At 34.5% G+C, this 72,089-nt stretch overlaps 1 protein-coding gene and 1 non-coding gene across 2 annotated transcripts; one reads left to right on the top strand and one right to left on the bottom strand.

Annotated features, from left to right (window-relative positions):
* The first annotated feature begins 6,287 nt into the window (after positions 1 to 6,287).
* LOC111754184 (small nucleolar RNA SNORA2/SNORA34 family) lies at positions 6,288 to 6,424 on the top strand. The gene has a single exon (XR_002788898.1). It is a non-coding gene; the product is annotated as a small nucleolar RNA SNORA2/SNORA34 family (small nucleolar RNA).
* Positions 6,425 to 15,582: 9,158 nt separating this feature from the next.
* Mtx2 (metaxin 2) lies at positions 15,583 to 67,261 on the bottom strand. The gene is made up of 10 exons (XM_005007655.4): positions 67,032 to 67,261; positions 46,839 to 46,886; positions 45,821 to 45,867; positions 30,313 to 30,385; positions 25,822 to 25,898; positions 24,288 to 24,380; positions 23,756 to 23,794; positions 23,245 to 23,370; positions 22,208 to 22,284; positions 15,583 to 16,018 (listed from the first exon to the last, which is right to left on the bottom strand). The coding sequence occupies exons 1-10, from the start codon at positions 67,069 to 67,071 to the stop codon at positions 15,847 to 15,849; spliced, it is 792 nt and encodes a 263-aa protein (XP_005007712.2). The 5' UTR covers positions 67,072 to 67,261; the 3' UTR covers positions 15,583 to 15,846.
* Between the last annotated feature and the right edge of the window lie 4,828 nt (positions 67,262 to 72,089).

Genomic DNA, 72,089 nt, shown 5'->3' with positions numbered 1-72,089 from the left:
TCTCTAATAGTGCACATGAGCATAAATGTAGTTTTGCTAGAAACCACAGCAAAGTTAACATTCTCTGCTGGCACAAAGAAAGCTATTAGCAATGGCCAGTAGCTAAAGCCACATGACGCCATCAAGTTGATTATCATCATTTAGCACTAGGTACTAAAGTAAAAATACCAGTGGTCCTCAATTAGGCAGATGGTAAGGGGACTGTGTGTTGTTTGAAAAGCGTCCCAGGACATTCCTGGGAAACCACTCTAAATAGCACTATATATTTTAAATCACAAGTCAATGGGTTCATAACGGTGGTCAAGTAGTTAATCAAGGCCTGAAGACATGTTTGTTTGGCAGGCACCTTGCTTTACTTTCTACTTTAATGTGTCTAGGTAGAGGAAGTGTGCTTCAGTTTGGCACGACCATTCACTCTGCCTTCTGTCTAACACCTCACTGTCTCACTCTGTTCACTCCATGCCTGGCTTCTGACTCCAGTTTGTGACTGCTGGGTGAATGGTGAGATAGGCGATAGTAACAGTAAAGAAATGAGTGTAAAAATAACTTGGATCAGGTATGTGACTATATTCAGAGGTTTTTGCAGAATCATAAGCTTCGATTTCTTCAGTTAAAAAAATGTTTGCCCCCACCCTATCTAAAGCAACAGTTAGCATCATGCAATGACCACTTGAAAAGTGACCAGTGCTATAACTGATGTGGCAACAAACACAGTAACATGGAAAACTGCACAGTGCTGTAAGTGCCATGGGAATGGAACCCAGCCTGAATCTATGCAAAACTCTTAAAGTAGTTTCACTTACAATGTAAAGTAGAAAAAAAAAAAAAAAAAAAACAATAAAAAGAATCACCTGTTCTCACTAAGTATGTCAGTATTCCTAGTTAAAAAAAAAAAAGTGTAGCTTTACACTGAAATTATACTCTACTGATGTATCATTAAGTTTTTAAATTATGCAAAAACAGAAAAACTACATAAACAACAACAAATAAATTGAAATGATAGTAAAAAAGTCTATTCTCCTCAAAAGCCAGTGACTTTTCCATGACAACTCTATCTTGCATGTTTCAGAGAACAGAAGAGAGGTTCATCCAATTTATTTCTTTAAATTTTATTGAGGTATAATTTACATACAATAAAATGCAGCTTGATGCATTTGACAAATGTGTACATCTTTTTTGTCCTTTTTAAAATTGGTGTATTTTAGATGAATATAATGATAACATTCATCACAGGGAGTCTGCCCTGTACACGATGTATTTTGCTTTTTTTTTTTTTTTTTCCCCATTCCCCTCCCCTCCCTCAGCTCTCTTCCTCTCCTTATTTACAAGGGGAACAAGGGAGGGGGAGGAAGGAAGGGACACGAAAAAAAGAGGACAAATGTGTATATCTTACGAACATCAAAATTGATAATTTCTTCCTTATCCCAAGACGCGTTCCTCTACATTCAATCCAAAAACAACAGGCCTGCTCCTAGGCAATCACTGATCTGCTGTCACTCAAGATAAACCTTGCCTATTTCAAAAGTTCACATAGCTGTAAGTATAGTCTTTCATGTCTGGTCTCAATCTCAGCGTATGTAATGGCTTTGAGATTTACCTAGGTTGTTTCAAACAACAATTCACTGTCTTATTACTATTTTATTGTTTAAAATAATAACTTACCTATTCACTGTAGATGACCTTTTGAATTTTTTCAAATTCTGGGCTCTTATGAATTAAGCCGCTATCAATATTCAGGTATAAAGCCTCTTCAGTGCATGTTTAAGAAACTTAGTTTTCCAAATGCTTGTACCAATTTGTACTTCCACTAGCAGGCAAATTCCAGTTGCTTTACATCACTGTCAGCTTGTACTGTCAAGCGTTTCACTGTGAGCCTTCTAATAGGGGTGCAGTGGGTATCTCAGTGCATTTTAATTCACATTTCTCTGATGAATGATGGCATTAGGCTTTTCACATATTTATTGAGCATTCATCTATTTCTTTATAATATCTGTATAAGTTTTTTGCTCACTTTTAAGCCCTTGTCTTTTCTTAAATTCTGAGTACTTGTTGTTTCAGATATAAGATTTTTATTATTTATAATATCAGGAAAACAATTTTCCCCTAGTCTGAGGTATAGTATTGTTGAAAGAGCAAAAGTTTTAAGTACGATTTTTAAATACTTTCGGTGCTTTCTGTCCTATCTAAAAAATCTTTGCCTACTCCAAGGTTAATTTTTTCTCCATTTTTCTTTGGGAAGTTTTGAGTTTTAACTTTTACATTTAGACATTTATTTGGTTTTTGTTTGTTTGTTTGTAAACAGGGTCTTACAATGTAGCCCGGGCTGGCCTCGAATTCACAGCAATCCTCCTGCCTCAGCTGGGATTACAGACATGTGCCACCACTCCTGGTTTAGACCTGTGTTTTAAATTAATTTCTGAGTATGTTTGAGGTAAGAGGTGGGCATTATTTTCCACAATTATATATCAAATCATTCCAGAACCACCTTCATAAAAGACTATCCATCCTCAACTGCTGCGTTGAGTGACTGATTTTTTCTACTGTGTCTGTTTTCTATAATTTTGAGTTTATTTCCTCTATTGCTTATAAATTTCCCATTTTATTGATTTCTACTGTCATTCACAGCAATGAGGGTATAATTGCTTTTTCCTCCCTAGATTCTAAAAGAAGCTGAGATCTTGATTATAGACTTTTTTTTCTAATATGAACATATAAAGCTACAATTCTCCCTCTGAACTTCTTTGGTTGAATACCACAAAATTGAATATATGCATTAACAATTATTCCTAAATTAAAAGTATTCTCCAATTTTGTGATTTTATCTTTGGATCTGGGCTATTTTTGACATGTGCAATTTAATTCCTAAACATTTAGGGACTTTTCATGGCCTAAATTCAGTAATCATTTGGACCACCCACCATGTGTGTGAGAAGCAAGCTCTTGGAGATAAGAGGCAGTAATTTAGTGAGCATTTCCTTACCCAGATACTTAGCTTGCACAATCCCAGGATCACTATCAGTGTTTACAGAATGACTGAAAATAAGCACTTTGGGGAATGAAAACATAAAACTTATCTCTTAGAACTCAATTCTCAAGAGTATTAGCCTGGACATGAACTAAAAATATGACAGTTAAGAGATAAGAACTACACAAGTACTCAAGAACTTGTTACAGTAGTGCGTCTTGTGCTGTCCAATGAGAAATTCAGCCAGGAAAAGGTAATGAAAACCTAATCAGCTAGAAAAGAAACTTCTTAACATCCTTCAGTCTAATTGCTAATAAGAGAAACAGTGGATCCACATTACATAATGTCTCATTATGATTTATGCATGATAGCACTATATTTAGTAGTATCTCCTAGATTATTAACCAATGTTTCACTCTACTTAAAACACTGCTATTTATCATATTAAACACCTACACAGAGAATAATCTTTCATATTTGAAAGCCTAGATATTTTAAAAATTTCATTAATTGCCTTAATTTCATTATTGGCTTTGCCTTTTCACTTTAAGATTCTATAAATGGTCAATAAGTAAATTTCTTACGTGTTTTTTCTTCACTGCATTTCCATTTTCCTTTTTGGTATCTGTGTTCATCATGTAAGTTTTTCAATAATATCCTTAGGGACATAACTTGTTTGTTCCAACAGAAAAAGTAAAACAAAACAGAAATTCAAATGTGTACAGGAAAATGCTAAAATTAGCAATATCCTTAATGGTTTACTGTAATTACCTCTCATTTCATAAAAGTGAAACACACTGGTGAAAGTGCATTGCATTAAACTCAGTAAAGCAACATTTCTAATTTAAAGGGGAAAAAAGCACAGAATTACTGGTTTTTGGATCTAAGTTATTATATTATTACTTTTTAGCACTTTATTGTCTTTACAACAATTTGTTTAATCTTAAACTCTAGGTGATGAAAAAGAGTAAGGAAATAATCCTTCATAACAACATTGTACCTACTATGAATGGTATTTCTTTTAAGTGTTAAAGCAAACAAAAATAATTAAATGCTCACCATTAAAAATATTCAAGTTATTTGAGAACAGAGAGGTTTAAATACGTTCTTTTCTCAATAACACGATCACTGAAATTTCATGAATTAAATACCTGGGTGTGAAAACCAGTGTCTTTTACACTGGTTGGGACACTGACCTCAATAGTCTATACAAATTAGACTATCACCTCACTTAACATCTCAGTAATTTGAGATATTCTGTAAATTTTTCACAATATTTAGTAAATACAAAGGATTTGTTAGTTTCCTTCCTTCACTGTATTTTAAGGAATTGTCTTGACTATCATTAATAGGGGAAAGTAGGAGTCTGAAGAGAGAAACATTGTTTTTCAAATTGCAATCAGTATTTTTTCCTCCAACACTTTCATCAGTAAGTAGGCAAAGATAAAATGAGTAGTACATATCCTTAGAGCTTAAATAGCACGAAAACTAAATAAATAAACTATTTTAGAATTTCATACAGATTAATGATCACAGTATAAACAGATGGTTTTTAGCTTTCTAGCAGCTAGATTCATCAATAAATTGATAATAAAATTTGTCACTGCAAATATAACTGGTTTTAATAGCAACCCTGAAGCATTACATTATCCTGGAACAGTTTCTAATTCACTGGAGAATTTTTTAAAAATCTTGAGATAATTTTACCACTGAGTATATTCTACTGCATTCTAATTATTCTGAAACCAATAATCCATGCAATGAGGAACAATATAAATTTTTATAACAAAAGCAATGGCAACATTTCTGGACAAAATTTCAAGTTGGAATTTTTAGAATGATAAGTTTAGAATTTCTATGTGGTGAACTCATAAAATAATATGTGAAAAATTGGCTATCAATTCATATAGATAAATAAATAAACAAGCTGAATACCTAACTCTCTCACTTATTTCCTTGAGATGATTTCTAGAGACCAAAACAAGCACACAAATCAAAAATGGGAAAGACTGACTGCATTGGTCAGCTGTGTTGGTCATAATCGGAAAGACTGACTGTATTTGATACTATGATATATGATCACTATGATAAAATACCTGAAATAATTAATTTAAAAGGAGAGACATTTTGGCTCAAGGTTTCAGAGGTTTCAGTTCATGATCATTTGCCTCCATCATTTGGCCCTGCAGTGAGGCAGAACATCTTTGCAGAAGGGGCACACAAACATGGCAGAAGGAAGTGCTCACCTGGGATTCCACTGCCTCCCACAAGCATCATCTGCTGGGGACCAAGCCTCAACACGTGAGCCTTTGGGGTATATGTAAGACTCAAGCACTACTAACACACCACAGCTTATTAAAAGCATTTTAAGTTCGTTTCTAGAAAAAGTAAAAAGCAAATGGCAATCTGAGAACAAATATCCATAAGACCTATGAAAATAACGAGTTCACTTATGACAACAAATATCACATGTAACTCCATAAGGAAAAGAATCTGATTGGCAATTAACAAAAACAAGAATTACAAATAAATACAAAATCAAAGAATAATGAAGTTGCTTTGGTCATTTTATTATTGGTACTGGGGATTAAACTTAGGGCCTTTGCACTAAACCACTTCCCTAGCCCCTTTTGTTTGTTTGTTTTGTTTTGTTTTGTTTTGTTAAAGACACTGGCTAAATCACTAAGCTAGCCAGGCTGAGCTCAAACTTTGATTCTCCTGCCTCGGCCTCCTAGAACACTGGGATGTCAGGTGTGTGTCACAAGTCATTATTTAAGAATTTCATGATGACACAGATTTAAGGGAATATAAATTGATAATGTGATTTTGAACATGTTTAATCTTAATATAACACAACAGAGTACAATAAAATCTCTAATCTCTTGGGCAGGTGTAAAATCCTGGATCTGAAGGCATAAGGACTTAAAGATTCTGTTTGTGGGCAAGAGATGAGGGAAGTCCCTGCTCCAGAAGACAAGAGCTAATTCAGGTCTCCCTCCATCTTCTATCCAGGCACTCAGTACACTGGATGGTGCCCACCCACATTGTCTAGAAAAATTTTCTTCCTTTAGGCAATCTCTTTCAGAAATCCTCACAGATACATCCAAAAGAAAAAAGGTTTCACACCTGGCTGGATCTGCCTATACCCAGTCAAGTTGACACAGTAAATTAACTATCTCATCAGGATAAGTGCACATAAAAGGGGAGTCCGTGTAAAGCCTGAAAGTCTCCCAAAGTTGAGGTGGTTCAGAGAAAAGTCCAGGGAGACAAAGGCAGTTAGAGGTCACTGGACTGAATAGTGGGGACAAAAGAAAGCTTCAAAGTGGCCCTGAATCAAGGCCAGCAGTTTGTTGTAGCTGCTGATTTTAAACAGGAGCCTAAAGAGAAGTCGTTCCAGGGTCTGATGGCCATTTTAGAACTTTGAAAATATAAAGGCCAATTCATTGGAAATAGCTTAGAGCCCTATGAGGACCTGGAGAAGCCACACCCAAGGCTCCAGCCTAGTGAGGCCCAGAGAAGAAGCAATGTCCAGAGGCTCTGCTGCCATCGGAGCAGGAAGCATGGTGAACGCTGTGTCTCTCCACCACTCTAGGAACCCTGGATGGGAGGAACCCAGGTTCCTAGTCCAATCTTTTACACCAAGGGACTGGTGGTGGCCAATCCAGGAAATGCCCAGGATGTAGCAATGGGTCGACTTGGAGAAACACAGGAAAATGTCAAGATGATAGAACAAAATACAAGCTCAGGCCTTCAGCCCACCCAGAACAAGTTCAGGAGACACAGGCAAGTGACAATTAAAGGTCACACATCTGAAATTTCAACTTAGTTCTTGTATTGTTTCGTTAATTTTACAAGCTTATATCTGATGGTCTGGACAGCTATTTTTAAGATAATAAGATGCATTATGGTAGCCATGTTAATTTCCCATTATCTTGTTTTGAAGTCCTGTATCATTTTCATTTTTTTGGCTTTATTCTCTTTTGCTTGGTTTGGTTTTAATTTCTTTAAAATAAAAAAAATTTTAAAAGGTGTTCCCGGGCACCCAGCAGAATACCAATCAGTACACATATGTGAAGGAAGCGAGGCCAGAAGAACCACAAGGTGCAGTGCTGGGAGCTTACATTCTGCAGGAACGGTGCCTACTTCTACCAGTGAAACTGAAAAAAAATCTCCTACTTGGCAAGGCATTAGAATGTTTAGAAGGGTCTTGTCTCAGAAGAAAAAAATTAGCCCTTTGTTCTGCAGCCACCTCTACACTGTTATTACACCCTTAATAACAAGACACAAAAAGGTCAGTGCTTTCTAGAAATTTAACTGCATCCCAGAAGAATGCTCAAGAATATGCATGGGGGGGGGGGCTGGAGATTTAGCTCAGCGGCATAAGCGCCTGCCTTGCAAGCAGGCAGTTGTTAGTTCGATCCCTGGTACCGATAAAAAGGAAAAAAAAAAAAAAAGAATATGCATGGGAATAGAAATATATTCAGCTATTCAAAAGAAAAAAAGCTCTGCTATTTGGCATTAAAAAAATATTGCCAGGCATGTAAACAAGCAGAAAGACATAATTCATAATAAGAAGAAAGTTCAGTCAACAGAAACAAAGCCAGAACTGACTCAAATGTTAAAAAAAAAAAAAACCAGAACTTACACAAAGACATTATAAGTGTAGTTACAAATGGGATCAATGGCAGATAGCACACTGCCAAAGAAAACCTAGGTGAATATGAAGACACAGCAATAGAAACTATCCAACATTCAATGTTCCAACTGCAATTGCTAAAGGAAAAAAAATAAGATGGGAAGATTTATCAGATATCAAAACCTGATATAAAACACAGGAACGACGATAGTATGAATTTGACACAAACTAAAACTGCCAGTGTTACAGGATAACTAGAAACAATACTATGTGTGTATGGCAACTGTATAAACAGTACAATTGGGGTTGCCTATCAGCAAAAGATCAGAACAGTCAATGAACTGATGGAAAATTAGTTATTCCTTTGAGGTAAGAATGTCATTAAAACCCTACCACACACCATGAAAGGGAGATAGTCAACAGTCAACAAATACCACAACAGACGTGGATGTGAAAAAAAAACCGTCCCTCAAAAAAAGTTTCATCCTTCAAATTCCATTCCACTTCTCTTATAGAATTACTGTGGAATTTCTTTTATACCTAAAAGATTAAATTATTTTCCAGAAGACGACTTCCAGAGATGACACAGAAAGTGGAATAAATATGTTAAAACTCAGCGATAATAATTTGAGAGGGACTAAGTCAATATATTTCTTACTAAATTTTAAAAATTTGTAAACATTCACTGTATTTTGTATTACTCCTTGTAAAGCAATGTCCTTTAATAGCTTTTCAAATCCTTTCTAAATAGCCTCCAAATCAGAAACGGATTTGAAATAAAATTTGTAAAAATTATTGTTTAAAAAGTATCTAGATAAAGAACTGTAACATGAAAAGCAAAACTTGCACAAGAAAATACTGGGAACAGGTTTATTACCTCACGCGTGATGGATATATGAATCTTCAACATCTGTTCCTTCATCCTTTTAGGGTGCCGCCTTCTCTTGCAGAAACTAGGATGCTAAAAACCTACATTACCTAGAATCCTTTACAGTTTTCAGCCACAAAGAGTCCTTGTGAAAGATATGAACGAGTAAGGTAGTGAGTGCAATGCTTTCATTTCCTTGGCAGGCATTATACAGGTTGTGGTTTTCCCATATCCAGGTCACACAGCTAGGCTAACAGGCAGGGTACAGGCCTGCATCACAGGAGAGCTTATTACTCTAGGCAGTCTCTGGTTCTTTTCACAATGCTGCAGCAGCAGCAAGAGCACCACAACTGTGGTGGTTTCCCCATCACTGCAGTTTCGTGATTAAGATAGCAATGTTCTGAATGAGGAGTTCCGGGCTTTCAAATCACAGAAGAGGCAGGCCTTTGACCCATGCCCCACTTCCATGGAGTCACTCCTAAAAGTACAAACCACAGTATTTCTTCAATGCTCCAAAAGACTCTGTAAACCATTTAATATAATAAATTCTTCCTGCTTGAACTTTCTACTGTGAATTGCAGTGGGGTTTTTGTTTTATTTACTTTTTAATATTTTAGAAGGTTTAGTATACAGTCACTGAATATTATCATTAAAAAAAATATCCTGTAAAGAACACAGAAGGTAGATAGACTGGTCGTCTATAGGACAATTCTTCATATTAATCAGAACCTGATTTAACTTTATTTTCACTACCTTTTATATAAAGGATCAGCACAGTAGAAATTTTATCTTCCTCAGTGTATCTGATATTATTGTCTTCTTCCACAAATTTCAACAAAAAGTAAACTGAACTTGCTTGAGAATTTCACAAAATATTCTCCACTAGTGTTACTTTTCATGTTTTTTAAGGTCTCAGTTGTTAAAGTAGGCAATACTTAAAAGGGGACACTAAAATGCTCAAGAGTATTTTACTTATCATCATACAATGGATTACGTATCCATAACGAAACTGTTTTCAAAGACTGTGTCCATCTGATGGTTTAAAATGAATGGACCACAGGGCTTAGGAGTCACCTTCATGGAAGACAATAAGGCATTCTTATTTTAGAGTCCCATCAATGACTTACATGTAAGAAATGGAAACAGTGTCCTAAACAAAAGTACAAAATGCTCAAAAAAATAAAAGATGGATCACTGCTTTGACTAGAAGTTAAGAACTTATATACATCCAAAGATACATCCACATGGGAAGTAAAAGGACCACAAATAGGAAGTAATATTTGTAACACTGATAATCAACTCAGCATTAATATCTGTAACATAAACAGGACTCCATAAATCACAAAGAATAGACAATAGACAAATGATCCAGCAGAAAAATGAGCCTAACCATTATAAACAGCCATTTCACACAACACACACAAATGCATACAGAAAAAAAAGTGAACAAAATATCCCCCAAAATAAAAATATACTCAGCTTGGGCCAGGGATATACCTCAGCAACACAAGCACCTGTCTGGCAAGCAGAAGGTCCTACGTTCAATTCCCAGTACAAAAACAACAAAACACACACACACACACACACACACACACACACACAATATATATATATATATATGCCGTTCTATGGTAACCTAGAAAACATAATTAAAATGACATTCAAAAAATTTAAATCTAATAATTCTAACAGTTGGCAAAGAAATGGATAAATGTAAAAGTGAAATGGCACAAATATTTGGGAAACAATTGAGAATTACCTACTAAAGTTAAACATACACATATTTGACAATCCATCAATTATATTCCATGTGAATATCCTTGTACATTTACACCAGGTACTATACGCAGCACTGTTTATAAGCAGGTACTCGTATAACTGCAAAACACAAGACGCAACCCAAAAGTCCACCATTAAGAGACTGTTGAAGTAAACTATTACATCTGTACATAAAAGAACATTACACAGTAATAAAAGTTAACCACTGCTAGGTTGAATAAAATGGATGAAAGTTAAAAAGTAATATTGTGTGAAAAGAGCAAAATGAAAAATATGTACAGTATGATCCCATAAAGATTAAAAACAAAAAAATCATGGGAATGATTAGTACAAACTTCAGGATAAGGGCAACCTCTAGGATAGCAGAAAGCTGGGACTGGATGAAACTGCTAAGTGTCACATGAGGTCTTCAAAGAGACTAGTAATATTTGGATTTTTTTCACTTACATATAAATATGATGCATATAATAACAAAATATTAAAAGGAACACTGAATATCTGAGGAGGGGGAAGAGACTGAACCAGGGGCCTTGTGTGTGCTAAGCAAGTGCTCTACCACTTAAATACAATTTAAATTCTTTTCTGAATTTTATTTTGAGACAGGGCCTCATTGAATTACCCAGGTTGGTCTTCAACTTGTGATCTTCCTTCTTCAGTCTCCCAGGTAATATAAAATATGTAATATAAAATATGTATTAGTAATATAATAATAAACTAATATAAAATATGTAAAATATAAACTAATATAAAATATGTATTAGTAAGTAAATATATAAAAAATATAAAATATAAACTAATATAAAATATGTATTAGTAAGTAAATGAAGGAGATAAAGAAGAATGTGATATAGGTTGGCCCCGAGCTGCTACCGCTCAAACAAGCTTAGTGTTTAATGGGAATTCCTTTTATTACTTTCTCTTTGATAATAAATTTGAATTTTACAGAATAAACTCACTTGAGGGTTCCTAAGACGGTGGATCGATAAGTAGCAAGGTAAAGTGCTCTCAGAAAAAAACAGCTCAGACCCTAGAATTTAACAACATGGAGAAGACCAGATGAAAGGAGAGGGATTCTCACGACCCAGGAAGAAACTAAGGAAAAAGAAAAAGAAAAGAAAAACATGGATGGAAGGCTGGAGCCAGAACCGGTCCCATACTGTGCTAGGCGCCCTGGAGGAGACGACTCGCAGTTATGCTGAAGTTGGGGGTTGGAGAGCCTGAGGCCCTCGGCAGGAGGACGCAGCACAACAGAGAATGGAGCCGGCATGGAGATCTGCACTAGCCTGCAGTGAGTGCTCAGATTTTGGTCCTCCTCCAGGAGGGCATGACCAGCTGGACAGCATATTGGAATTGGGCAGGAAGGGCCTGAACCCAGAACCCCAAGGGATTCAGTTGGCTGCCCTTGGGGTAGAACACATTGGTGGGATCTGTTTGGGCTGAGTCACGCCCCTGGACGGGACCCAATAGCCAGGGACAAAATTGCCCCTGAAATTGTCCCAAACTGGTTCTGTCTGCATAGCACACACTAACGTGGTAAAGGCCCTCTTTGGTTGATTGGCTAGGAGTGGAGGGGCCAGCCTACACCACTCCTGCTTGTACCTCAGTGATCAACAGCAAACTGGAGAAGGCAGCAATCCCTAGTTAGCACGCTTCAGAGTAACAGTAATCAGTACAGAAAGGGCCTCCAACATATACCTGTCTGGAAGAAACCAGAAACTGGACAAGAGAAAAAAGCCAAAAAAAGTCTCAAGCTGCCAACCAGGGAATATTGGTGTAGGAGAGGTAAACACAGAAGAGATAGAGGGCAGTAAACATGCAATATCAGAAACGGCATCAGCTGACATAAAGAAATATCTTCATGACATCATAGAAGAACTCAAAACTGAAATACTAATACAAATAAACCAAGATAAAAGAAGATTAATAAAAGAAATGCTAAGCACCTCTCAAGAAGACACAACTGGAAGAATGGAGAAACACAGAAAAAGGAAAACCTTCAATGAAGAATATAAAAAGAATCCAGAATACGTGAAGCAGATTCAAGAGATAACCAGGAAATTAAAAATTCCATTGAAAGGTGACAAAATTGCTCAAAAGAAACTAAAGATAGATTATCAAAACTTGAAGACAGGCTTGCAATGTGTGATCACAAAAGGAAAGATCTCTTAAAAATAACAAGGAACCAGGGAGTAACAATACAAAGGCTAGAAGGTGACAAGAGGATCTATAACTTACGAATTAAAAATGTAAGTGAAGAAGCAAGGGTAAACACAAATAAAATACAAAGGCTATTTACAGAAATAATTAAGGAAAACTTCCCAAGCATAGGAAAAAAAATGATATTCAGATACAACCAAAACAGATCTACAGCCAGACATATGAAATCAAGATCCCAGAAATTCATCACAAGAACAGAATATTAAAAGCTGTCAGAGGAAAGAAATACATCATAGGGGCTGGGGATTTAGCTCAGCGGCATAAGCACCTGCCTTGCAAGCAGGCGGTCATTAGTTCCATCTCTGGTACCAGAAAAAAGGAAAAAAAAAAAAAAGAGAGAGAGAAACAGATCACCTATAAAGGTAAACCCATCAAAACCACAACAGACTTCTCAACACAAACCATCAAATCAAGAAGAGCTTAAAGTGAAGTATTCCAAGCCCTGAAAGAAAATAACCTCCAACCCAGATTGATGTACCCTGCAAAACCGTCTCTCAAAATTAATGGAGAAACAAGATGCTTCCAAGACAAAGAGGACCTGGGGGAGTTCGTGACCACCAATCCAACCCTACAAAAAAAAAAAAAAAAAAGGACATTCTAGAGAGAGAAAGAAAAAAAAATAAACCAGGGTTTCAGGAACAGAGACAGAGAGGCCTCAATGAATGGGGCAGACAGTGGAATGAAGGAGAAAAGTAGACAACCAACAGGAAAATAGCATAAGAGATGAGGCAGAGAAGGTTGGCTATAATCTCTATAATAGATGGCCTTGATACACTAACAAAAAGAAACAAATGCAGAGTAGATGAGGAGACAGCATCCAACGAGATGCTCTGAATAGAAAAATAATCAACTTGAAAGAGGGTTTATGGACCAAAAGTCAAAGATGAGAAAACAATGCTCTATGTGACAGGGAACCAGAGAGAAATAGGGGCAGTTTGTCCAGCACCTACAGATAGGTTGGAAAGTCATGACACTTTTGTGCAGTGGAGAACTACTCATCTATAACGAAGGAACACCCTGAGGCTTTTGTAGGTAAAGGAAAACAACTTCAGATCAATCTCAAGGTTCAGAACCTACTTAGGTAAATAGCAGGTTGCCCTCTAATCTAAAAACTAAAGGAGTTAGTGAGACCCAAAATGTACAATGCACCCTATGAAAGTGCAAGGGGAGGAACTGTCTAAAAAAGGAAGGCAGAGGAAATTGTTAATAGTGTATCAGGATTTAAAATCCACATTATACTCATCGCTCTGTTTAGTTTGATTAAATTCTGTTCTAGTCTGTTTACTAGTACTAGATTTGAGGGGACAGACAGCTATTCCAAAAATAGCAGGGTATACTATAGTAACCATCCTTAATTCCCTATTAACTTAATCTGAAGTCCTGTATTACTTACAGTCTTATTATGACTGATTTATTTGGTTTGATCACTGTTTTGTCTTGACTGATTTTATTTAAATCTGTTATGTTTGATAGTGTCAAGTCTCAGAATACAGGCAACACTCTGAAGACAACATTCACTAGGATACCCATTCTGGTTTGACTATTTCTTGCTTTTGAAGTCCTATAATGTCTCTAATGTTTTACTTTTATTAATATTGTTATGTTCAATTATACTATGCCTGATGATATACACAATTCTACTGAAGATAACAAGAGACATCATAGTAACCATTGTAGATCACCTAGTATTGTGGTTTTAATCTTGTGCTATGTCCATCCTTTTGTTTTGAATGACCTCGTTTTCTTTTCTTCCTCATTTGGTTTTATTCTTTTCAAAATAAAATTTTAAAAAAATGAATAAACTCACTTTCAAAAATTCAGCACTTTTAATTTTAAATTCAAAAATTCAGCACTTTTAATTTTAAAACAAGAATAAAAAGCACCCTAGATTTCTAATTTCTTAGATATGCCAGCAAAAGAGCAATTCAGAAAACAAAATTGGTAAATTGGACGTCATCAAAATTGAAAACTTCTGCTCCAAAAGATACTACTGAGAAAACGAAAAGACAAGCCACAGACTAAGAATAAAGTAGTACAGATACTCCTCAACGTACAATGATAAGGCCATCATAAGTTGAAAACAGTGTAGGCTGAAAATGCATTTCATATACGCAGCTTACCGAACACCATAGCTTAGCAACACAGTGTACCGGACAGCATCAGCTGTCTACCCTTGTGATCACATGGCTGGTAGAGCTGTCACGGCCCAGGGTCACGAGCATATCAAACCACATATTGCTGGACCAGCAGAAGATGAAACTTCAGAGTTTGTTTTTTACTGAATGAATATCATTTCTGAACCATTGTAGAGTTAAAGAATCAAAGGGTGACTCACAGTTAAGTTGGAGACTGTTGGTTTGTATTATTTAAACATAAGCTATAATTAAAATTACATATTGCAAACTTTGCCATGAAGATGTTTTGAGGATATGTAAATACAGGCCTATATGTTATGTTAACACAATTAAATCATCTAGAATAACTAAAATTAGGCAAGTAACTTTTGAACAAGAATTATCAGGGATAAAGGACAGTACCTACCAATAAAGGGACAAATTCTCCAAAAGAAATAATATCCCTAAATGTTTATGTACCTAATAAGACAAGCAAATTGGTTATCTGTTATGGTAGAAAAAGACTGCAACATTATTCTCTCAGCAATAAAGACTAGGAGGAGGAAAACCAATAAAAATATAGAAGACCTGCCAGGCATGGTGGCGTACTCAAGAGGCTGAGGCAGGAGAATCAATGCAAGTTCAAAACCAGTTTGGGTTACAAAGTGAGCCCAAGGCCAACCTGAAATGCATAGTGAGACCCTGTCTCAAAAAGACCAAAAAAAAAAAAAAAAAAGAAGACCTAAACAACACTTATCAACCAATTTAACATATATAGAATATGCCACCCAATGACTGAACTGCCTTACAATCATCTATATTTTCTAAGTGCACATTTCTTAAGAATATTTTCTCATGACTAGTTTTCCAATATAGCCAGTGAAGTAATCTTTGAGAATGTAATACCAGCTACTTGCCTTAGAAAAGACACTGTTTATTCTCTATGTATAAAGCTCTGCCAGTAGCTTTCAGAAAGTTCAAAAGAAAGTAAATACAGCAATCATGGAATTGTTCAAGCTTTATTTTTAGATGCTTATCAGGAAACAAAAATTTCAAGACATAGAGCATAATATATCAAATGAAATAATAATGTGTACACAAATAACAGTATAAAGAACATGAATAGAATACATTATATACTTTGTCTTGGGGTTTCAAAAGAAAAAGTGTTTTTGGTTTTAAATTCTGACACCTGGGTCTAACATTCAAGTAACACATATTTCAAAAGTTAGATTTTTAAAAATAATAGCTAAATTAACATATAACTCTAAGACAACCTGCCTTTGCCACGATCTTCAAAATAGTGCTGTTCAATTCTTCTACAGAAGGCAAGGAGGTTGCTGTAGTTTTTCACCTTCTCAGACAGTTCATCGTTGGTCAGCTGTGTGGTGAGAATGGTGTACAGGTGGCCAAAGACCAATGCATCAAGTTCAGTCGGCCTGAAACACAGTGAAAGCAAGAGTGCTGTGCGGCACACTTAGCGTCTAGGGCAGAGAGCACACAGCTTTAAAATGTCTTCGTCAATTTGAAAGAAACAGAAATCACTAAAGAAATAAATCCTACCACAGCTTGACAATATGTATTTAATTTGTAACTGAGAATTTCCATTATAAGACATGAAAATAACTAAACTGTGATTTGCTAGGTTTGTGAATTCATTTGTTTGTTTCTTTTATGGCAGTGGGGACTGAGTTCAGAGCCTCTACACTGGGCTACATCCCAGACCTCATCTTATTTTTTATTTTAACACAGTCTCACTGGGCTTGAACTTTCAGTTTTCTACCTTAGCCTCCCACACCACTGGAATTAAAAGCAGTGACTTTTTTTTTAGTACTGGGGATCAAACTCACAAACTCACACTTGCCAGGCAAGCACTTTGGCCACTGAGCTGCCAAAGCTCCCACCCAAAGCACTGATTTTTTGACACAGTATTATTACTTAAATGTGCTTTTAAAACATACACAGATATAACAGATTATATTTTATTATTTTAGTCACCAAAAAAAATACACTAGGTCTTCAGTGTGGCTGAAGCTGCTGGATGTTAGAGATAAAAAATAAGATACTCTAATTAATTCTAAACATGGAAAAAAAACCCACAACATAATTTATTAAGTGTTTTCACAGTTATTAAAAAAGTGCTGTCAAAATATTCTGACAGAAGATTTTACTGTGGTTATAGGCCCCCCCCAAAAATGACAGCCTATAACCCAATCATGTACCAACAACATGATATAACCATATTATTTTTAAAGCAACCTTAGAATTTTGCAGGAAACAATCATAAAAGTGGCCTCAACATAAAATTTTTCTAGGGCTTTTTTTCTCTTTTATTATGTATTACAATAAAACTTAATTTACCCCAGAATTAATGGTCTAGGATCATCCCTCATCTATGTTAAAATAATTACCAATCTAACATTACCAAAAGGAGACAACACCATAATAATTATGAGTTCACTATTACTGCCAGTCTGTATGGTAAGTTTTTGAGAATACATGCACTAGCCCATAATACTAACATATGGCACAGTGGCTGGGGATGTAGCTCAGTGGTCAGGCACTTGTCTAGCATAGCAGAGGCCTAATTAATTAATATGTTGCAGTAATTTGGCTTGGCAGAATAGATTCTGAGGTCAGTCACATATAATCTGAATCTTAATTCTGCCATTTACTAGCTCGGTAGCCTTCACCATTACTGATACCCAGTCTCACAGAGCTGATTGGCTTTAAATACCATCTCCATGCCACTAATTGCCAAATAGTTTTTTCTGGTCCTAGTCTCTCTCTTGAGCTCTGAATTCATACATTCAAATGCCTACATAATATCTCCACTTCAATATAAAACGCAGTTTAAACTTGCATGTCCTCTTTTTTATACAAAATAAATGGCACCATTAGACATCCAAATCATTCACTCCAAAATCTAGGGGTTACCCTTGAGTCCTCTTACTTCTCGTATCTATTAGAAGGCTGGTGAAATACTACCTTCAAAATCTGTTCTCAACGTAATCACTGACCTCTCCTTTCTTGTCACCTGGTTTACACTCCATTCTCTCCACTGAGGCACCTCCTACCCTCACAGAGTAACCAAAATACTGCTTTTTCCAATGTCACTACATCACACCACTACAAACATAAAATATCCCAGTGGATTTCCATTCCAGGTTCACTAAAATGCCACATTCTCTTGATAATCTAGCTCCTGCCTACTTCCTTAGTCTCCTCTACCATTCTAAACATACCCAAATTAGCCAAGCTTTTTTCATTCAAAGATAACAAATTCGCACCAATCTTAGGGTCCTGTCGTTAACTTCCTCTGGCTAGAATAGTCTTTGAGTGACTTTGTATTACCAGCTCCTTCTTGTTTTTCAGAATAATACTCACATGTTACGTTTTAAATCTTCTCCTGACTGTTCAAACTGTAGTAGACACACAGTCACTTACTATCATTGCAGGTAGCATGTAATAGTATCTAATATTTATTTTTTTATTGTTCATCTCCTTTATCAGAATACAGGTGTTATGATGGAAAGGATCTTGTCTATGTCTTCCCAATACGTAGCACAACACCTGGCACGAGGTAGGTTCTCAGTATGTAGTTCTCAATATTGGACTGAATTCAGCAAGAAAGTGAACCAGTTCTCATGCTCACTGTAACTAGTTTACTTAACTATCTCCCTCACTACACTGCAGATTCTTTAAAAACACTGCATATATCCTTATATCCCCAGTTCTTAGCACAGGATCTAAGGACCTTCTGAATCTTCTGAATAAACGAATGAAACAGAAAGCATCCTATCTACAGAGTAGAGGAAATTTTATTTTTTCAACAGCAATTACTTTGAGTCTTGCAAAGCTTTCCCTCTTTTGACACATTTATAAAGAATTCATTAAAGTAAGATGTACAATCTTTGACCACGTTTAAGAGAGTAGTCAATAGAATAGTTTTTAAAATCGCAAGTGTCCTTGGACTCAGTAACACCATAATCTTTATCACAGCTGAAGAATCAAAAATAAACAGATCCCTCAAAGAAGCAAGGATGGAGAAGGATAAATGCAGAGTTGAGGCCCTCTGTGAAAAGTAATATGAGCACTAACTCTTCCGCCTCTCTAAACACCTTCTTATAGCAAATCTTAGTCAGGTGTGGACGGCCACACTGGTAACGCCCCTCCGGCAGGCTGAAACCAGAAGACAAGGTCAAGAACAGCATGGGCAATTTAGTGACTTGGCAAAGGCCTGTCTCAAAACAAAAAATAAAGGGAAGAGGGTGGAGATGTTGCTCAGTGCAATCTCCAGTACAAGATAAAATACAGTAAAATAAATCTATTCTTACCAATTGAGAACTCTTATTCTTATTCAGTGCCAATAACCCTTGAATTCCCTATCAGAGGCTAAAGACCATGAAAAGATTCCCCAGTGCAATTTCCAGCAGTGTGGAGCAGGGCATTCTTTAATAGTAAGTCAAGGCTATGTCTGAATTCAAGTATGAATGTACACTCAAAAGAAGGTCCCATGATGTGGGCAAAACGTTTAACTGGTGCAAACATACACCCATATAATCCTGAAAGTGCTGAGCTAGACATGGATCCAAGCATACAGAAACTGAGCAGATTTTACAGCAGCTTTGTGTCACATCACCTGAGAATGTTTATAAGAAAGCAGAATGCTATAAAATCAATCAATGGAGACACATTTTACAAACATATATCTTGTAATCCTTATAAATTCTAGCAACTCCTTATATTAACTGACAGAAATTACCAATCCTGGGGCTGGGGATTTAGCTCAGCGGCATAAGCGCCTGCCTTGCAAGCAGGCAGTCGTGAATTCGATCCCTGGTACCGATAAAAATGAAAAAGACCAAAAAAAAAAAGAAATTACCAATCCTTACAATTCCTTCTTTTTAAAATGTATATTTATAGTGGTTATACAACCATGCATTCCTGTTAAAATGCATAGAATTATACTCATAAAGTGCCAACTATACTATATGCAAATTATATCTGAATAAACTTAACTTTTAAAAACTGACTTTTAAAATACTTGCAACTCATTTAAAAGACAATAACAACAACAGCAACAAAAAGAAAACCTCATACTTTATCCACTATTTCTACTGAATTGTTTAATCAAGCCAAGATATTCATGTATTCCCATTTTAATTACCTTGCTATACTAAGTGAAAAGAAAATGTAACTTTCCATTCCTATACTTACAAAATATTTGGTGGATTATAATTTGGATATAGATAGTAATTCTCCTCACAGCTCTAAGATATTTCAAATATACTGTCGCATTTATCTTTATAGAATTTTTATTAGAAAAATATTCCAGGATGATAAATATATTTTTTAAGTCCTGAGAAATTGTTGCTTTATCTTGCATTATCACTTCCCACATTTCTATTGGTTATCTATTCTTTCATTTAAAAACCAAAATAAAGACAGTACTGTAAAACGTGAATATTTTCCTAATATTAAAATTTTTCTTTTTGCTTTGTTTATTCATTACTACTTCATATTCTCTTTGATATCCTCTATAGTATTATCTAGTCAAAAAACATTAATTCTGTTTGCATTTTCCTCTCTCCCATTATTAACTTGTCATCTCTTTGACCCATTAGAAATAATCTGCATACCTATCCTCCCTATATATACAAGTTATCCATCTTTAGACTATCACTTGAATTTGTTAATCACACCCCTTGTTTCTTTATCCTCTTCTTCTAATTTCTATTTTTGCTGTAAAATCTCCCTTAACTATCCTTTTCCATTTTCTCATCAAGAAAAGCCATTTGGTTTCTTTCATGATTCCTCTCTCAACAACTCCAGCAGGTAAAGTAGGATGAAAATTGATTCTAATTTTAGAGGGTGAAAGGAGAACACATAGGGAAATTAAAAAGAATTTATCTGAGTTCAGTATCTCTTAGAATCAAGAATAGAGTGCAAGGCCTGCAACTTGCGAGTCCAGTGTTTCTGCATTAATCTATTAGGCTGGCTCTTTACAAAGTACATCTTACAAAGAAATGACTCCTGCTACAGATAAAGGAATGGGAAACACTTTGCCAAAACAAAAGTAAAACTACAAGTTGTTTCTCTCTAACTGTCCTAATTGTAGTCTAGTTTTATTTTAATATAGATTAAATGAGTAAATTTAAAAATTAAATGTATTCTATTCTTTAATCTATAATTTTGGAATGGAGAAAATGTTTATTTCATTAAGTAAGGTAAAGTTACCTTAAATACTTATATTTTAACATCAATTAAACAATTCTTCAAATACAAGCCTTTGGTTTTATAACTATCCTAAATATAAATTTCTTATAAGTCTAAGGATAATTATACATGTGAAGGAAAAAAGTATCTTGTCATTTCCTCTGAATCACAAGCCAATGATCTCTGGTTACTACCCCTAAGACAATGAATTTACCTAAGAAGAAAAGTTACACCTATTGTCTACACTCCTGGTCTTCCCCAAGCACAGCACACACAACAAAACTCACTCACTAGTAAGCCATTTCAAACAATAAAACACATAACTCCTTCTAAGCTTTTGAACTCCTACGAATATATCAGAAAGAAAAAGAATCACAAAATGCTAACATCTGGCCACATTTCTTTGTGCTGTGGACTAAATGGAAATAGTAGCATCACTGTAGAAGCTTCAGCTACTAGCAACCCCCTACTGTATGACTGCTCTGCTTCAGAGATCAGCAAGTCTTAAATTTTATCCTGATATCAATAATACATAATATATATTACTTGCATTACAAAATAATATAGTTTAAATATTTCCAAGGTATTGTCATAGTTATTTTTACTACAATTAATATAGTCATCTAAAGTCTGACATGTCTACAGAAGATGAATGCCTACAAACATTTAAAAACAATAAAAAATAAAGTCTTAAAAACTATCAATCTAAAAAAACTAAGAAATACTTTACTAAAAGCCAGGTAAAAGTCAGACTTTCTAAACAAAGCACTGCAATTAACATCTTACACTGGATCACAGAATAGGTAAAATATTAAAACTGCAATATTTTTAATAAAGGAAAACCATTCTTTGTCTTGGAATTTTTTTTTCAAAACTGAAAACCACTATTAATGAAACGCAAATTAGTTAATTTATACATATATACATAAATTTATTGCATACCCCTATGTTAATTTTTGTGCTTTACAAATGTTTTAAAAGGTATATAGGTTTACAAGAGTGCCTGTCCATTCCATATTCTTTATTGTTTAGTTTTATTGAGTTTTTCCAGGAATGATCTCATAGAAGCGATGACTGCATTAACAGCATCTTCACAATTTTGTAGTACCTTAAAAGATTTGCAGTTCTAATCTTGAACTATCTCTATAGAACTTTATCATATTGCACAACAATGAGTGAATTACATGATTAACTTTAAGAAAATATCTTAATGACAATGACCGCATTTTATAAATCTTAGTTCCCCAGAGCCTCGCACTGTGCCTGACATAGGTGCTACACAAATATTTTCAGTATAAAACGAGTAAATCTTTTTAAAAATATGTCTTGGGAAAGCAATTCCTTTATGATATGGGAAATTTGAAATCTAGCAATGTAGAAAAGAAATTAGTAATAACAAAATGTCTTACTGCTTATTGAAAAAGTACGGTTGTGTTCCCAGTCTTTGAGAAAGAGCTTGACAGCACTGGTCAACATCTTCTAAAACCTAGGACAGACAATGCATCCCCCCCAAAAAAACTTGTATTAGCAAACAATACAAAATTCCTAAAATTTAAATTGCATCATGGTGAATAACAAATATGCTAAGATTAGGCTAACATTTTATAACCTAATGAAAATATAAAATATAGGAAGAAATCTTGAGTAAATTTGCTTTAAATATCTTTAGATTTCTAGTAAGGATTACTATCAGGAAAGATTTTTTCCACTCACTCTATTCCATTAAAAAAGTTTTCCTGAACCCTCATACACCAATGATCTTACATACATTTTAAAAATGCCTGCTGAACTTGCATGAGTCCGAGCATTTGAGTTGTACCCACCAGGGAGGTGGATTTTATTTACAACATCCCTCTCCATTTACTTTAATCCCTCTTGTGGCACAGATCAATGAGACTGCTGCTCAGATTAGGAGAGTCTTGGCAAAGACACATTAATTAGTTTAATGATGTTCAAACTCATGACCTTGATGACATAAATATATGTGTGTGTGTATTTAAAATTTGCTTTATTAGTAAATTTAAGACCAGAGAAACGTAGATACATTAACGTCTTTAGTAAGGTTTTTTTTTTAACCTGATGTTGCAGATCTACACTTACTGACAATAAAAGATGCCCAAAATACATCGTTCAATCGGAAAATATCAGGTTATAGAGAAGCAAGCATAAAATGATCCGATTTAAGAGATACCTAGAAAAATATTCTCCAGATAATTAAGAGTGGCAATTCTGAGGTGGTAGAATTTCAGGGGAAAAAAATTAGCAACATTTCACATTATGTATTTTGTTTGACAATAAGTATGCATACTTAGACAAAGTATAATAAATTGCTTCATAAAAAAGGCTAGCAAATGCTTTGCTAGTTTTATGTTCCAATTATTTTTAAAGGAGTGCCATTTTTATGCATTAAAAGCTGAGGGCTTTGTGAATTTCAACCTGAACTGACCTGGTCCAGAGTCTTGTTTCCCCATCCAATAGCTTTCATCTTCCGCTTGACTTCCCACTGTTTCTGATAGGCCAAAATATGATTCAGAGGCCAAGGGTAAGGAGATCCATACCTAGCATGAGTAATCTAGAGCAAAAGGATTTTGTGAGAACTGTGATCCTTCCTAAAAACAAAGCCTGGTTTTGCAAACAGAATTCTAAAAGAAATGTATTTTCAGAAAATATAAACAGAGGAATCTAAAGAGAATACAGATTGCAATGTAAAAAATTAAAATTTTAAACTATTCCCTTCACAAATATATAAACTTTTATGTACTTTACAACCAGTTATATCAAACAATGACACATAGCTTCCCTAAAATGTATGTGCAAGCAAAATTAAAGTAAGTGAAAAACTATATCACTAATGGTATAAACCACAATGTTTCATTTATGAGCAGGGACTTGCAATTCTGAGCAAAAGTGTTTTCTCATTAAATTTTAATTAAGATAAATACTGCAGAGCCACTCACCTCCCCTACAGTAGCTTCATCACACCACTGAAGATATAACTGGGAACAAAAGAACAGTCACTGAAACTTTATAATGCCAGAGAGGAGAAGGATAAAGTTATTTCTTGCCACAAAAATTTTTTATAAGCCAACCTTGTAAGTCACGTACATGATGGGCTCTTTTCTTAGCTAACACTGCTGTACAGAACTATTAAATTCAATGGTAACATTTTATATTTCTTATGTACACAATGCATCTCTAAATACTGTTAAAGCTATTTTACAGAAATAATTTAAGTAAATTTCAAAAGACCAAAATAAAACAATGAATAGGCAATATTCCTTCTTACAAACAAAAGCTAGAGCTAAAAATACCGGTAACTTATTCCAAGATAATGAGTGAATAATTTGAGTAACTAGATTAATAAATAATCACTAGATTATTTTCTCATTTCTCAACAACTTGAAAATAGCCCACAAGAAAGATAATATTTTATGACAGGATATAGATTATAAAAGATTGTACTTTATTTCAAACCCCTTTATATTATACCTCTGCAGTCAACAACATATTGTTGACTAATTCCATGTAAGCCTTCATTTCTGCTTTTTGGACTTCATCCAACCCATCACTAAGACAATGGCCCTAAAGGGAATTTAAAAAAATTTATAAGAGCATCATATTAAATATACAAAAACTTTCAGTTATCTAACAAGTAATATAATATGCAAGTTTCCAATGGATTAATTTCTAAAATGCCTTCTAAAACAAAACTAATTTATATAAAAGCATACTCAATACTCTTTCACTGTCAAATATTTAGAGTATACAAATGTTGTATTTCAATTGCTTAACAAAAGCACAGAAGAGTGATCAGTACATTTTTTTAAGAAGTAAAGCTAAATAGCAAAACAAATGCTAGAAAACTGATATATGTTACTTTCATAGTGGACAAAGACAGAAAAATAATATTAATAAAAGTATACAGAAGAAGATTAATTTCAAATTTCTAATATACGATAGTAATAAGCAATAGATAAAATGGTATAATCTTTAGTTTGGTCTTAATGGTCTGTTGCACAATTTTTAAAAGTAATATCCCACATTATAGTGATGGCGAACCTTTTAGAACTTTCAATGATAAGAAACAGTCTGCTGCAGGCATGTGCCATAGTTTGCCACCAGTATCCTATGACATTCTGACACAACTCTTAAGAATTTATCCTAATGAGATAACGAAGACGTATATACAAGAAAACTGATTTTGGCACTCACAGTAGCAAAAAATTGGCCATAACCTAAATGTGCATTAATAAAAACTTGAGCAAATAAAATTACAATATATCCAATACAATAGGACATCACACAACTTAGAGAATGACATATTGTATATCTATATATACATGAAAAAATTTGTAAGCATATTAGTAATTTTAGAAGGTAGGTTACAAAATAAAATATAATTGTTTGATCTATGTTTTTTATATACAAAAGAAAAGTCTACAAGAATATTCCCCAAGGGCTGGGGATTTAGCTCGGTGGATAAGCGCCTACCCGGCAAGTGTTAGGTTGTGAGTTTGATCCCTGGTACCAAAAAAAAAAAGAATGGGGCAGGAGATTTATTAGCTCAGCAGTATAAGTGCCTGCCTGGCCAGTGCAAGGTGGTGAGTTCAACTTCTGGTAGCAAAAAAAATAGACTATTCCTCAAAGTGTTAATGGAGGTTTCTTCCAGATGTCTGTTAAAATCTAGACTAATAAATGAAAATTAAAGTCTTTCAAATCAATAAATATTTTCAAGTTCTAAACATGTCTGTACCTTCTGTTTAAAAGTCAACTAGACACTTTATAGGAACCTAAAAGTTTTCATTTATGATCAAAATTTCACATTAGTACATTAGAAAATTATTTTCCATTTTATAAAGATCAACTTCTCATATTTTAAATATTCTCTAGTAGTTTGTATCAGCATTTTAGAAAACCAGGTTACAACTGATGTAAACATTAAGTAAGACATGCTAAAGAATGATAGATGACTTATTTTAAAAAACTGTAATCAAATACATTTAATAACTTTTTTTTTTTTTACCTTGGCTTTAACGAATTGAACTATTGGACCAAGTTCTGATACTACTTGATTTCCCACATGAATAAAAGGTACTTTACCTGTTGAGGGGGGAAAAAAACATGTGAAAATATCTTCAGTAAATTAAAAGTTTATGCTAATATAAATTAACAAAACTCAAATGTTTTATTTTATTAATAGAAATGTTATAAAACTGTAACTTTTTACAATTATATTGAGATGTATATGTTAAACTCTACATTTTTTTTTTTTTTTTTTTTGTCTTTTTCAGAAAGGGTTTTGCTATGCAATTTAGACTGGCCAAAACTTACTTTATAGGCCAGGCCGGCCTCAAAGCCACAGCAATCCTTCTGCCTCAGCCTTCCAAATGCTGGGATTACAAGTGTGCACCACCACACCCAACCAAACTCTTCAAACTTTTAAACAACACAGTATAAACTTTTAAATACTGATTGGTAACCAACTTAAAAACAAAAGAAAAAGAATAGGTGGGTTTCATTTCTTAGAGTTCTCACCTAGATGTAATATATTGCAATATGTTTTCTTTATACTATATAGCACCATATAGCGATAAGAACATTCAGTACAGAAAGGGAAAGAAAGTGCTCCAACACTAGGACAAAGGAAAGAAGAAAAGGAAGAAAGGAAAAGATTATATGTATACAGGTATACACATATATTTGTATCTATATATACAAGACAGATAATTATACTGCTAACCTCTGTTCATCAAAAAGAAGTTTATGCTTTCGTTATTTGATCATTTTTATGCCTAAATCTTGTAACCTGAGCAACTACTTTTAAGATAACAATATACAATATATAACTAGTATTAATTACTTACTATTTTTTTGAAATTCTGTACCATTTTTAAAATAAAAATTTTTATTTAAAAAAAAAAGGAACATTCATTACACAAAATACATGAAATAAGCCCAGACACACATGACCATTGATAAATTTCAAAGAAATTTAACTGGACTTCCTCTTCAAAGTACAGAGCAATGTATTAATCTATACTGTAAACCACATCTAAGAAGGCTTACATTTTCTAATTTTAAATCTCGGATATTTATTACAGTGCACACAGCTATATATTAATATCTTTGATTTAATATATCAAGAATTCATAAGAATAACTAATCTTTGAAGGTATGTTAGTTTGTGAGTTACAAGCTCCCAACACATGAAAGAAAAAAGAATAGGATATTTATAAATGCCATATGTAAAAAGGACTATTTCATTTTAATAAACAACAAACGTGAACTTACAACAGATGAAGAGAACAGTCTTAAAATAGCAAGATCTACTTAATTATACTAAGACTTGATGAACTTCTCCGAGATGAAAAGAAAATAGTCTCAAAATAGCAAGAAAGTCTACTGTAACCACTGAAACCTGCTGTCAGACCTAGTTCAACTAGAGTTCACGCTGACAGCAGGCTTCTTCCTGCTCTCCTTCAATAGATTCACTTCTCTCTGGCCCAGTCAGCCCGGGGTAATGGATGAGGTGCACAGCACCAACAAAAGCTTCATCGGCACCCACAGGACAGCACGCATGACAAAGGACAGCAGGCCTTCTGCACACAGCTCGGGGTGTACTGGGAAGACACCGCTCTGCTACCAGTTGTGCATTCTTTCCTTCTGCTGCTTTGTAGAGAGAGAAGTAGTTTTTAACTGGGTAAGTACTGGCCCATATTGTTTCTTAAGTGGAATAAAACCTGTCACTACTATACTACCAGAATCAGCACAGGTCATCTGAAATAAAAACAGAAACAACAACAGCAACAAAAAAACACAACAAATAATTTCAGTGCCTAGACTAAAACATCTTTAACATCTTTAGAGTAAAGTATATTTCTCCTCCTTAATAATCAGTTTTAGGGTCTTAGGGGAAAAGTTTTATTTCTTTAAACTATATTGAACATAGATTCTGAAGCAGGAAACCAGTGTGACTGTGGCTACTCAATGATCACTTTACACATCTCTAATGGCAAAGAGACAAAAAAAAATCAAGCAACACATTACAAAGAATCATGCTTTCTGTCACTAGCGTGACTTAAAATAGAGCCAGTGTTGTACCCTTATTATCACATACCAGGTAAAAGCACTGTGAGAATTATTCTCTGGCACCAACAAAAAGTCATAGAAGAATACAGATGGCTTCGTTTCCCATTTTAGGCAGATCGGTCAGTTTTAGAACTTTTATTGCTAAAGAAAGCAAGAACTTGTTGCCATGCAAGTTTGTAGAATGTTAGAAAGAACTTTGAATATCATCTAATCTGACTACCTCACAGTACAGTCACTGAGTCTCGAGGAAGACAAGTGAAAATTTCTCAAGGAAATAGCTAAGATATGACAAAGTCATAGAAATAAATACCCCTTAACTCTTAGCTAAGCAGTCTTCTGATATTTGGATTGTTCTTTGCTGGAAAAAATTTATCATGAGACCAAGAAAGCAACTCCAAAAACCACGTCCCTTATGACATCAAATCAATGATAAAAGGGAATACTAATTTGAGATATGATGAAATATAAATAACTTAAGAAACAATGCCATTTTCTACTAAGGAGGCTCCTCCTATGAGTAGAATGTATTGTACATGTATATACATATTCGTTGCATGTTTCATTAATACCTGTGTTTACCTATCCTAGAGAATATGAAACATAGATACCTACCTAAATGATACTCAGTAATTTAAGCAAGTAGATGGAATATATGACTTCTTATTTGCCAAAGACTTTAACTTTAGTGTTAGATTAGTAACCTTTTTGTATATATACATAAATTGTTTTTGTATGAATATACAGCAGAAAAAAGTGGACTAAAAACAATATATTTCACCAGAATTCAATAAATTTTATAAAACCTATGTATAAAATTATCACAAAAGTGAGCTAATGGCTTCCAAAAATTTAACTTATATTTACATTTAAAAGTCTACAAAATTGGGGCTGGGGATTTAGCTCAGCGGCATAAGTACCTGCCTTGCAAGAAGGCGGTCATGAGTTCGATCCCCAGTACCGATAAAAAGGAAAAAGATAAAAAAAAAAAAGTCTACAAAATTATTTCATGAAAATGTTTTCTAGCTGGGTGTGGTAGCACACACCTGTAATCCCAGCACTCTGGAGGCTCAGGCAGGAGGATCACTGTGAGTTTGGGGCCAGCCTTGGCTACACAGTGAGTTCAAGACCAGCAGGAGCAACAATAAAAGAAAAAAAAAAAGCCGTTTTCTTATGTCATAAGCCTAATGCCTAATAAATCTCCATGTAGTAAAGTGTATACAAGGTAGTGTCTTCAACCTTCTAACAATTATTATCACCTTTAAGAATTTAAAGGTTGAAAAACACTTAATACCAGTCATTCCTAAGTTATAAATCAGAGAGTTATAACACAGCAGAGAGCTTGTTAAACATCTCCTTAAAAGCTAGTACAACACAATAACCAGTTATACTCAGCTTATTCATGAAGGGGTGATTCTGTATGATATACTGCTCCAGCATAAAACACAATTTAAGTAATCTATGCCAGTTATATTTAACATTTATTCTTCAGCTATGTGGCTGTACATTTTATATACAAAATTATTTAAATCATATTTAAAGTTGAATTTAAATCTACTAGCATATATGACATAAGGAAAAACTATACTGACCATTAAAAAATAGCACAAAAGATGAAAAAAAATTTAATAGTATCTCAAAATCTATTTAAAAAAAACATTAGAAACATTAGAAAAAAGCATTAGAAATCAAAAACATGTCACTGATTACTAAAATCTTATGAAAAGATAAAATCTCTTCTACCTGTATTACGAGAGAAGATTATTTAGAGAAGTACATTGGCTTATGAATGGATTTACTAACATTAAAATGTGTTTTCTAAAGAAGAAAGTCTTGTGCAAAACTGGGGAAATCTGACACCATAGGTTTCTTTAATATTTTCTCTTTAAAATAATTCTCATAATGTGTCAGTAACAATTTCTTACCAGAGTTCAATAAGTAAATATACCCAAGCCATATGGGAATATATATAATAGCATATTATTCAACCATGAAGAAGAATTAAATCATTTCATTTGCAGGAAAATGGGTGGAACTTGAAACCATTATTCTAAGTGAAATAACCTAGACGCATGGCAGTACTGCTTTCTTTCTCTTATATGAGAAACAACTCACACACGAATTAATAGAATAAAAAAGCAATGACAAGAAAGATATGCTTGGATATAAGAAAGAAATTCAAGGGGGAAGGGGCTTAAAGGAATTGAAAATGAACAAGATAATGTTATATGTACCAATTTGTCAGAACAAATATTATTCTATAACATAAACATGCAGTAAAATAAAAACATTTTTCAAACATAAACTAAAACAAATATTAAAATTCACTTTCTGAAGAGGAAAGGTCTGACTTTTTAGTCAAGCACTTTTAATCTCTGGATACAAACTAAGAGATCACTATAAAGTTATCAATCCAGGAGACACTTACCAGACGGAGACATATATTCTGCATTTGCCCTAAAAACCACTTTGACGGGCAGATTACACATCTGCAAAAAGGCCTATAAATTAAGAAAAGTAAAATAAGCCCAATGAAAGTACATGCATATTGATGGTATTTTTTCTTTCTTTCCTAAACTTAATAGCTCATCCAGTAATACTCTATTAGAAAAAACTGGACAATTTTTAAGTAAATAAACACAAAATATCATTTCACCACAAAAAAAAAACCAACATGACATAAACATTAGTAAATAGGAAACTCAAAAGATTTATATATACTGAAGGAAAGAGTTTTGAATTATCCACTTATTTTACTACATTAGTTTATATAAGTAAGCAATATTATATATTGCTTTGTCTTCAGTAGATAACTAAAGCCTGATTTTTATAAAGTACTGACTGCTTAATGTCATGACTCTCTGCAGGCTCATCTGTCTCACCTTCCAGGAAAACTCAAAATGTACTTCTGCTACTGTACTACTGTACTTCAGTGTTCCCTCCAATAACACTAAAAATCTTAACACGTAACGACTATGCTCATTGATTCATTTTTTAAAGATTTCAATTGTTTTACTTTCACTTGGCTTTATAGGAATAAAAATTTTACAAAGAATTTAAATTATACAACAATAAGGGTATAAGTAAATATTATAGTAAATACAAACAAATGTTAAGTCATTTTAAAAGCTCGTGTTTTTAAAGAATTTTTATCAACAAAAGCCACACACATTAAGTGAAAAACTACAAAACTGCATTGTAATATCACACTAATTCATTTTAAAATATTGTAAGACACTAAGGAATGCTACCAATCTACAATTTTTTTATAATATTCAAAATTTAGTTTTTCTCTCTTCTATGATTTCCTGGCTTCTTTCTCTCCACTCACAAAATTTACCCATGTTCTTTCTATAATTGGGAGGTTATAAATTGTAATGGGTCTAATCACAAGTTAGAAAACATTTTATCTGTTTTGAAATTAGAGGAACTATTACAAATAGTCAAATGTAAGTTGAGATAAATTAATAAACTAACAAGGCTAATACTCATCATATATTAAATTATGAATAGAACACCCCACTCCAGCCCAAGAGATTGCTCACAGAAGTTATCTATTAGAGTTTTGTCCTTAGTTCTAGATTGCAAATCAGTCTTAAAGACTATGTACAGTAAGGGTTTTAATAGGGATTAATACAGTACCTTGCACAAATAACACATTTACCAAAAGTACATCAATTTTCTTCTTCAAACCTGTATTTCCAAAATTCGTCTCCTAGAAATGCATCCCTCTAAAACTAAATCCCATGAGTCTCACTCCTCTCTACTAAGTCCTCAGACTGCCATATTGCTCTGCACCTTAGGCTGCATGTCTGATCTCAAGTGAGTGAAATCCATTAGAAAGCCAAGCAGCACATTCTAATGTTTACTTCTATCACCTTCCCTTCCCCCACAGTCTCCTTCATTTTTCCAGCCTAATCTAAGATAGTGCAATGCTTACAATAAACATTCCATGTTGGGTCAACTAAAGCTGCCAAGAGCTTAGTGTGAAGAAGCTGTTAGTAATTTCTCCCCATTTATGTTCTCCCCTTTCCCCTAAAGTGGTGATTTGTATCTATGCACGTGGGGGCGTGAAACTCAAAACACTTTCTTGGCAACTGGGTGTGGTCAATGTCTCAAGTCTGACCAATGTGACTTTTAAAAGGTCCTGCGGGATAGAATGTAAAAAGAATGGCTAGGGCTAAAGCAGCCAAGCTGAACCACGACATACAGTGTTGTAGATGACCGAGTAAGAAACATAAAGGAGCCTAGGTTCTTAAAAATCACAGTCACCAAACCTGGATCACCTGTGTTTACAAAAGAACTTACCTCTTTACACCACTACTGTTCTGGATTTCTATCACAGAGAAACCTAATGTTAACCTACTGACCCATAATTTCTGTTTCTAGGTTAAACAACCACCTGGCCCAATCAAAAGTTAATTCTTCTGCATCTAAGTGTAAATTAACGGTTCTTCAAATACTACTGCTTGTGATTCCAATCTATAAGCAACAGGTGGGCTTCTTGCGGACCCCACACAAACACACAGTAGGCGAGGACAGTGGTTCTCTCAGCATGTATCAAAATCGTGAGGAAGGCTTGCTAGGAAGGGAAGAATCAGAATATAAACAGCTCTCTCAAATAGGGAGAATCAGAAGAAAAGGAAGAAGGAAGCAGAAGACTCAAAGGCCTCCTATTACATATGCATCCACAGTGCTGACAATAGTGTGGCTCTTCACGAAGAGGAATAAAAAACAGAGAATGCCCATTCTCCACGGGTAAGCTCAGTGGAAGAATGCCGGCCTAGCAGGCGAAAGGCCCTGGGTATGAATCCAGCAAAAAACAAAACCTCGATGGACATGTGTCGAAATTACAAGAAACAGGTGCATAATGGATAGACAAGATCCATGAGAAAACAGAGGGGGACAGAACAAGAGCACAAGTGGAAGGATATGCCTTTGTAAGCAAACAGGACATTTTTTCCACTGTAATGACAGGGATCAGTGGTGACTGCATGTGGATAAGAAAGGATGAGAAAAAGGAAATGGGGGTAAAAATTATCTGCTAAAAATTAGACTAAGAAGGATTGAGGCCTTCAGCAGAGCAAAACAGTTTCAAAGAATGTTTGCTACATTTTCTCAAAGGTCTGTATAATACTCAATTACTGGATAACAATTATAGTACTATGTAAAACAGAAAAGGGGTAACTCTACTAATCAATAGTTCATAAAACTGCATTTTTCTAACAAAATGTTAAGCAGAGCTGTCATGCTCTGCAATCAAATTCATGCTTCTTGGTCTCAGGACTTTTTCATTTCTTTCTTTAAAAAGAACTGAATTATGACCATTTTAACAACATTTAATTTACCAGACTTTAACTGATGGCATAATTCTGATTAGCCAGCGATTAATTTTATACATCATTTAGTACAACTATTCATCAGTGGTTCAAAAGAAATTTTTTGAATTAATCTGCAGCTCATAACAAAGTGTGATGTCACAAAAACAGTATTTCTACTGAAATATTAAAAATGCAAATGTATTACCATGACTGTCATTAATAACAAAAATTTCAAACAAAAGCAAGCCTTGACTGAAACAGTACTGTTCAATAGAAGAAAACCACTGAAAAATTCCAAAATAGTACTTTGACCTCTCACTTTCATTTCAATCCTTACCAGCACATCAAAAAAAAAAAAAAAAAAAAAAAACCCTTCAATAACAGGCAAGATAAACCAACTTAAACACATTTTATTCTCAATTCTGAAATAGCACATTCTTATTTTTCTATAAATTCAAAGAAAATGCAGTTGTAATAATAAACCTAGGGGATCTGGAAATATAGCTCAGCAGTACATCATCTGCCAGGCAAGCACAAGGTCCTGAGTTTGATTCCCCGCTACAAAAAAATAAATAAATGAATAAACCGAGGACAATTCACTTCTTATTTTTCAGTTGGATACTTGATTCTAAACCAATTCAGGTGGACAACATAAAATAATCGAATCAAATACCTGGCATATTGACAAGCATGCACAAAGCCCCGGGTTTGATCCCAGTAAGGGAAAGGGGAGAAAAAACAAACCTTAATGTATCTCATCAGAATGTTTTGTAACTACACTCTGCAACATAAAAACCACTACTCACATACCGCTATTGAGGTTCAATATAAATTTATTAAAATTGAATAATACTTTATATTCTGTTTCTCAGTCAAACCAGTCACCTCTCAAATGCTTAATAGGCACCTGTGGCATAGCATAAGTGTCTTCCTAGCAAGCACAAGGTCATGAGTTCGATTCACAGCACCCTCCCCAAAAAACCTGTATCTAGTGGCTACTGTATTTATTGAAAAGCAAAGATATAAAAATATATCCGTCATTATGCTGTAATAAGATGATGTCCACTGGATGACTATTAGTAAGCATGAGTCTATGGTAACAATAATCTATGTAAAAGAGACTGAAGCACAAGCAGCTGAAATCATTTGAAAGTGATTAGGTTAATATAAGAACAACCTGTATAATAGTACAATGCAAAAAAATATGCAAGTAATCAATGAACTTTTGAGGATGATGACACACTACACACCATAAAAGCTCCAACTTAAAGAGAATTAATAGTCATTCATTTGTTGAGCAACTCCAAATGCCAAAATGATCAAGCAAATCAACATGCAAGAGTTAAAAACTACAGAACAGTCAATGAACATACTCATTCTTTGAATATAAATTTTCAGAATACCTACACATAGTAGACTATTTTAAACAGACAGTTGCACACAAATACATACACATGCACACAGACAGCTAATATCTGACTTTTAAGACTCTGAAATTTAATAAGCTTGATATAATTTCAGCATATTGAATAAATTAACTGAATTCTTAAATTCCAAAAAATTTCACTGAACAGGTAGATATCTGTATTCTTTTTTTCTTAAAAAAAAGTTAAAAAGAAAAGCACAGATTATCAGTAACTGCTTAAATAATAAGGACTGGTTTTACACATTTATCTCTGCAATCTTTCAAAACCTCTACTGAAATAACAGTAAAGAAACAAAGGTATAAAACAAAAACAAAGACAAAAACAGATCACAGATATCAACTCATTTTTGTAAGATGGAAAGCAGACTTGGAGAGAAAGATGCAAAGGAAACAGAAACCTAAGAGCTTAGAGAGAAAGTAAAACCATTTGCATCAAAGAAACACAAAAGAGTTCAAAATTGGAGGAAGGTAGTACAAAAGGCGGTACTCTCATAATCACAGCACTCTGGGAGGCTGAGGCAGGAAAGAGCAAGCTTGAGAAACTTGCTGAATCAGTGAGACTGTCTCAAAATAAAAATACAATGGGTCTGGAGGTACAGCCCAGTGCAAGGCAATACGTTCAATCCCCAGTACCAGAAAACAAAAGAAGAGCATTTATTGAGCACATAGTATTTATCAGGAACTGTTCTAGCCATTGGGAATAGAAAAGAAACATAAAGTTTCAATCCTGAAGGAAATTACATCCAAAAGGAGACAAGTAACAAGCAAATAAACCAGAAACTGTGCATAGTAATTCCTACTACTTAGAAATACAAGGTAGTAATGGTATGTGTATTAACATACAGGTAGTCAGATAAGGGCCCACCAATAAGATAACACTTGAGCATAAACCTGAGAAGGTTAGAGTGAGCCAAGTAGATACAGAGTCCCCTCCAAAAAATGTATACATACTTCAGGAAAGAAAAATAGTGTGATGTTTTTCAACAGATGGTTTATTCTTATATGGGGGACCCTAGAAGATGTCTTACCATGAAAATCCCACTACCAGCCCTTAGAGAACAAACAGAAAATTCATGTGCAACAATCTCAATGACCAAGGTTACCAAGCAGCAGTCTGCCACACTAAAATGTCTGGAAGCTAATGGCCAACACTTGGAACTGCTCTTGTAATTGTAGAGGCTGAAGATAACTTGTATTAATCTTATGATGCTTCAATAAATTTAGTATTAAAATATGTATACAAGTTTTTCTTTTCCTGAAGTATACATTTTTGGGCAGACTATTTAAGGGAAAAGTACAAGTTCAAAGGCACAAAACAGGCTATACTTTAACTAGCATGTTTCAGGAACAGTAATGAGGCCAGTGTGACCGCATGGGAATGAGAAAGTAGGTGTTAAGAGAGGCAAACAAAAACTCACATAGAATCTTGAAACTAATTTCTAAGGATTTTTGCTTATACTTTTGAATGAACTGAGGAATAATTAGGTGTTCATCTCAGTACTGCTGGAATCTGAATGACATATTAAAGGCCTATAACAACATTCAGAGATTAGACTGCAGAGGACAGAACTATGGAAGCAGGAGAACTAGTTAGGAGGATCCGATAATCATCTAAGCATGAATGGAGGTGGGAATGATGAAAAATGTAGGAGGTCATATTCAGGCTATGATTTTAAGGGAAGGCCAGGAAGCTTTGCTGATAACAGTGTACACCAAAGAAAAAGTGAGAACTCAAAATATGATTCAATGTTTCTAGCTTAAACAATCAGAGAGACAGAATTGCTACATACCAAGATAGGAAAAACTGAGATAAGCAGATTTTGATGGGAAAGGAAGGCTCAGTTTTCTTTGCTAATTACCCCTTCTCTACTACATACACAGGAAAAACGGGAATCCCTTCACCAGTCCTAACACTCAATACTGTTAATCGAAGTTAATAACGCAGAAGCCTCCCAGTGAAAGGGAGCTGGGTAGAATCTTGGTGACTGTGTCAGCTTGAGAAAGTCCCTTTATGTCATAAGCTTTTCAATGCAGGATGAAGATGGCTTGTCAGGTACACCATCTGCCATAGAATAAGTCAACAAATATAAAGCACTAATAGTATTTATAACAAAGGTATTTATTTGATGATCTGCTAATGAAGAAAGATTACTTAACCTTGGTGACTGCAAAGAAAGCTGACTTCACTTCATTATTTTTTAATGCCTACTTAGAAGAAAAAAGTTACTGTTATACACGGCGATTAATTGTATTTCTATAAAATCAAAACAGCAAAATTGTATACTGAAGTAAGAATCCCTAAATAGATATTTAGAGAAATAACATACCAAAAGTACTTTTTAAAAGAAGGAACACTGAGTGATTTATATTTTAATTCATATAAAAATCTACTATGTAGTATATAATCATTATATTGTATATTATATATGTAATGATGTCTTTTCTAATTAAAAATAAATGAATAAAGATATTATGTACACTGATAATATAATTTCACTTTATAAATAATTTTTTAAAATCATACACACTGAATAAGAGAATTGACAAAAGACCTCCTTCAAAATGTAAACTCCACTAATAAATTCAGACCACGTTTATTTGTTTCATTATACTGTTTCCAGCATACAACAAGCTTCCAATAAACATTTCTTAGTAAGTGGGCCATTGGTATTCACAATCACAAATTTTAAAATACTTAAGTTAAAACTAGCAAGCTAAAGTTTAGTATTCTGTAACTTTCTGTATTCAAAACTCAATACTTAAATGTAACTTCTACTAAATTAAGTGTTATTTTAAGAAATCAATACTTCTAAATATCAATGAGACACTGCCTTAGAAAACTGTAACATAAATTCAATTTAAAGAAAAATAACTGTCTATGTACTAATCAGAAATCACAATTCAATAAACAAAAACAAAGCTTTACATACAGCAAGTCTGTCACCAAAACCATAAAATGCTATGAGAGAACATACAAAGATAGATCACCTCAGAAAATAAAATCTTCATTGTAAAACTCTCGCTTTAAAACTATGTGAATATTTGACCACATTTTAGATACATCAACATCTGACAACTGTAGGGGGCAAAAATCAGATTGTTCCTGAAGGCAACAAAGAAGGCACCCAGAATGGGAAAAGATGTAAGCTTTTCCTGTTAGAATTATATAAAGTTTGAGGATGAAAACTAGCAAAACATTTATAAAACAGTCAAAGGTACCAAGAGAAAACTGCTGTAACCTAAGAACCTAATACAGCATTAGTGACACATAGCTGGCATTCAATCAAGTAAATGAAAAAGATTACTTTTTTCTAAATTCTATAATGAATTTTATAAACTTCTATTATCTGCAGATAAAATAATATTACTGATGAAGAAAAATTACAAAACTTTTAAAATTGTTATGATAAATTAAATAGTGGATGGCAGGGTTATAAAATACATTCGGTTCATTTTAGTTAAGTATTATCACCCAGAATTTGAATCACTGACCAATAAGCAGCACCAACTATCTTCTTTTCTCTTTTTTGGTGCTAGGGATCAAACCCTGGGCCTCCTGCAAGCTAAGCACGCACTTTATTACTGAGCTATACCCACAGCCCTTCTTTTCTTTATTCCAAAAACAAAATGACCATTTGTCTTACAAATTAAATACACAAAAATACTCTTTAATTGCATTTAAGCAATAAAAATATTATATACCAATAAAAACATTAAAATAACTCAAAACTTTAAAGAACTATCCTTAATAAAAATTGTAAAGATTGGATGTTTTACAATGAGTTCAAGGTGTTATAAACAATTTCTAGATTTATGTAAACCATAGTAACAAAGTCATCCAAATTCTAGATGAGGAACAATACATTTTTCAGTCCAAGCAGGTAAGGCTATCCTTAAGTCAGCTTTAGATAGGCTTTATTTTTTAGGACAAAGCTTCTATTCTTTTCATAAATCTGAAACATTTTATGTAAGAATTCACTAAGGACTATTCTGAAGCATGCCATGTCATCTTCAAGGAACAAAATAAAAATGATTCTGAATTTTAATTCATTTCCTATTTCATGAGGACACAAAGGAAAATTTGTGACAACTAAAGAATTATTTTCCACCTTACTGAAGAGGCATATTTTAAAATTAAAAACCATGAACAAATCTATCCACAAAATAATTCATTTTTTATATCAAACAGCTGCAGACCCTGTAATTGAAATAATGCATCTAAGGTTACAAATGAAAAGTGTAAGGTATCATTCTTGAAGTGACAGATTAAGTTTCTAATCCAGTTATGGTAATAGCTATATTTGTAGTTTAACATAAATTAAGACCTTAATTATATTTGTGAGTATTTTAAACAAAATAACACATTCCTTTGTACCTGTAAATGTAATTTATAGCAAAGCCAGGTTCATTTTCCAAACCAATCTATTTCTCACTGCAGAAGTACTCTGGTATAATGATATAATGTAATTCTTGTTGTAGAATGTTGAAAGAGTAGATTCACTAAGCGCACAGAAGAGGTTTGAAGATAAATGAAGATGCTATTCATTCAAGGGTAATTTCATCTTAGAACTATATGAAAGATGTTTCACTCACACAAGGTACTACATGGCCTCAAATTTAAGTGTATTTTCAGCTCAAATATAATGCTCCTAGATCGATTATGTTGATACTGTATATCTAATAATGAAAAATTCTAGCCTTTTTCTGTTTAAAAAATAGACTGCAGGCTCTTTTTTTTTTCATTGTACCACTATGTTGTATTGTTCTGTTTAGGGTTAACAGACTTTAAAATCTTACCTGCTATTTACTTTTCAAACAACAACAAAAATATACTCTTGATATCCTTATTTATAATCTCTCAGAATAATGAGTGTGAAGTTTTATAAAGCAAATTTTATATTACCATTTCCCTGTATAAATATTTTACATTATTTTGCTAATTAGCCAACACGTCAACCACCTAATTCTATTTCAAATATACATCATTTCACAAATCCTACAGGACTAGTCTTAATGTTTTACATACAACAAACCAATTTCATGTTAAGGAAAAGAACACTAACACTGAAAATTTAAAAATCTGTTGAATTCTGTTTGTAATTTAAGTTTAGTTAACTTTTATAAACATTATAATTTATATACTTAAATCATGCCAGTTGAAAAAGCATAAATCACCAAAAAGGTTTAATATTGGTATAAAAACTACAATATAAGACAATGTGAACAATTTAAATTCAACGATATCAAGAAATATCACTAGTCTCAATTTTGCTCATTTTAGAATACTGAAAAAGGGGCTGGGGATTTAGCTCAGCGGCATAAGCGCCTGCCTTGCAAGCAGGCAGTCGTGAGTTCGATCCCCGGTACCGATAAAAAGGAAACAGACAAAAAAAAAAAAAAAGAATACTGAAAAAGATTTTACAATCATCTTATCTAATCAATATTCACTAAATTATCTTTCCCCCTCAGTTTTCATTTCCTTCTTCTACTCTAAAAGAAGGAAGTCTCATCACAAAAGTCTCATTTTGCAGCAAATGATCAAAAAAAATGAAAGAATAAACATACTTTAAAAACCTAAAATATTACACATTTTGAAATTTTGAAATTATACAGTACCCAGTTTTTAAAATGTTTTTCCACAAACACTACTGTATTACATTCCCATTAAAATATATACACTAGTATCATTCTATCAGTATTTCGGGTTTAAATGTATGTAACTCTGAACAAGTGGTACAGAGTCAAAAAATGTACTCAAACAAGTAAAAAATTCAAAATCATTTTCTCCAAAACTCTGCAGGTAAACTATCTGCTGTACAAATGACAGCACAAGTTGAAAGCATTACATTTTCACACTTATAATTGTTTCTCTAGTGCAACAACCAGCCTGCATCCCCAAAGGAAAGAGACATTCTCCTCTCTCTGCTCATGCCCAAATGGTACATTAGGATATTACCTCTTAACCACTAATTATATTACTCTAAAAAGCATCATTTACGAAAAAGAAGCAAGGGTCAGCTAAGTGTTTATGAGCAGATCTGACATGTTAGTGTTCCTGGGCCAGCATTAATGGGGCCCATAAAAATGATGACTTTTTATTAAATGATATAACCTACTTAATGGATAGAAAACAGGTTTTTCTCCATTTCATTTTTAGAGATAAAATATTTATTCACAAAGGGTAAGGAAAAACAAACATATTAAATAGAATAGGGGTATTCTTTCAATCCAAGCCCAAAAGTAATTCTCATTTGAGGTAAAAAGTTACTTTATCATGCAGCATTTTAATACTGATCATCAGCTTGAGATACTTTCTAAAAACTACATTCAAATTTTCATAAAATTGACATTAAGCCATATCAAAAAAGGGTTTCTTTTTAAATTGGCTTCACATATATAAAACACAATTCCTTCTAAAATTTATCAGAAACTAGTATTTTATTATCTAGATAATCACTAACTAGGCACATAAATCTTTGAAGTCAAAATAGATACTAATTTTTTATTGAACATCATCTTTTATTTCTATAGTTTTTACTTTTTTACAAAAGAATTTCTCATTTATTGTCTTACTTGAGCTTCAAAAATCCAAAAGCTTTGACACACCATATATTAACATACCATATCAACCACATTAATTTGCTAGGAAATTCCAGAAATAATGTGATTAAACATTCACTTATCGCTGGGTAAAGTTCAGAGTCCTTTATCAGTACAGGAGATCGATACACAGGAAAGTGTTGTGTGTGGGTACCAATACAAGCTCCTTAGGTTTGCATCCCGTTCTGCCAAGTACTACTGACGTAACTTCGGGCCAACTGTTTAACTTCTCTGCTTTCTTTCCCTAACCTATGAGGCATGGATTACAAGGTACCTACCTCATACTTTCTGTGGGAGAGAATTATCTATAAAACCTACTTCACACAAGCGTGATGGACTAAATGAGTTAATAAGAATTATGCACCCCGCAGGGCAATGAGCACACGGGGAACCCAACTGCTGCTGCTATTTTCTGTTGGCCTCCACGATGTGTGGGCTCTAGGACTCAGAGCATCTTTTGAGCTTTACTTTCTACACCTTTAAGATGAGAGAAAGAAGAGTACCCTGAAGTAGCATCGTGGTAAGGACTGAATGCAATCAATACTCTTTAAGAAGGATCTCAGAGGGGCTGAGGATTTAGCTCAGTGGTATATGCACCTGTCTGGCAAGCGTGAGGGCATGAGTTTGATCCCCAGTACCAAAAAGATATCAGTGCGTTATATGATAAAAGCATTTACTAAACTTTAAATTTTAAACCAAATATTACTCAGTATTAAAGTAACATCTTGGGGCTGGGGATTTAGCTCTGCAGCATAAGCACCTGCCTGGCAAGTACGAGGTCGTGAGTGTGATCCCTGGTACCTAAATAAATAAATAAATAAACATCTTGCTTGAATTAAGGCACTCATTATTAAACGGCATGGAAAAACACAAAAATTATTATTAACGTTCATTCAAATGCAAATATATCTCCTGAAAAGCTTACCTACAACATTAATTTCTCAATTACTCTGGAATGGTTTAGGCACTACCTGGTTTAGGCAAACTAGGTTTGAACCAGCAAGCATTCATCCCTCTTGCTGAAACTGATTATGTGTACTTCTATCATGGAATCAGGAGATAAAAGAAATAATTTGTTGCATATTTGCAGGTATTTTTCTGAGTGCTTTGCATATATTAACACATTCAAGTCTCATAACAACAGATCAGCATCTATTACATCTCTGTTTTACAGATGAGAAAACTTTAAAGAATTTTATTTATGGTATGCTAATTTGGAGCAGAGAACAACTGCCCATTTCACCTAAGGAATCTGCTATAAAGATAGCATATATTGAATCAGTAGAGATACAAATCTTAGGTAAATTTTTTTAAGTTTTTGCATAAAAATTATAAATTTCATGGTTTTGTTCATACTGTATTTCTAAACCTGCACTGCCCAGTACAACAGACCCCAGCCACATGTAACTACTGAGCACTTTAGCTGTAACTAGCTGAATGTGTAATATACATATCTTGAACTTAAAATGAAAAAATGTAAAACAAATTCTTGATTACATGAAAAAACGACCACTGTACAGAGGGTTACGTAAATAAGATATATACTGAAATTAATTTCACTTCTTTCTTTTACATCTTTAACAGGGCTGCTAAAAATTTTTAAATTATATATGTGGCTAGTACTATATTTTTATTGTACAGTTTAGGCTCAGGGGTGTGAGGGAGAGTAATAACAAAGAGTTATTATCAAAGTTATTTTCCCAATCAATAATATAAGCATTAAATCTTTCATCTGAAGTGCAAGTATTACAAAATGGAAAATTTTTCTCTCTTTCAGCACTTGTGTGCATGTATATAGTACTATACACAAATATCACACACACACACACACAGAGCTTATAGGAACCAGAGGAACACACTACACTAATATCTCACTATACTCAACTTATAAGTTACATTACAACCAAGCAAACACTTCAGGTAAAAAAAAAAACCAATACTCTGTGGATGAAGGAAGGAAAGAAAATGTAAGGAGAAATAACCATAGGGATAAAATTTATTTTGTTTTAAACTGAAATATAAAAATGAAATAAAAAAATGAACTGATCACATATTTTCAGGGGTAAAATAAATACTAAATTTATGTGGTAAATAAAATTTAAATTTCCTAATGATTTAATTGACAGACTATTAAAATATCTGATGTTTGATACCTCGTGTCTTCTGGGAAATACTCAATTTATGGATACCTGTCACATTGTTTTGATCAATTTTATATATCAAACATGAAGCCTTTAACTGATCCTTCTAAACGGATGCTGACCTACTATATAGAAGAAAATTACTCCATAAAGTTTACATCAGATATGTGGAGAAGTCACATTTATAGTCATGGCTACTATCAGCTGTCAAGCCAAAGAATATTGGAAAAAAAAAACCAACAATTTTTAATATATGCTGGTTAATTTATCATCTAAGTGACACACAGTGTAAAAAAATAAAATAGTTAACCAAACTTCTCCATTTTAAAAGGCTTTTTTTGTTTTTATTTTTAATTGCAACTGATTTTAGAAACCATAGGAAGAAAGCAAGTTAGTAAGAATCATAAAAATACAATTGATAAAGGTCAAACTAAAAAGCCTTTTTTCTTCCCTTAGAATATTGAGAGGTTAATTTTTTTAACTGATATCTCATTTTGTACTGGAAACTGGTTAAACCATCTGTTCCAGGGTTTCTCAACCTTGACACCTTGCATGTGGGTCCAGGTAAATTCTTGGTTGTGGAGGGCTGTCCAGTACATTGTGCAGTATTTAGCTGTAATAGATTCCAACACATTCCTCCAAATTCTGACAACCAAAGTTTCAAAACATGTTTTTAGAGGGAAGGAGGCAGTCAAAGATTTTCCCAGGTGAAAATCAGTGTATTTCTACCTAAGAATATCTTTTATTTGGTGAAAATTATTCAATACTTCCTAAACTACTATTATTTAGTTTTAGGGGTTCTTTGTAAGGGATTCCTAGGTGGTTCAGCAAGATCAGTAAACCTGCTGAAACTCTATGCCAAATGGACTGCATATACTTTTATTTCTGTGTGTGTACTAAAATGATTTCCAGAATTTTTTGTCTATAGGCTTTGTCAAGTCTTGAAAGAGTTATCTTCAAAATGGCAATTTTAAAAGAGTTAAGAATCAGTGCTTCAATTAAAATATTCATTATGCCCTGAAGCTGTCTTCAAAAATACAAAGATTAAAAACATTATTTTATACACAACAAATTATTTATTCATGCTTGTGTTTATCAGACAAGACTGCTTTCAACACAGTTGTAAAACCACTTATATAATAAACATCTACTTAGTACATTCTATATGCTAGGCAACTGCATTATTAGTATTTGAAAGTTCAAGTTACATTGTATTTCTCTCACCAAAAAAGAGGAGGATTAATAGACAGTGATACAAAGTCTATATTTATCGCAGATAACAGAGAATTTCCACTTATCAAAAGTTAAAAACTAGTTAAAATACTAGTATCTAAAGACAACATAAAGGCATATAAATGCAGTTTATATTTTTGGTAAAAATATAAAAGAAACTTAAAATACTTGTACTAATAAATTATTGTTCAAGCACATTTCTTCCCATATTTTCCTTTTTTTCCTGCCTTCAAACAAGGAATTCCATACTATCACACGGAATGACACAAAGCACAAAGGGTACCAACCTGAAAGAAACATATAAATGAGATGACCTAAATTAAATGCTCAGCATTATACCTAGAATATGACAAAAGCTTGATAAACAGTTTCTTTCCTTCTTTTTCTTTCTATCATCAAGGAGCTCAGTCCCACCTCCAATAAATGTCATGTCTTATATTCTCCTTCTAAGTTGTCTTTTAGTTTCTATACAATAAAATCACCTTTGTGATTCAAATTACATAAACTAATAGCTGCTAAACATATAAAAGTTTACATAAAAACACATAATTATAATTCTATAATCTACAAAAACATTTCTTTCTTTTAAAGAACATAAATCCCCCAACTATCCTTCTAAATACTGTTTAACATTTACAAAGCCACGAATCTCTTTTGGATTACATAACTATGATACACAATTTAAAGAGACATTGCATTCAATATGTGATTTGGGGATAATAAACACATATAATCCATAAACACGTGAGGAGCATCTAAAGAAGAATATATCTGCTTTCAGTCTATCAAGTAGATTAGAGCAACACCATTTTCATGGAACAAAATGATTAGAGCAGGATAATGTTCAAAGATATGTAACAAATAAATCTTTACAAATAAATTAGAAAATAATTCTCAACCCATAAATAAAATCACCACTCCCAAATAATACCACCAAAAAAAGTGCCCAGCACTTAAAAGTGATTTTGTCTACAAGAAGTTCTTTTTACTTATTCTATATACTCACAAAAACTAACTGAGTAATATTACATAAAAATAAGCTTCACAGAGAAGTCATGCAATACTGATATGGTGACAAGAATTCTAAACATATATCAGACTTTCTGGAAAGGAAAAAAAATTATAACTCAGAATGCTACAGGGTAAATGATACAAATCACCCACAGGGTGAATACATATGTACATGTATACCTTACATTATTTGTACATATTTACCTGCACGGCAAGAGAAGCTGCATTGTCAGAAAGTAAAATTTGCTCCCCTATGAAAAAACAAGAAAACATGAAAAGGTCTGGGTCAGAAGTGTAACAAGCAATATATAAACATAATATTTTTATTTTTAAAAATATTCCTATCTATATAGAAAAGGCATAGCTTAAACTAAAGTAGTATGAAGTTTTATAAATACTATCGTTACCCTAATTTTGATTAAATTTTCATATGTAAACAATGATGAAATAGGACTGTTTCCTCTAAAATTATCTGATAACATCTCATTTTATCAGCAATATGTAATTAAAATTGCTTCTAAAAAACAAATTCATTATTAAGTTTTCAGGAAATATTTCCCTTCCTATAAAAATTAAATAAAACAGTATCTATTCAAATCTCCCTAGTTAAAAGTAAAAACATTCACAATCATATAAAACCAGCTTGCAGTTAATATTACAGTGTGTCTAGGTCTGTCACACAAAAGAAAGATGACAAGTTCGCTGCAATAAAAATTCCATGCTTAGAAGACTAGGGCTGCTGCCTATTAGTCTTCATTACTTTGCAGTCTTCTGACAACTGTAGCAGGCTGCTGAGCCCCAAATGGGGTCCATAATGTGATCTGATGATATATGAAGAGCTGCTAAAGGGAGCCTGAACCGTCCTAGCCTATACATTTTAACAGTTCCTTTTTACTGAGAGCCCACTTTACCACAGGACTTCAAAAATCTGCTGTCTCAGCTATTGGTGCAGTAAATCTGCCAACTGCTCCTGCAACCACATCATTTTACACTGCCTACAGCAGCCAATATAATGAGTCAATAATAAACTAAGGACCTTATAGGCCATGAATAGTTGGTTTACACTGGCAGTTTACAAGTTTAGGTAAAACCTTCTGGACAAATTATATAAGGGAATCCCGCCTTTATGTTTTATGTTCTTCGTGCAAGAAATTTATCAGTGAGTTTTTCATAATAAATGTATTTGACATAAACTCATTTTTAATTGTGAACAAGAACCTACCTTTCAGTTGCTGATACAATGTAGCATTTTCAGGCCAAGGTTCTGTAGCTGCAGAAACAGGGCAATGACAATTAGGAACATAAGGAAACATATAATCAACCAAATTAATAAGCATATACATTCGCCTAGAGCATTTAAAATCAACTGCTACATTTACAATAAATATGTTAAATATGGCAACTAGTCACACTCTCTTAGATTGTATGCTAAGCTGAACAAGTAAGTTAGACTGTTTTGATGTCCGGTTGTTTTATCGTCTGGTGATGACATGAAAAAATGACAGACATGTTGCCCAATCAAAAATGTAATTCAAAAAATAAATCTCTTAGCTTCTTTTAAATACAGTTATACTCAAAATGTTGTTCATATATATATGAAGACACTGATGTTTTCATTCACTCCAAAAAAATAATGAAATGGGCTGGGGACTTAGCTCGGCAGCATAAGCACCTGCCTGGCAAGCACAGTTGTGAGTTCAATCCCCAGTACCAAAAAAAAAAAAAAAAGAAAGAAACAGTATTTATAGTATTTTACATAAACTTTTAACAAAGTAAAGTTTCAAACAATACTACATCAAGAATCAAATACATCTGTACTAGGTATTCATCTTTTCTTTTAAGATGATAGTATATAAAAATACAGAGGAGCCCTGTTGCATTGAAGAACATTTCACTGCCTTGAATCTAACACAATCATTCCAAAAAAATAAAATAAAACAATGCAGTATGATAAAGCAGTAAGGATCTATAATGTGAACCAAAACCAGTAAAGCTCGCTTCAGGTCTGAAGTGAAACATGAACTTTATCCTTACCATTACCTTTATCATTGAAAGATGATTCCATCTACAAAGAGAATATATCATCAACCTACTAGTGCTTGAGAAAAGCACTGGTTTTGTATTTTGTCTAACCAACTGCACTTAAGAAGCAATAGCTTCACTGACAGAACATACAAGATATCAGAACATCGTTTGTTGATTTCTTTTAAAAACTATGAAACATCAGAATCAACAATTCTAATACAGCAACTCTACTTGCAGTCAGCAAGAAAGTGAACATACGAGATGTGATCATAATTGGTATTTTCTGTGTTTATATTAAGCCAGCCTTTGTGACACAGCAGCAAAAAACTTTAATATATAGTTATGGCTAACATCTTTAAACAGAAATGCATACATATGAGACATTTTTTATAGAGAAATCATTTAAGAAGGGTAGGAAAGAACTTCATTGTTTTTCTTCCAAATGAAAAGAAAAAGTAGTATTGTTAAAATTTACAAATGTTACTTTTGGCTTGGTTTGGGCTACACAATATTTCTTTCATACTTAATGACAATACCATGAAATCATCAAACAAATAAGGGACCACATAGTTTTGCATGCTGTTCTCTAGAAATATATAGATATCTAAATTTCAACAATGCATATCAAAAAGGCAATGAAACTAAATATTACATTGTACTATAAACATTTTGGCAAAGTAAAATTTCACTAAGCACCAATTAACCAATGTAATACAGTTTTTAAAATAAAAGGGAAACAAAAACAAGCTTATATCAGCAAATTATTCAAAAGTAAGCTTTTAGGATAAACTGTATCAGCACACCTATGTTTCTCTGTATACTAGAAACAATACAATGAGGTTTATTCACTGTAGCATTTTAAATCATCAAAAAATCAATTATACACATTACATTAATCTTCTTAAAGCAATAAGGGACAAGAATAAAATTTATAAAAATTCCAAAGAATATTAAAACTAGGCTCTTTGAGGAAACATGTACAGCCCTATATATCTCTGTAAGCCACACTGCCAGATTTTATACCAGTTGGTCATTAATTGTGTGTAAACAAAGAAAAAAGATTTGATAAATCTACCATTTCATTCCCTAAAAATTATGGCTAATCAAAGTTTTCTTGAACTTAATATTATTATCTATGTTAAGGTAACAAAGTATTCTATTTAAAAATTGCATATAATTTCAACTTTTGGTTAGCTATTTTGTGTATCTATTAGACATGAATTTCAGATTCTCAAAACAATAAAACACAGTATCATATACTTAGCATTAAACATGCTGAATGCAATTTAAGTGTTCAGTGATAAATTAGAAGCTACACTTCTACGTTATGATTTCTCATATGAATAGCAATGCATATGCTTAGTAATTCCACATAAGTTAATTCATCCGGCTGAGTGTGTAGCTCAGTAATGGAGCACTTGCCTAGCATGCATGAGGCCCTGGATCCTACCCTCACAACACGAGGAGTAATTCATCACCACTCCCACTGATTATCCGGATCTAATGCAAAGAACATAAACAGAATAGAAATTTTACAACCTGTTACCTGACTGCAGATAAAACCAAAGGAGTTGCCTACAAATATCAAAAGCTCAGTTATCAAGGACCTAATTAAACTGGAGAAAGGAAGAAATATTTTGCCAGATCCAAGGTATACACTATGTTTCAACCCAGAAACTATTAAAAATAAATTCTTAAAAAGTAACTCTACCGGGGCTGGGGATTTAGCTCAGTGGTATAAGTGCCTGCCTGGCAAGCACGAGGTCATGAGTTCAATCCCCAGTACCACCAAAAAAAAAGAAAAAAGAAAAAAGAAAGCAACTCTACCAAAATATCTGGTGTTTTCTTCATAAAGAGAACCTGCCATTTAAAAAAGAGGGCAAGCAGACTTACATAAACTTCTAATAGCCATGTTACTTTACCTGCTACAAATTGTACATGTCATGAATCAGTAGATAAGAAATGGTATTATATGCAGAAAACGACCAGCTATCCATCTCACACATGAGCAGTTCACATTATACAAATACCACTGATTTTAGAGTATTGGATATGTGAATCCAATCGAAGAATTTCTTTTAAAGCATGACAAGGGAAAAGAAATCACTAGTACACTATTCTGGGAGAGTGTGAAAGTGAAACTCCAACTTGGGTGCAATGGCAGTGATCTCCAGTTCTACTACGCAGGTCTTATTCTAGGAAGCTCTGTAACTGTCTCATGGGTAAATTTATGAATATTACTATCCACACATAACGAAGTATTAACCTTCTATCTTTGAATAATGTTTGAATAATGTTAATTTAAAAACATTTTATTAGTGAAAGATGAAGTCAAAAAGACACTTTTTCCTCATTTCTCTTTTCCAAGGTCAGATCCTCCACCCCCTGCTCCTGAGCATGTGTATAAGACAGAGCAATAGGGGGTGGGGGTAGTGAGAACTGAACCCAGCAATGCTCCAGCCCTGAGACACATCCCAGTCCTTTGTATTTCGAGACAAACTACTTGGTCTGGCCTTAAACTTGTGATCTTCCTACCTCAGCCTCCTGAGTAGCTGGAATTACAGCAAGAAAAATCTTTTATAAACAATAATAAAATTTGCATTTATTAATTTTTCATTAGTTTATCTAAAATGTTTTACACTAATACTACTTTAATGGTAAATAAAAATTTCGTAATTCGTATACTTTACTTCTACCGCCAAAAACACAGTGTGCTTGGGGAAAGGGCAGCCTTAGAATAACTACAGAAGACAAGACTGAAATTTGCTACAAAGGAGGTTGGTAAGAAATGGAAATTGAAGGACAAAATTGTACAAAGCCGTCAAATTGCAAGTTATTGGTATTACTACCACATCAAAAGTAAACTATGCCTACACATTGTCATGGTTTTATGTCTGTGTCCCCCAGGCCTCATGGGTTTGAGTCCTGCATTTGTTATTCTGTTCATTGTCTAGTGCTTGGATTGATGGTGTCAGTGCTCCACCCACAAGGGGGTGGAGACAGGATGTGATGTAATGGCAGGAAGAAAGTGTGTCTTGCTCTTTGCTGGTTCCAGCTTGCTGTTTGCAGCTGCCATGAACTGCGGCCCAGCCATGCCCACCTACCTTGGAGCCAACTGAGTGTGGACTGAAACCTCCAAAAACTGTAAGAAATAAACCTTTCCTTTCTCAACTTGGGCTTCAGGTATTTAGTCTCAGCAACGAGTAAAAAGTAACTAAGACACACATCAATAATTACATGGAGCCACTGGAATAAAGACTAAAATCCCCAACATGGCCTGTGGGTTCTATACCACACCATCTGCGCCTCATCTCACCCTGCTGCTCTCCGGCACTCCAGTCAGGTGACATTTATCCAACTTCTGACTGCACCAAATCCTTCCTGCCCAGACTCCTGCATGTTATTTCCTCCACCTAGAACAATCTTTCCTTTTTCTTCTGTCATTGCATCTGTTTAAATATCACTTCCTCAAGGACAGCCAGGTTCATGACATGCAACCATGTAGTTACACAGAGCCAACACTTACAAGGGGCCTATGCTTTAAAAGCGTTCTGCTGACACAGGTTTGGAAGTCTTCCTTAATAAATTTCGGAACATGAAGCCTCCAAACTTCATTTTTCATGAGGCCCTGCAAATTATGTGGTCAATCCTATCCCCAGGAAGTCTCTACTGGCCTCCTTCAATAGTTCAAACACTTCCTTCACACACACAAACCCGTTACACCATTTAGATGGTCAACGTTTTTATGACGACTATTTCTCTACTAGAAAATAAGTATCGTGGGTCAAGTCTGACTTTTGCTTACCACTTCATCCCTAAAACACATAACCAGTAAATGTTTATTTTTATTATTACCACTCTCATTATTCTTAGTACTCTGCACCATTCAGGCTAAGAATGCATGAAAGACAATGAAACTGCACCACTGCACGGCAAAACAACAACACAAAAATCAAATCCACCCCGACAACTTCAATACGACAACCAAAACACAAGTCTAAAAATACTGAACAGCTGCCTAAAAGCATCTGGAACTTAGATTTCAATTTATTTTTTAACTTTCTACTCTCTCTTTTGGTGAAAGTTTTTTAGTATGTTTAATATATATTAGCTCACAAACTAATGACCATATATGATTTCTAAATCTATTTTGGCTTATATGCTTAACTACTTTATTGATGGAAACTTAAAATTTTTTTAAAAAGTGATCCCTTGTGTGAGAGACATAGGATGCAGAAAGGATAAGGGTGGAATGGCTTGTTAGGTAGCTGAGGGTTTTGACTATTAAACTTAGAAGTGAGCAACAGTAATAACCAATGAGAAGACATCAAACAGAAATTTTCAATTTTAGGACACGTGTAAGAATGCATAGCCAGTTTATAGACACTTTTTGTCTGTACTTCAAACGACTATCTTGCATACAACAGGGTCCATAAGCCCCCTCGCACAATGAAGAACACTGTTTATTAAATAACTACTTACTTCAAGTTTTTGCAGAGAACCTAGACATTCATGAAATCTTAAACAAAGAAAACTCTCTCCTGGTAATTTTTTTTCTCTGTTTTGATCAGTAAAAAAGCTAGGAAAAAAAGTCATAAATTAGTAGGAGGATGGGGATCCCTTTCTAATTGCCTCTCTAACAAGATTTCTCTATCTTATCCAATCAAGTACATCAGATTCTATTGTATACTGCATACTTTCTCACCTTTGTAACTTTGCTTCAATTGTTCTCTTGGAATATTCCTTTATTGCCACATACCTAAATCCTACAGTTTTTTCAAGACCAAGTTTAAATACCATTTCTATTAAGAGAGCTTTTATAATGAATCTAATTTCTCTTTTATTTACACTAGTCCATTGCAGTTGGTATTTGTCTATGTCATATTATCTACTTCACCACCTTGTTATATCAGTATCTTATCTCTCTTGCTAAGAGGTAAATTCCTAATTGTGAAAATTTTCTATGATCTTGACATTATTTATTAAAAGCTTGGCTTTACAGTTGTTCCACACTAAAGATGACATTTAAATAATAAATGCTGAAATACGACATTTGAATTAATCAAATGGTAATGTATAAGTATTGTTTAACACATTCATGTCGGGACTGTAATTCATGTCTCACAGCTGGGTGGTCAACAGTGGTAGATGCATGACGGTCCATCAGGTGGCTTGTACCACTGGTGGTACAAATGGATCAAATCACTTTTACTATTCTTTTTACTAATAAAATTAATAAAAACCCTAACCCAATGGGACAATCATGTATGCACCACTGGTGGTTCAAGCCAGCAAAAATGTTTTAAAGCTAGTATCTTTACTGCAGAAAGTACAAATAATGATTCCTTTTCAAAAATTAATTCATATTTTTCCATGCCAAAGCAGAAACTTATTCTACAATGCTCTCAGTGACCAATATTAATTCACTCCTTAGAATTACTATTCTAATGGTATGCACTAGTAAAACACATCTTAAATTATAATTTTTATAAAGGAACATATTCCGAATTTTATAAAGAATACCTATAAATAAATATCAGAGTAGCTCATAACTAAGCACATAACCAGTTAATGTTATCAAAAATCTAGTTTGTTTTTTACCAACTTTCTGATTTTGCCCAGGCCTATACATAATCATGGTTATTTCACATTTAGTATCTTCTTTACCAGTCGCAAAAGAGGCCTCTTTAGTCCTTATTGGAAAACAGTTTCCTGGGGCTGGGGATTTAGCTCAGCAGCATAAGCGCCTTCCTTGCAAGTGTGCGGTCGTGAGTTCGATCCCTGGTACCGATAATAACGAAGAAGACAAAAAAAAAAGAAAGAAAGTAGTTTCCTTATTCAAATGAGTTGTTCCTAAATCTTTAAAAGAGATTTTCTCTACTCTTACAAGTATTTATGTTAAGGATCTAAAATTAAAAAGAGGAACAGATATTCTTGAATTTTTGAAAGTCATAATTCATACATGAACTTATGAACTAATGTTAGAAATATCTGTCTTATTTATTTTAATTGTCATTTTTTTGGTACCAGGGACCAAACCATGACCTCATACTTGCCAAGAAGGCATTTATGTCACTGAGCTATATCCCCAGCCCCTATTTTAATTGTCTTAAAGCTAACTATTTTTAAGCTTTATCAACCAATATAATACAACTCAAAATCTCACTATGCTTTACTACCAATCTGCTTTATAATTTTTGTCAAAATGACTACTGGCTAATAAATTCACACACATATTTCACTAGTTCTCTTAAAGACTTTATTACTTGTAATACGCACTATCAAGTTGAGTAATACGTCATTCTGGTGGCAGATGATCTATCTATCCATTCAATGAAGGGTATTTCACAGTATGAAAGTGCTATGACCTAATAAACAAGTCTCGATTCCAAGTCCACTTCTTGACAATCTAATCTAAGAGGACAAGAGAAGGGCCATGAAAAGAGGTGCCCTTTGTTGTTGGATTCTTTTTTTTTAATATAGGCTCTGCATTTTTAATGTACAACATGACTCCTCTAGCATATGAATGTAGGTGAAGACATAATTTGTAGAATAATAGGCACTAATATTACACACTGCTTCAGTTCTGTCATTTTTCCAATCCATCAAATTGATTAATGCTATAATAACTCTACACAAACCTATCATTTGTGCACTAATGAAGTCAAACTCAGTTTATCCTTAGGCAACTAGATTCCAAAAGCTCATAGATGTCATCTCTTCAGCCTCACAAGACTATTTAGACAGTGCTATAGAAAAGGAATAAGAAACATGTGTAGCCTATCACCAAATTCAGATGGCTTTCTGCCCAAGGTGTAAATGCAAACACCACTAACATAACAAAATGGTCATACAGCATTTGGCAGCTCCTAAACATGGACAAGTTACTGCAAGACACACAGAGAGAAGAAAACAAGCATGCTGATTTAACAGACACTCTACTGATAATCTCAGTAATATCAACAGGGACAGTAAGTTTTAAAAACCCATCAAGTTTTAGATAATTATATGAGACTTGATTTAAAATAGATTCTTAAGATGCTTAGACTTATAGGGTTATCAATTAGAATTTTAGGAACTATGTATTAGGTTACACAACAATTCAACTGGAAAACTCTAAGAGAAATCAAAAGACATAATAATCTTGAAATGATTAAATCACAACGCCTTAGGAACTGGGGATTTAGGCAGGCAACACTGTGTCGCATAGCAGTAAGACAACTTAAAGAAGGTACTGCAAGCAGGTGTAGATACAACGATTAAAGACTACCTTAGACTAAAACAAGTGTCTTGAAGCAAAAAACAGATGTCCGAAGACAGTCTGGAACAGTATGAGACACAAATACAAAATGAATCCCTGACTCTGGAAGAACACTATTTTAGAAGATTCAAACTGAAATATTCTCTCAGCTACAATTTATAAGTCCTTAAGAAGAAGAAACTTGTTGACTAACATCAGATCCTACTGTATGGCCTTTATTGCTTCTTTTAATGTAGATATGTATAGTAAATTATACATAGCTTTCATTGCAGAGAGTAAATTTAGGCAGTCTGCAATTCAGTTTTATCACTCATTCAACAAATATTCATTGCATATAATGTATCACACATTGATGCCAAAGACACAATTATAAAGAAGACCAAGTGACTGACTTTAGGAATTTGTAAGTTAGAAACCTATCTTCAATTTGTTGCTTTTGTAATGATTCATGATTTTAAAAAACCTCTTACCAAATACTATACTCTGTAACAATAAATATTATTAACATACCTATAAGGCCTAATTCTGCTGGGCTACATGGTGCATAAGAACAAAGAAAAAAATTATATATAATAGTGCACAATTTCCAAAATCCCAAATGAATGTCAACTTATTGAACCATGGTAAGTAACTTAAATAAATTCCATAAATAACTCGTCAATATCTCCTACCTTTTTTCCCGTTGGAACCAAGCAGTAAAAAAAGATCAAAATGACCCAAAGTGAATCACACGAAAAGTTAAATAACAAATATGATGAATCCTAATACACTGATAGAGCATAAGATAGAAAGAAATAAAGACTGAACACGTAGGAAAACTAATGGAAGAAATTCACCCTCGTGATCAGTTAGAGATCAAATAAAACTAGGTAAGAATGAGATTCCATTTCATCGTGTTCAAATGGTACGTAGACTTCCATTTGGGCAGATGATGATGATTAGCATTTAAGATTTTCCCAAAACTCATATACCTTATATATCAAATATACATAGAACTGGTACAACTCAATGATAAAGACGCTATAACCCAGTTGTTTAAATTAAGCAAGGTATATCAATCAACATTTCTCCAAAGAAGATATATAAATGGCAAAAAAGCACCTGGAAAAATGCCCAACATCACTCATCATTAGGGAAATACAAATCAAAAGCATAAGGGACCACTTCGCACCCACTAAAGGAAATATAGTCAGTCAGACAAACCACGAATGTTTAGAGGATGCAGAGAAACCGGAATTCCTATACATTACTGGACGGACTGTAAAAGGCTCTCAAAATATTAAACACTGAATTATGCTAATACCCAGCAGTTCCACTCACAGGTACTTACCCCTAGAGAAGCAAAAACATGTGTATACACAAAGACCTATACATGAATATTCATAGCAGTGTTAATCAAACAGCCAAAGAGTGGGAGCAACAAAATGTTCATCAACTGTAAATATTCATCAAACAAAATGATATATTCATACCTTGGAATATCATCTCACAAAAAGAAGGAACAAAGGACTGATACATGCTACAATATGAACGAACTTCAATACTACTATTTTTCAAAAGCCTTATACCCAATTTAAAAAAGGCAGTCACAAAAGAAAAATACATTGTATGATATTATTCATATAACATGTCTGGAATAGGCAAATCTACAGAAACAGAAAACAGATTAGGGATTGATTCAGCCTGAGGGCAGAAATATAAAGTAATTATAAATGAGCAAAGGATTTCTTTTGGAGGTGACAGAAATCTGTAATTAGTGCTATTTTAGAGTTTACAGTCACAAAATGATATAAAACAAAAATGTTTACTGTACATGTAAAAGGGGCATGTAAATACTTCAATAAAGCTGAGGTGAATAAAAAATTTAAAGAACTCATGCATTTATTTTACACTTAAATGCTTGACACATATGGACTATTTCATGACAGCTTTAAGAGGTAGACACTATTATTATCCCTATTTTATGAAAAGAAAACTGAGGCACAAGTAATTTGAGAAAAGTCAGCACTAATAAGTGGCAGGATGAAAATCCAAGTAGTCTGGCTCCAGAGTCAATGAACATACAATTAAACCTACAAATAAACATTTGTGGGCAATCAAGACAGTCCCATTCTCTAGCCTTGAAGACCAAGCAGACACGCAAAAAGTCTACCCTAGAAATACAGATGGCACTTGAAATAAAATTAATTCATCCTTTTCATTCATTTGGCTCAAACAAAGTAATAATGAGGCTATAGATAAATTCATTTTATTCAAAAAGATTTCTGACCATCTTTTTCTACATGAGTATTTGTGACTATGGCTTACCGCCACATTTTAAAACATACCTAAGTAATATGTTGTAGTTTTGTAATGTTCACAAATAAGCCTTTAAGATTAATGTACTAAAGCCACACTTAGTTTGGAACCAAGGTGGTTAAATAATAGTTTTTCCATTACACATAATCAATGAGGAAAGTAAAAGTAAGTTAATAATTATGAGACTTGAACATGAGCCATCTAACTCTATGCACATGAAACAAGATGCCTGGATTGATGACCAGAGCTGTTTCATGCCTAGGGTACATAAAATCCTAACCTTGGACTGTTCTCTTCTTGGGTGTTGAAGGAAAATGAATCAAGCACTAGACTAATACAGGGAAAAAATACATAAAGAATAATTCACAGTCTCAACTGAGGAACAAAGATTAATTACCAGTTAAAGAGCATTATGTAACTAATTCTCATCACAAGCCAAATTACAATCTTAAATTGATGACTAGTAATAGTAAAAATAAAAACAATATTTAATAAAAATACAGCAACTTTTGCTTTGTTTTTTTTTCAACTTTTGCTTTGTAATTATTGGCACACAATCTTTGTAATTAATGGCACATATAATTTTAAATTCATAAAATATACAAACCTTGCCTGGTAAGTACGAGGTCATGAGTTCGATCCCCATACCAAAAATTAAAATTCATAAATTCATAAAATAAGCAAGTTAGAAACATTACTTACAGTTCATGAGGTCAAAACATTTTCTTATAAAGACTAATAGCCACAAGCAAAGGAGGTTAATAAAAGGTCAAATCATTACGTGGCTGCCAATATTAGTTTGCAGAAACAAATAATGGAATAATGATGGCCTTATCATTGCTATAAAGTTCTAACTGGTGCTCTAGATTAACCAGGTAATGAAATATCATATGTGAGAGGAAATTCCATCATCTCTAAGACTATTTATCCAGTAGGTTAAATATCACACCAAAAATCTTTTAAAAATTCAAAGGCAGACCAAATATGATGAAAACTCCTAGCTTACAAAAGTTCTTGGAGATAAAAGTATATAATCAGCACAAAAACATAGCTAAGAATATAAGCACAATGAAATGTGTTTTATGGTTCCTATTTTGCTACCACAGTTACAGTTAATGGGAATTATCATGACAAAATGATTGTTTTTATGAAAAGAACGTCCTTTACTACTAACCAATCAAATTTCATTTTTATTACTGATGTAAAAAAGTTTAAAATCATGATAAATATAGAGCATATAAAAATAAGAAGTGTTCTTGATCTAAACTGCTTCTAAAAAAAAATAAGAAGTGTTCAAGAATAGAGAATCATTTACAAAGCAATAAAAAATTAAAACCTGAATTTCCTTTACTGACAAGGCAAATACTTCTACATATAAATGTCTATAGCTAAATTGGTTGAACATTATAACTTCTGTCTTTGAACAAAAAATGAGAAGCCTGGCTTTTTTAATATCTCATATCTATTTGATATATTCAGTCCATCCAATAACTAACTGCTTATCAAGATATTTTTAAAATGTTTGAAAAATGTTACGTTTAGGACACTTGCTTTCAATTTTCACTCAAATATGGAAAGCTTGAGCCAATATTAATATCTCAAATCTTCACAAAAATAAGACTGACAAATTTTATGAGGCATTCATCATCAAAATCTCTTTAACTAAGAACTAAAAATTATGTGGCTGGGACTTTATCTCAGCGGCAGAACACTTGCCTAGCATGTGTGAGGCCCTAGGTTCTATCCCCAGCAATACACAGGCACATGCATGGGTGTGTGCACAAAATCATGTAATTATCGTAATGAAATCGCAATAAAGTTTTTAAAAAATGAAAGCACACTACAGCTAAAGTATGGACTGTTTTAGTAAGCAAGCCTTTCAAACAATCTTAACAATATACCAAAACTTTCAGAAGGCACCAAAATGATGCTTCTCAGAATCTAGTTTCCAACCTATTAGTGAAGACAATATGAAATAACAGGTCACATTGCCATCAAGAAACTCTACTTTGCTGCTAGCCTGAAGCATAACCTATTATATGTTTGTTTTGGTTCACCACCTGCCCTTTAATATCAACTTCACATCTACCAAGGTGATAAAGAGGCCATTCATATGACTAATGAGAATGAAAAATCTCCAAAATGTGATGGCCAGTTCAGTAACTTCTGTAATGCCTCAGTGCCTTCCTTAAGACTGGAGGGAGACTCCTCAGAACACTGAGCAAAAGCAACTATGAAGAAACTTTATTTTCAAGAGCAGAAGAATGATACATTAAATTCATCTGCTCTTGAAAATAAAGTTTCTTCAATTATCTATTGCAATTATCATTACTCTGACATAGAAATTTGAGAGCTTTTACTGGCATTTTCTTCATGCTCTTCTCAATATTGTTATTCTAAGACCTGCACAAAGTAGCATCACTTCCTTTTCTTCCCCAGTACTGGGATCCAATTCAGGGACTCACATGTTAAGCAACTCTACCACTGAGCCCCACCCTCCCCTTCAGCTCCTCCCAATTTTACAAGTTTTTTAACCTGTATTTTCCCCTTCTTTCAGGCTCTACAGTGCTCCTGGGTGCTTTTAAGGTCTAGATTATCCAGTAGCCATGTGAAGAGAGAGAAAATGAAAACTTTATTATCAATATGAAAACAGATTAAAACATGCCTATTTTGATCACATTTACTTTCAAAATATTTAGATAGGCTCCAGAGAACCCTGCAAAATTACTTTCCTAACCCATAACATAGACTACTGCTACCTCTAAAATAATTAGTAAGTTTAAATAACTGAGCACTCAAATGCCTGCAATGAGATAATATCCCAAGTATTCTTCTTTATCTTTTATACAGTTTATTGAGCTGCTAAATAAAGACTAGAACAGAGTGTGGCTCAGTGGTAAAGTATTTGCCTAACATGCACCAAGCCCCGCATTCAGTACCCAACACAGACAAAGGAAAAAGAAGATATCAGTTTCAAAAAGATCAGTAAATGACAGTGTAACTATAATCCCAGCAATCTGGGAAACTGAGCAAGAGGATCACAAGTTTGAGCCCAGTCTGCGCAATATGGCAACTTAGACCATACGTTAAAATCAAAAACAAAAAGGAAATGAAGATTTAGTACAGAAGAAAACTTTTTAACCATATCACAAAAAAATCACACTGACAAGCAAGGCACTGATGAAGTATCAACTCATAAAAGATGGTACATGAATAAAAATAATACTGAAATGCAATAAATTCAATTAATTTTCTAAGAAAAAAAGACATATCAAGAATTTTCTGCTGTTCAATGGCAATGGGATACCAGACAATGAAAATAACACCCTCAAAAGACCACTTCCACTATGTTCAGTGGAAAAGTTCCTCAGGCACTAAAAGTAAAAGTTCCACAAATTAAGCATTTATTATGTACCATTTTACACAATATGATTAATATACATTGTAAGATCTATAATCCAGCAAGGCCAACCTAAGATCACAGAGCAAGAAGCACAGAGGAGGTTTGAGCTCAGTTCTTATTCCAAAGCCCTTGTCCTCTCTCCTTTATACTCATTACCTAAGGTCTAAATAAGATTTCCACTACAACCTACACCCCGATTCAAGTCGAGGAAGATAAACATGTCTGAAGCACATCAAATATAAAGTTGGGAAATAAATATCCTAGCACAATTTGTTAATTGAGTATCCTATAATAATATCCTATAATCAATAGAAAAGTGGTTAAAAAATAATACTCATGAACATTTACTGGCTGCTTTGTGACAAATACAACACCTACCATTATACATATTGCTTCATTCTGCCCTTAAAAAATATATACTGCGATCTTTGCATTTTACAAGAAGCTTTAAAATGCAGGTAATATCCCCAAGGTCTTACGGCCAGGAGCTGCATAAGAACCCAGGTCTGACTCCACCCCAACCAAAAGGAAGCACAAAGACAAGGTGAAGAAGTGATTAATGCCATGGCACGGTTCTCCTCTTTAGTTCTCAGTACCACTCCACCTTCAGTACGTACTGCTGGCAGCGTGAAGTCCTAATTCCTAGAGCTACTGCTGCTATAAAGATAGGCAAGTCACGCCTGGCCCCCACAGTGCTCCACACTTTGTACCAATAACTGCTCAAGGTGGTTACATAATCCAAAAGGGTTACTAAGCCTCTGTTAGGATATATGCATACCATCTGTCAATTAAAAAGTTTAAAAAGCCAGACGCTCAAGCACTACAAAAGCTTGTCATTAAAAAAATGATTTTTTTTTTTTTTTTTTTTTGGTGAGACAGGTCTCACTATGCAGTTCAGGCGGCCTTGAGCTCACTTTGTAGCCCAGGCTGGTCTCGAACTTGCAATGATCCTCCTGCTCAGCCTCCTGGAATTACAGGAGTGCACCACCGTGCCCAGCTAATGAAAACTGAACACACAGGTTGTTAATAAAACATTTTAAGACATTCAATATCCAGGACCATTTTTATCTTTCTTTTTAAAATTTTAAAACTCAGCCTATTAGCCTATCATCTAAAGACCCAAACTACTCCTTCAAAAGCATAACTTACTATTCCTTTCTGTATTATTTAGCTGACAGAACAACTTCTTCTACCTTAAGAAAGTTATCACAAGAAACTACCACATAGGTGCACAAATATGTACACGCCAGCAGTGTTTACAACAGAGAAAAATCATATACATCTGTAATGGCTTTGGCACGCATCAGCCGACTACACTGAGCATTTGTCAAAATTCACTAACATTTTATAGAAGGTGTTGGCAAGACAGAAAAGCCGTTTTGTAGCATACAAATGCCCTCTTCCAGTTATTCAAACACTGGGACTGCTCTCAATGGATTTTCCTGATGTAATTAAAATCTTAACTAGTTGCCTTTAATCAAAAAGCTTATGCTGGGTGGCTTTAATTGGTTGAAAGTCCTTTAAAAGCGGGACTGTCCTCCCTGCAATCAGACACTCCAAGGAACACTTGGCCCTACGGTCTCCCACACACATATACACAATTGCCTGCCTTATACCTTCTCAACCTGCTTGCTCCACACTCACGTCACAGCATCAGCCAATTCTTTGCACACGCATGTGTGTGTTTATGTATGTGTGTAGAGACAGAGATCCTACTGCTGCTTAACTGAAATAACATTCTACAAAACACATCACAATATGACTGCATTAAAGAAATTATGGCTTCTTTGCTATAATTAAATATTGTATAACCATTCAAAACAATGTGTAATTTCATTTACAGATATGAAGAGACTCCTATGTGAAACAAACAGGTTCTTTAAAAGTATAGACATCATCTATCAACTATGTCAATATATTTTTAATTAAAGGAAAAGGAATGACAAAGCTTTGCTCACCGAAGTTTTAAAGATGAGGGTAGGATTTTAAAGTCTTAAACTGCATGCTGTGATTTCTGATTATTTTTACTTTATGGCTTATAATTCTCTGGATTGTATTCACTACTTATAACAGCCATACATTGTTACTGTTATTAGTATTACAATATTGGTTCTATTATTATTATTATTATTAGAAAAAAACACTATAAATCTTTCTCATTTGACAGGAAAAACAAATGCATGATTGACTTAACATGTCCAAATTTTGACCAGAACCTTAAGTATGAAAAAATAGTTGTCTTAAGCATTTCAAGCAGATAACAAGAGCATGCCAAGGATGAACAGTACAAATAGTTGAGGATGATCTGAGTTCAAGGAAACTAGTTACAAAAGATGAGGACACAGAAATAGATTTGGACTCAGGAGGATTTTATATGCCACTCTATCCTACTGATACTAGGAAACAAAAGGTGTTAAATCAAGAGAAGTCATCAGTACTTTGGAGATTAAAGCAAGAGGATCAGAAGTTTAAGCCTAGCTTGGGAAACTTAGCAAGACTGTCTTAATAATAAAAATTTTAAAAGAGGATATATCTGAGTTCAAAGGTCTTTGGTTCAATCCTCAGTATGAGAGACAGACAGAGACAGAGATTGGAGTCACACCAAAATAAAAAAAACCACTGAGGTTTACAATGTAGAAACTTTTGGAAGCAAGGTAACCAATTCAGTGTTAATACAGAACTCCAAGTAAGAAATAACAAAGACCAGACATGGGTATAGAGAACTCCAAGTAAGAAATAACAAAGACCAGACAACGGTAATAGCAGTAGATATGGAGAGCATAAGAACAGAAAATTTAGTGGGTAATAGATATGCCAGGAAAAAAGAGAAATGGTTTGCTAATCTGAGGAAATAAGAGAAAGCTTCTCTGTGAAGTTGGTATTCCACTACTCTAACAAAACACACGAGATAACTAACTTTTGAGGAAGGAAGGCTTTGGCTCACAGTTTTGGAGGTTTTAGTCCATGGTAGGTCAGACTCACTGCTTCCGTGTCTGTGGCAAGGCAGTATATCACAGCAGGCAGCAGAGCAGAGCCATTTACCTCACGGCCAAGGCAGAAGACAGCATGAGCAGAAGAGACCAGAATCTTAGTCCCCTGAGAGGGCAACCTCCCATTAGACCCTACCTCTGAACCTTTAACCACCCCTAATACTGCCATTCTGGGGATCAATCCTTCAACACAAGGCCTTCAGGGAATATTTCAAATCCAAACTATAGCAGTTTCCAAAGAGTCATCCTTATGAATAAGGCTCTGAAAGAAAGCACTGCAAAAAACATCACAGACAGATGCCAAATGCCACTAAACAGTTCCAAAGGAAATACCAAAAAGTGTTAGCTCATAACACTTCCAGTGTTCCTTCCAGTGGTTAAGGAACAATAATAAGCAAAGTGCCAGCTACACTAAAAATTAGAGCTCTCAGTTACAAAAACAGATTCCTAACTATACATTATATTGTAACAAGACTAGGTACACATACATCTCTGTCCTCTTGAGGTCACCTCCTTCCAAGAAAACTGTATTACTATAAAAAACACAACACTCAGAACACTGTTGGTTCTGAGTCACATTTACGGTCAAACACAGGGTTTCAGACAAACTGTTATTTTAGCCCCCTTTTCACTTCATAAAATATCTTTTAAATTTAAAATAGTATAATTATTTAAATTACAAAAGTAAAACATTCTCACTATAGTAATGTAAATAATTCACAAATATAGTTCCTCCACATTCTATTTTTATTACCCTGGGGTTTATTTACTTAATGAGTTCATACAAGATATATGTCATCCCATAATATCATTTTACTTCTTACAGTCCTGGCTTACAAAACCATGTAAGAGGTGCATTTAACCTCTTCACTTTTAGTATCTTTAAAAATGCAAGTATATCATATTCATATTTATTTTTTAATTAACAATGTTTTGTTCTACATGCACACTGTAGGAATTAAATCAAGCTAGTTAACATATTGATCACCTAAGTTATTTTATGTGATAAAAATATTAAGAAACTTTAAGAAATCCTGAAATATACATTATTAACTGTAGTCACAATGCAGTGCAATGGGACACTCTAGTCTAAGTGAAATTTTGTGCTCTTTGATCAGCATCTCCCCTTTCCCCATACTGCTCCTCTCACCCCTGATTCTAGCCTCATAATCAACTTTCTACTCTCTGCTTCTACAAGGTCTACTTTTTTTAGATTCCATGTATAAGAAAGATCACATAGTATGTCTTTCTGTGCTGTGCATGATTTCACTTAACATAACATCCTCCAGTCCTATTTATGTTGGCATCAATGACAGAATTCTCTCCTTTTAAGGCAGTGTAGTATTTCATTGTATATATATGTCACATTTTCTTTATTCATTTATCAATGAAAAGACACTTAAAACTGTTTCCCCATCTTAGCTACTTTTATGTAATGCCCATGGGAATATGAACATCTCTTTGACATAACCAATTTCAATTCTCTTGGATATATACCCAGAAAAGGGATGGCTAGAGCAGTACACTATAATTTCGGAAATTTCTATTTTTGCCATTACAAATAATACTACAATTATTATTGTATGTTAAGTACAACCTCACATTTCTATTAGGTAAATCTCTATATGGAGAACTTCTGGCCCAAATGATGACAATAAATATTTACAAATTAAGTTCTAAAAACTAACAGTTTATAGCCACCAATAATTTGAAGTAACTGTTTTCCCCATACACCCATCAATGCTAGAAACTGTAATATTCATTTTTATCCCTCTCCAAGGTGGAAAAATTATCTGCTAGTGACAGGAATGTCTTCAACTATTCACTGCTCATTTGCAATTCCCTTTTTGTGAAGGGCCTGTTCAGATCCTTTGCCCTGGATTCTGTTAAGCTATTTTTTTCAGTGAAATGTCTTTTTCCTATTAATTTGTAGAAACTTATTTATGATATTTTTTAATACTGCAAGGCTGTTAAAATGTTGCACAACCAACTCTGTCAATTTTCTCTCTTTTGGGTTCTGTCTCTTGCTTACCCCTCTTCTGCTATCCAATATTACTAAAATAATTTTCCATGTTTTCTCCCATTTACCTTCTAATTATTTTGCCAGTTTGTTTCGTTATAATACATTGTCTATAATACGTCTGGAGTTCACTCATGTGATGTACAATTTAAGAGCTGCCTCAATATTATTTACTGATTCCCCAGAGTAACAGTTCGCTATAAAGAGCTAAGACAGACAAAATTCCTAGAAAACCTTAAACATCACTAAATTAAGGCAGACTTCCAAATGCATCAAAAGTTTATTAAAAGACATCATTTTCTCTTTAAAAGAAATCACATATTGGGAATCATGCACACAGAAATTTTTTAACTAAATCGTAATATAAATCAGTGACCAAACTACACACCATGATATTTTCCAACCTAAGTGGTAAGAACAGAAATAATGATTGCTTGACATCTCAAGATTATTCGCTGATTCAAATTATAGATATTTACTGAGCACAGCAGGTGCTGAAGGTACAGTGGGGAACAAACTAAGTATGATCCCTGCTTTCATGAAGCTTACAATCTAGCAGGAGTTTCTCTCTCTTAGAAAACAATGTAGTTAAGAGAAAAAAGGCAATATATATATTTTTTTTCACACAAATGCACTGAAGTGGAAAACATTTTGTCAAAGTTTGTGACACATTCTATACTTCTCAATTCCAAAATATCTGTTTCTTATTTCAAATGCACATATTTATCCTGGTGACTGTCTTATTACTGTACTTAGGTTGAAAACACTACTACAGAGTTAAGATTAATTTCACTAACATACACTTAGAAATATCTGTCTCTAGTCTCCTCACTTTCTTAACAATAAGCTTCTTTCACTACAATAGACGTGTCAATAACAAAAGATATTATAAAGGTATTTACATAGGTCATGTTCAGTCCATCGAATCAAAGCTATTTCTTTAAAGTACGTGTCGATTTAAAAAGTATTTCGATGAATCCTAGAGACTTAGCAAATGGCAACATGTGGTTTGCAGAGCAAGAAAGAACTTTGATGGCTTCTCAATGACAGACAATAGCTAAGGAAAAGGTCTCGTCAGGGACAGTCACCTTAAACTTAGGTCCCATGACCGAGACGCCCGGCCCACATCAATCCCAATCCTCGACGTCCTCCCGCTGCCTCAGACGGACGGGGGACCGGGACTGCACTGCCTAGGAGACGCAGACGGGACTCCTGCCCCTGTGCGTTGACCTTGGCCAACTGTGTCCTCTGTTTCCTCATCTGTAAAGTGAGGCTAGTGCTGGCGGCCGCCTCCATCTCAGGGTTTGTAAAGGCATACAACGCCTTAAGGCTGGACAACGCTCCGGCCCTATCCCCGACGTGGGTGCCCGCCACTGCCCCACGCTGTCCCCACCTCGGTCCGCAGCCAAGCGCGCTACCTGCGATCTGCGAGACGAACGCTTCCGCCACTAAAGACATGTCGGCTGAGCAGCCCCGCGCCCGACTGCCTCTCTCCGTGACCCTCAGTGCCCTCCGGCACGATCCCGGCAGCTCAGGGTAGCTAACTAGCACAGGCTGGCTGAACCTCAGAGTCGCAAAAGTGCACTAGCAGTAGCAGCTGGGAGGCCTCCAAGGTTACCTCCAGGCCGGGCCAGGAACTTCCGGCGCAGCTGCCAGCCGCGCGCGTGCGCTTCCGCCCGGCCGGCCCCGCCCCCTCGCCGGCGCGCGGCCGCGCTCACAAGCTCTCCGCGGTCCTGGAGGGCGAAAGCGGGCTGGCGGCCACGACCTCGGCTCGACTCCGAACTGGGGGCGGCGGAGGACTCTTGGGCCTTAGTATGCGCTTTGTAACCAGTGTTCTTCGAGCAAGTCATAACATTTATAGGCATCACCAGACCGCAGACACCCTAAAGTACTTATAGAGGGGTATGGATATGTGCCATCCTCTTTTATGGCGTCCTCTCAGCAGCGCGGCGGGGCGGTACTGTTATCGCCATTACGGATAAGGAAGCAGGCTTCCAGCTGCCTGCTCAGGGACTCCGCCGAGGCCCAGAAACCGGCGTGAATTCCCTCTGCGCCACTAGGATGCTGAGTTGATTGGTCCATGGACAGACATTAGTGTTAATTATCTTTTTATTTAAGCATGCTTGCAAGAAAGAAAAAAGCTGAGCGACGCCCAGGCTGTGGGAATCTAATGTTGTCCTTCACGTTCCTACATCAGATACGGAGCCCTGCTTCTCACTCTTGGCTATGAGGATGGGGGCAGGATGAGGAGAGAGCCCTCGATTTCACCTGAATCTTTTCCTCCTTAGCCTAATCATGTCTCATTATATGTGCATAATTAAGAAAAAAGGTATGTGCTATGGATTCAGAGGTATGAAATACTACAGGTAGAACAGTTCAGGGCTTAGCTGGTGAGCAAAGGCCCTTTCATTGAAACTAGGTTCAGAGAGATGAGGTGATGAGGTTGAGAGAGATGAGGTGAGGTTTTAAGTCAGCAGCCTGCTGAGTTTGTGCAGAAGAAATCTGCTGTCCTCGACACTGAGAAGGCTGTCTCCTTTGTGTATCCCATAAATCTCTGAACCACTATTATAGTTTATTGTTGATACTCATGTGTCCTTAACTAGTGTATTAGTTTCCTAAAGCTGCCCCACAGATTACCGTAAACTGGGTGGCTTAAAATAACACATTTATTCGCACGGTTCTGGGAATGAGCACTCAAATCCTGAATTAGGACCATGCTTTCTGCCCCTAAGGAGGAAAACTTCCCTGACTTTTCACAGCATTGCCTTGACTTTTAGAGATGTCACCTCCAATTTATGACTCTATGATCACATAGCATTCCTCCTGTTTGAGTACAAATCTCCCTTATGAAGGCACCAGTCACTGAATTAGGGTCCACCATCATCTGTTATGGTTTCTATTTAGATGTACCCTCCCCAAGCCTCATGCAATCATGGGTGGAACTTCTGGAAGTTGATTGGATTATGGGGCATTACAGCTGACTTGCTGTTAAGAGGTAGTGTCTGGTCACTGTGGGCCTCACTAGAAGATTATATTTCCCTTCCCTGGCAGCTCCTTTCACTCTCTCTGCTCCCAGGTGCTATGGGGTGAGCAGTGTTCCTCTGAGCTGGCCCTTGTATCATGGAACTTCCACCCTGAAACCAGCCAGCTATGGACTGACACTTCTACAACCTGTGAACCAAAACAAACCTCTCCAAGTTGCAAGTATTCAACATAGGGTCTAAGCAATGAGGAAAGTGACCAAGACATCATCTTGTCTTCAACTGTAAAGATCCTTTTTCCAGATGCAGTCACATTCACAGATGCCAGGGGTTAGAATGTAAACCTGTTTTGGGGGTGAACACAATTTTACCAGTTACGTTAGATAATAAATATTTAAAGATAAGTCTTAATATCTGTGTCCCCCTCAGCAACTAAGAACCTGGTTAAACTAAATTTAAATTCACCTACTTACATGTACATAAACATACATTTACCTCTAAAGGAAACATCTTCTCTTTGACTGAAATTCAGAATTGGCAGAACAACAAGAATGATAATAGACTGTTCTTGTTTGAGCTGAGGGAGGAAACACTGATAGTAAAGAGTATGTGGTGACCTTACCTCCTTGGTGACCAAAAGAAATGAGCAGTTCCAGGTTTCTGGTGTCAATCAAAAAAATTTCGGTCTGTTTTCTGTACAGTGAAGAATTAAGTGTAACTTCCTAAAAGTAAAGACCTGTCATCACTTTAAGTTCTACTACTAGCTCTAGTTTGTCAACTTTATAAAGCAGAAAGTACAATGTTTTGACTACTTTTTGATGGATTCAGTACTCCATACCATAAAAGGGTGGGAACTTGAGCCAAAGCCCTTAGCGAGTACTAAAGATTGGATTGGAGAAACCAAGATTAAATGAGTCTGGGGGGGGGGGTAGAGATGAGCCCCAAAGTGGAACAAAGTGCCAAGAGCCAGGGACTGTGCATGCAGGTCAGAGAAATACAACGCAACTGAAACAAAATTGAGTCGTCATGATTTCCTTCATACATCCATGGCTTCAGTCGTGGTACCTAGATGAAATGGTATGAATCCACAGACCTGGGCTGAAACTAACACCAATCTTTGCTATTATCGTAAATGTCCTACTCTTTTAGAATGTCTAGAACAAAATTCCTTGGAATGAGGAATTCTTTAGTAATAAATTTATTGCTTACTCTTGGAAGCTGGGAAGCCAAGATAAGGGCACTTGTAGACTTAGTGACTGGTGAGATGTGTGTTTCTCATAGATGGTGCCTTCTGATATCCTTGTGTGACAGAAGGGCAAAAAAGGCTTTCAAGCCCCTCTGGCCCTCTTTTATGAAGACACAAATCCCATACAAGATGATGGGGTCCTCATGTCCTAATCAGCTCCACCGGCCCCTTCTCTTAATACTGTCACAGTAGTGATTAAGTTTCAACATATGGATTGGGGGAAGACTTCAACATTCAGACCACAGCAGCAAGCTTTTTAGAAAATAACAGATCTGCTGGGGGCACTGTCTGTACTCGACTCTTTCTTCCTTGCAGCTAGGGAAGCAGAATCCCCAGCACCATATGGATTTGCTTTTTCTCCCTGACTGACGGATCTTTTGCTTCCCACACAGGCAAATTTAGGCTGGAAAGAAACTGTAATGTGGGAGGTCTTTATTACTAAAAATTAAATCCAATAAAATGCAGATGTTCCTGATGGTGCCCACAAATAAGCTGTCTTTGTAATAAGGAGCCAACTGGAGAAAATGCATGTATGCATCTGTATTAGAATGACTGGCAGATTTAAAACTGAAGATCTGTTTAAGATCACCACAATTAAGGGAAATACAAGAAAACAAGCCACTGGAATTTTTAAGAATGAGGTTATAAAACAAAAATACTACACAATGCATATGTTACTAAAAGGATAATCACATAACTCATTAAAATAGGATATTAATGCATGATGTTAACAATCTTTGCCCTGATAAAATCACTTTTCTTACAAAATAGTCACATTTTCATTTTTAATCTAGAATTAGAATTAATGTAGAATTCAAATTTTATCCCTAATTCAGATTTTATGTTACCATGTTAAGTACAAAATACACAGGTATCATTATGAATATGTACTTAAGATTAAAATACTAAGGTTTTTTATCTGCACTTGATTTTTCTCTGACAAGAATGTTAATATTTTAAACATTTTCTTTTTAAAAACGTGTCTGCAAAATAACACTTTAGTGTAGGATTCTTTCAAAATTATACTATGACAATGACACAGGAAGTCCAGTCCCTCCTATTATACTCTTGTTTACCCCCATATAGAAATAACTGCGGTCAACTTATTCAAACCAAACTGAGTGTTAACACAGTTCAAAACACAATAAGAAAGCCACGTTATGTTTTAGAGCTTTCTATTAATCTGCTAATATTATTTACTTATTTAAAAACAATGAAATTGTAGACAACTACAAGCAACCTAATATGTAGGGTGTACAAAGATATTTTTGAAAGGGCACAGAACCATGGCAGTCGCCCTTCTCTCAACTCCTTTCTGATTCATAAGAAATTAAAATAAATCCAAAGTGATTAAGTTCTTACTTTATTTTTTATTTTGTCTCCTTGTATTCTAATTCAGCACACCCTTACATAAACTTGATCATATTTTACCACATTTTGATAAATATTTATGAAGTGCAATTAAAAATATGCATGTGTTTAATTTTTTTTTTTTTTTTTTTGTACTGGGAATCAGACTTACAACCTCGCACTTACCAGGCAAGCGCTTGAACTGCTGAGCTAATCCCTGGCCCTAAATTTTTTTAAATTATTACAGTAAAAGACATATTGTCATTTGTCTGCCCAAAATATTTTTTAATTTAGTCATTCGCTGTTTTTTTTTTCCATTACCCCTTATACACTATTGATTTTAGTGGACCTAGAGTCTTCAAATAGTAACTGGTTTACAAAAGAAATTGAAATATTACATTTCCAAAATATTCCTCCAAATTAAGTATACAGCTTGCTCATTTTCGTAGCTTGTTAAGGGGAGCTAAGTCTTTTTACTATGGTTGCTGACTTTGGTCTTCACTGGTGGTGATAATGTCTTATCTACAGGCACAGGTACTGTATTAGAATTTTGTGGTTGTGAGTTATAAAAACACAATAAACTTCATTCAAGCAAATTTAAGTTTATTGCATCATTGTGGTAGAAAAGATATGAGAGCAATTCACAGAACTGATGAAGAGCTCTAGGAACCAGGAGGTTGGTGCTTCAGCTCTGTGTCTCTGTCCTCCTCTCATTTAGGTCCAGCTTTATTCTTTTGATTGAAGATACACCTTCTCCCAAGTGGCAGGAGCCAGCTTCCAGCAGCACCAGCTTGACATCCTCTCAGCTTGGCAATCCACGTGTAAGAGTTACTCTTTCTGGCTCCCGCGTATTCATCCCAGAAGAGAATGGTAATTATGCTCACTTGGGTGTTCTCCTC

This window comes from Cavia porcellus, unplaced genomic scaffold (assembly GCF_034190915.1).
Source record: "Cavia porcellus strain 051 isolate PalLab524CR breed Dunkin Hartley unplaced genomic scaffold, mCavPor4.1 scaffold_12, whole genome shotgun sequence".
Lineage (NCBI taxonomy): Eukaryota > Metazoa > Chordata > Mammalia > Rodentia > Caviidae > Cavia > Cavia porcellus.
This window is presented reverse-complemented; position numbering and strand designations above follow the sequence as displayed.

Bases quoted from the DNA above. Each gene is read 5' to 3' on its own strand.
- Mtx2 (XM_005007655.4), bottom strand. From the start codon at position 67,071: ATGTCTTTAGTGGCGGAAGCGTTCGTCTCGCAGATCGCAG. The intron at 46,887-67,031 runs GTAGCGCGCTTG...CTGTTTCTGCAG, and splicing joins GTTCGTCTCGCAGATCGCAG to CTACAGAACCTTGGCCTGAA. The intron at 16,019-22,207 runs GTAAGACATTTT...ACTGTGTTTCAG, and splicing joins CCGTACTTTTTCAATAAGCA to GCCGACTGAACTTGATGCAT.